This window comes from Hevea brasiliensis, chromosome 16 (assembly GCF_030052815.1).
Source record: "Hevea brasiliensis isolate MT/VB/25A 57/8 chromosome 16, ASM3005281v1, whole genome shotgun sequence".
NCBI lineage: Eukaryota > Viridiplantae > Streptophyta > Magnoliopsida > Malpighiales > Euphorbiaceae > Hevea > Hevea brasiliensis.
The window spans coordinates 66,044,314-66,112,368 of record NC_079508.1 but is presented as its reverse complement, the minus strand read 5'-3'; the positions used below and the strand labels follow the sequence as shown (position 1 = coordinate 66,112,368).

The following is a 68,055-nucleotide window of genomic DNA, read 5'->3' as shown; positions in this document are numbered from 1 at the left end:
TCCTCTTGCAAAGAGGAATGAGGATCCTGAGATGATATGGCATTTTTCTAAATTTGGCGCCCGTTCAGTCAAAGCTACCTATTACTGGCTGAAAAGGGATCAGGGTACGCTCTCAAACCTTGGTGCGCCCTCTACATCCAGAATGCTTCCTTCATCATTTTGGAAAGGCATTTGGTCCATTTAGCTCCCTCCCAAAGTGCGCGATTTCCTCTGGAGTGCCTGTCATAATGTGATTGCTTCCAAGGCTAATTTGTATATATGAAAATGTGCTTGCTCTCCAGAATGTCCTATATGCGGAAAGGAGGAGGAAACAGTAGAAAATTTATTATTTTTCTGCCCCCATGCAAGAGCAACATGGTTTGTTTCTTTGTTGGGTTTTTCCCCTCAAGAGGAAGGTTTTGGATCGTTCTCATACTGGTTGCAATCTATGATGGGCATAGTAAGATCTCATGATAAATTAGAATTGTGCCTAGCTAGTTTAATTTGTTAGCACATATGGAAAGCTAGAAACGCTATCATCTTCAATAATATCCAGCCTAACCCAATTAGAACTATAAAGAAGGCCCAGAATAAGATTAAGGAAGTGCAATCCATCTCTCCATCTCATCCGCAACATCATTCTTCACCCTCTATGACTCTTGCAAATCAACAAGTTTCACTGAGATGGATCCCTCCCCCTAGGAAATCTGTCAAACTCAATATAGATGCTTCTTTTGAGTATGAATATTGTAAGGCTGGATATGGAATTATTGTGAGAAATGAGTTTGGTCACCTTGTTAATGGGTGCGCAGCAACATTCTCTTACCTCTCCCCCTTGATAGTCAAAGGTCTTGCCCTCAAAGTTGTCGTGGATTTTGCTAATAATAAGGTTTTCTATCACACCTTACCTATCTGTAAGGCATAATATGATCCCGTAGTATACCTAATGAATTACCGATAACCCATTAAATACACTACAAGGGATTTTAAAATAATTTTCTTACTTTTTGAAAGTGGTGAGCATTTGTAGCAGGTATTAAAAACATTTAATTGAAGTTTAAAAACTAGTAAAAATTTTTGTCCATATTTTATTTTTACGCAAATTTTGAAAAAATTTCAGCAGAGTGCTGTCTATATTTGAGAAAAACAGTTCTTCAAACACATGTAAAAATACTTCCAATAATTCATTTTATCAAAATCAATCACTACCACAATACAAATCAACATCATTTCTCCCAACTCCATAATTCAAAATAATTCTCAATTCAATTGTCTTCAAAAATAATACTAAATAACTTCATTCATATTCCATTAAAGAAAAATCAATTTACATTAGAAAATCCAAAATAATATTATTACAAAATCTATACAACTGCTCAAGACCAGTTTATACATGTACATATAGTTACATACACCAAAATAAACATTACAATCAGGGTATAAAATTATACCCGACAAAATCTCAAGGATGTAGCTCCGAGATCCTCAGCAGCTCACTCTGCTGCTCTACTAGTCTCTCTATCTGCGACAGCAATAAACAGTCATCGCTGAATACTATGACTCAGTGGTGCATAACATACTAAAATGACATTTTATGCATAATTCAAATCATATTTATTCAAATATAGTACTGAATAATGAAAAGTAGATACAAAAGACAATTTATAATTTTAGTCAAAACAGTCTCAAAGCAAGTTTCATAAAAACACACAGTTATATCATGCCATCAGAACAATGTTCATCTCAATAGCCGGAGGCTTATGAGGAATCACAAGGCTAGCTAGCTCAATCTATGGGTACCCATTTAATTTCTTCATCTACTGGCACACACCTCAACACTTTAGCCAGAGAGGGAATCAAAATTCAAAACTAATTCTTTTCACTAGTCATGCTAGTGAGGCATTCAAATATATGATCATGACACTGTGATTTCAAAACTATCTCAATAATTTTCTAAACATTTACTGACAATTAACACACATGCAATTAAATTTTTAATAATTTAGATCAATAGCATAATATACATTTCAATCACCATTTTACAATATAAATAAATCACAATTCATTTCATGCACTTTGCAAAGGAAATTTTAAAGAATATTTTATGCTGTGTACAAACCACGTGCGAGTCGCATCTAGGCCTTGACTCGACGTCTCGGGTTCTTTTCCAATATTCCTTTCAACTGAAACACACAATTTTACAGTGTTTCAGTATCACAATTTATCATAAATCCAAAAACAAATTTAAATCTATTTATTTCTAGCTTTAATATGCTTAACTTGACGTTCTTTAAAATTTACATTTTGGGGTTACTATTTACGACACTATTCAAGTCAAATTATTGACTTTCTCATGCTTAATAGGCATGAAAATTTTAATTTCACCCACATACCACATTTTGGTGACCTAATTTGTTGGTTTTGGTTGTTTCCTCAAATTTTAAGTCTCTTAGATGAAATTTCAAAATATCAGATTTGGTGTCCTGTTTTGCACTATTTCATTGGTCAAGTTGCTGTTGAATTTGACTAAGTTTTCTTCATAGAAGTTGTTTCTTATTGTCTTAATTTTATTTTCCTTTTTGAATCACTCCATTTGGAGTTTTGTAGCCCATGATATGACTATTTGAATGGGGTTTGCTGGATTTGGTTTTACCTAGAATTCTAGGCATTTTCTGGATACTGGCAGTTTTAGTGTGCTGACTGCAGGTGACTTTTCGGATACATTATGGTCAAAATTTGAGTTTGTTTTGTTCATGAAAGTTATAGGGCTATCTCTTGGCTTTCCATAGGTATAAGATTCAGGTCATTTGGACATTCCTAGACCAAGTTATGGTCATTTAAGTAACTACTGTTCATTTGGTCATTTTTGTGCAGGGCAGTGTGCCCAAATCCAGATTTGGCCTAATTGTTCACTATCCTAATATCATTTTATGGGCATGGTTCCTAAATGAAAAATGCGCCATTTTGTGTCTCTTTTCATTCTCAATTGACCTCACACTAATTGAGTTGGTAAATTTTCAGTTTTAGTCCCTGAAAGGGACCTACGTCAAGCTGTCAGCATACTGACCCTAACCAATCCGAATTGAAATTTGGCTCTGGCAATTCACACACACTACAAATGGTCACAATTGATCATTTCTCAACTCAAGTAAGGTCAATGGCATCAATTAACCAATTCTCAAATTTTTCCCCAATTACCAAAATACTCAAGAACCCTAATTACATAAAGTTCAAATCTAATACATTCAAAACATATATCCATACTCCACATACATAACTCAACCTAAACAACCATTTAATTTCACCAAATTCCATCAATTCAAACCACGCCTAAAGCTGGCTAAATTTCTAGTTACTTCCCCAACAAGTGTTTTCTTTTGATTTTAAGTTAAGATCTAAGCTACTTAAACTAAAAACATAAGTATTAAACACAAATTTTCAATTCAACTACTAACCTCTTTTGTTTAATTTCTCCTTCTTCAAATCTCCTTTCTTTCCTCTTTTTTTTTTTTATTGTCAATAGTTTTACAAAGCTTCAAAAACAAGGTTTAATGAAGGAATTTGTAGAATTTATGGTTAGTTTTGGGGTTTAAGAAGCTTGAGAGTAAGCTTCCATTGAGGTTTTAGTGAGAGAGATTTTGGGAGAGAGAGAGCCGGCCATATGGTGAAGAAGAAATGAAAATTTCTTTTACTTTTTTTTAATTTTTTTTATTTTTTTATCCCTTTAATTGACTTAGTCAAATAGAATAATTAAATGGTAATTATTTATGAGGTAATGCTTAGGTCATGTAGGTGATGTCATTATTTTAATTTTCTTTTCTTTTTCTTTTTCCTTTATTTTTCCATAGCTTCTTAATTTAATTTCCGATTCTAAAATTTTATTTTCTCCGATTTTATTGGACAGTTAGGTCAGGAGTCAGCTCTAGGGGTGAATTGACCAAATTGCCCCTCGCTGGTTCAATCCAGTTTGCAAGTTATTCGATATTTCTTTCAGATCCCTGACCTAATTATTTGACCAGCTTAACAACTCTTTTTCGTTATTTTCTCTTTTCCACTGTGTTCGCAATAGTCCTAAGGACCTCGGCGTCACATTTTCCGGTTCGAAAGTTGAGTTAAGGTTGACCTCGCAGTCACTTCCCGGGATGGTCACCCATCGCTGTGACTCCCGGCTCATTTAACTTTTTTTGTTCTGTTTTTCTTCTTTATACTTAACTATTTGGCAATTACTAATTATTTGCGTTCAAGGCTTATCTAGGTGTCTTAAATGTGATTCTAATCCCCTTAATTGTCCGGATCGATACCGATCACCGAAATAGTAAAATGTACCAGGCTATGCAAATAGGGGTGTTACAATTCTCTTCCCCTTAAAATAAATTTCGTCTCGAAATTTTACTTAGTATCAGTCTCTGAACAGCTGTGGATGCTCTCCTCGTTCCCAAGTAGCCTCCTGGCCTGAATGATGGTTCCACAACACTTTCACTAATGGTATCCGCTTGTTCTGTAGCTGTTTCACCTCATATGCTAGAATCTCTATGGGTTCTTCCTCATATGTGAGGTCTGGATTCATTTTAATTTTCTCCACTGGTAGTACATGAGATGGGTCTGATCGATACCTCCTCAACATGGATACATGGAAGATATTATGTATCTTCTCCAACTCTGGAGGTAGTGCTAAACAATATGCCAAAGGACCCACTCTCTCCAGAACCTCATATGGCCCAATGAAACGAGGACTCAGTTTTCCCTTTCTGCTGAATCTCATAATTTTCTTCTAAGGGGAAACCTTGAGGTTCTGACGGTCACCCACTGCATATTTAATATCCCTTCTTTTCATATCAATATAGGACTTCTGACGGTCTGATACAGCTTTGAGTCGATCTGTAACCAATCTGATTTTCTCTTCAGTTTGCTAAACAATTTCTGACCCAATCATCTTTCTTTCACCCACCTCATCCCAACACAGTGGAGTTCTGCCCTTCCTGCCATACAAAGCTTCATATGAAGGCATCCTAATGCTTTATTGGTAGCTGTTATTATAAGCAAACTTAATCAGAGGCAAGTGTGTGTCCCAACTGCCCTCAAACTCAATCACACAAGCCCGTAGCATGTCCCCCAAGAGCTGAATTACTCTCTCAAACTGGCCATCTGTCTGTGAGTGGAATGCCGTGCTAAAGTTCAATCTAGTTCCTAGGGCTCTCTAAAGACTACTCCAGAATCTAGAAGTGAACCTAAGATCTCTATCTGATATGATGGATACTGGCACTCCATGCAGTCTTACTATCTCATCAATGTACAACTTGGCCAATCTTTCTAAACTGTAGTATATCCGGACAGGCAGAAAATGAGCAGACTTGGTCAGTCTGTCAACAATGACCCATATTGCATCATGGCTCTTCTGTGTCCTCGGAAGTCCCATCACAAAATCTATCGTTAATCTCTCCCATTTCCATTCCGGCACTAGTAGTGGATGTAACAAACCAGCTGGTACTTGATGCTCTCCCTTCACTTGCTGACAAGTTAGGCATTTAGAAATAAATTCTGCTACATCTCTTTTCATACCCATCCACCAGTAGTGCTCTTTCATCCCTCTATACATTTTTGTGCAACCAGGGTGCATAGCAAAAGGAGACTCATGTGTTTCCTTCAAAATGATCTGTCTCAAGTCAACGTCATTAGGAATGCACATTCTGCCCTGGTGTAGCAATAGGTCGTCATCTCTCACTGAGAACTCAGGTTTCTTGCCTTGTCTGACTTCTTCTAACAGCTTCTGATACTTCTGATCATTCTATGCAACGATTCTGATCTGATCAATCAACACTGGTTGTACATGCCATGCAACTACTATTTGCCCCTCATCATTAATTTCTAAGCTGACATGCAATACTCTCAACTCATGTACCATAGACAAAGGCGAAACCCGTAGACTTGCCATAGTCTTACGACTTAAGGCGTCAGTCACCACATTAGCTTTCCCTGGCTGATAGTCTATCAGATAATCATTGTCTTTTATCAACTCTAACCATCTCCTCTGTCTCAAATTCAACTCCTTCTGAGTGCCTAGATACTTCAAACTCTTATGATCTATGTAGATGTAGCACTTTTTCCCATACAAATAGTATCTCCAGATCTTAAGAGCAAATACAATAGTTGCTAGCTCCAAGTCATGTGTCAGATAATTCCTCTCATGCGATTTCAGCTGGCGTGATGCCTAGGCAATGACATTCTGCTCTTGCATCAGTACACAGCCTAACCCATTGTGAGAAGCATCGCTGTAAACTGTGTATTCTTTACCCAGGGTAGGCAAAGTAAGGACTGGAGCTTTAGTTAAATTTCTCTTTAACTTATCAAAACTCCGCTGGCATTTGTCAGTCCACTGAAATTTCACATCTTTTCGAAGTAATTTGATCAATGGAGATACCAACATGGAGAACCCTTTCACAAAACGACGGTAGTATTCAGCTAAACCCAGAAAACTGTGAATTTTAGTGATATTTCTGGGTGGCTTCCAATTAAGGACAGCTTCTATCTTACTTGGATCTACCTTTATGCCCTTTGTCGATACTATGTGCCCTAAGAAGGATATTTCTTTTAGCCAAAATTTACACTTCGACAATTTGGCGTATAGCTGTTTCTCCCTCAAAGTCTGCAGTACAATCCGCAGATGTCTATCATGCTCTTCTGCACTCCTCAAGTATACCAGTATATCATCTATGAATACCACAACAAACTGATCGAGGTATGGTCCGAAGATAGTGTTTATCAGATCCATAAAAGCATCCGGAGCATTAGTTAATCCGAATAGCATGACCAAGAACTCATAATGGCCACAGCGAGTTCTAAAGACAGTTTTAGGGATACTCTGCTCTTGCACTTTCAGCTGATAATAACCCAATCTCAGGTCAATTTTGGAGAATATAGCTGCACCCCTCAACTAATCAAACAAGTCATTAATGCGGGGTAAGAGATATCTATTTTTTATTGTCACCTTATTCAACTGCTGGTAGTCAATACATAAGCGGAGAGTGCTATCTTTCTTCTTAACAAACAATAATGGCGCTCCCTAAGGTGACACACTAAGGCGGATAAAACCCTTATCAAGCAGCTCTTGCAACTGTACCTTCAACTCTTTCAATTCTGCTGGTGCCATTCTATATGGTGTTATAGAGATTGGGTCCACACCAGGCATAACATCAATCTCAAACTGTACTTCTCTTTCCGGAGATAATCCTGGCAACTCATCAGGGAACATATCCAGAAAGTCACATACAGTAGGGATTTCTCTCAATACTGGACTCTCTATTTGGGTGTCTATCACATGTGCCAAGTATGCTTTACACTCCTTTCTAATCATCCTTCTGGCTAGTGCAGCCGAAATGATATTTGATGGTAGTAACTGCCTCTCCCCATGTATTACCATATTACCATACAAAGGAAGACTAAAAGTGACTGTCTTTAGTCTACAGTCAATCATGGCGTGATGTCTAGCTAACCAATCCATGCCCAAGATGATATCATAATCTCTGAAGGGTATTTCAATCAAATCTGACAGAAAAATATGTCCTTGGATCACCAAAGGACAATCTTTATGCATTCTGTTAACTCTGACCTCTTGTCCTAATGGACTTGTTACTAGAACTTCAAAACTCATCTTGACATAGGGAATAGCAAGAGAACTAACTATGTTAGCACTAACATACGAATGGGTTGAACCCGGATCAAACAATACAAAGACATCCTAATTAGAGATAGAGAAAGTACCGACTACAATATCAGAAGTCTCAGCCTCTTCCTGTTGTCTCATAGTGTAAACCCTTGTGCTAATTGGTTAACGGTACTCTGATTGTCAGAAGCATTGCCTCTACCTCTGCCTCTTCCTCTGCTAACCGATTGTGAACCTTTGGTAGCAGAACTCTGAATGGATCCCTCAGTAGTAATGGGAGCTGGCCCAAATCTACGGGCACTAGTGCAGTCCTTAGCAAGATGGCCCGTGCCTCCACAGTTAAAGCAAGCTTCTGTAGCCTAATCGCATTCTCTCCCATGAGTCTTGCCACATGTCTCAAAGCAGCGGGGAGGATATGAACCCCTGGTCGACTGCTGACCAGACCTAGGGGGTCTATGTCTAGAGAATCTGCCCCTTTTGAAACTTTCACCTCTGCCTGATCCCCTAAATTTCTTTTTTTTTCTCAATATTGCCACTAGAACTTTGCTCAACTGATTTTTCACCTTTATCTTTCTCTGATTTTTCAATCTTCTCTGTTTTCTGTTTCATTGGTGCCACTTCTAACTCAATTCTCTCTACTTCAATTGCTTGGGACATAAGTTCAGAGAAATTACTGTATTTAAATCAAACCACTTGTACTCTTAGACTAGGGTTCAGGCCGGTTTCAAACCTCTTACACCTTTCTCTGCTGGTAGACAGGAGACTCCCAGCATTGTGGCTTAAGCGAGAGAACTCCCTCTCATACTCTGCCACTGATCTGCTGCCTTGTTTCAGACTAAAAAATTCTTGCAATTTCTTATTCACATATGCATCTGGGACATATTACTGTCTGAACTCTCTGATGAAGTCATCCTAGGTCAATACTGGCAATTCTGCCAAGCTATGGGGGATGGTCTTCCACCAATCATATGCATCCCCTTGAAGTAATGACACAGAATATTCAAATTTCAGTTCCTCTGGGCAGTGCAGTTTCTTGAACACTCGGTCCATCCTCTCCAGCCACTCCTCTGCCTCTAGAGGGTCTACTGTACCTTTGAATTCTGTCGCCCCATATTTCAACAATTTATCATACTGTCTAATTGGAGCTTGAGGTTGCACCATAGGAATCTGGAGTGGAGCTTGAGCAAGCATACCCCCAGCCATCTGTTGAAACATTACAGCTATTTGCTGGGCGAACTGTGCCGAAAACTGTGGCATTTATGGGGCTGGTGCCACTGACCCACTGACATTTTAGAGAGCTGGGGCTTCCCCTTGGGGCTCAGCCTTTACTGACTGCTCAACTGAGCGATCCCCTTCTTCCATTTCAATTTGGAGTTACGATATCTCCTGAACAAATAACACAAAGATATTTTCCTTCGTTAGTTCATATCTATGATGTAATGCACTATATATAACAAATAAGGACATTGAGCAGTTGTACTTATTAAAGAAAAGACACAAATTCACAAGTCAAAGCATACTTTAAAAATTTACTCTGATACCACTAAAACATGTCACACCTTACCCCTCTGTAAGGCATAACATGATTCCATAGTATACCTAATGAATTACCGTCTCCGTCTACCGATAACCCATTAAAAACACTATAAAGGATTTTAAAACAATTTTCTTACTTTTTGAAAGTGATGAGCATTTCTAGCAGGTATTAAAAACATTTAATTGAAGTTTAAAAACTAGTTAAAATTTTTATCCATTTTTTATTTTTACGCAAATTTTGAAAAAATTTTAGTAGAGTGCTGTCTATATTTGGAAAAAATAATTCTTCAAATACATGTAAAAACACTTCCACTAATTTATTTCATCAAAATCAATCACTATCACAACACAAATCAACATCATTTCTCTCAACTCCATAATTTAAAATAATTCTCAATTCAATTGTCTTCAAAAATAATACTAAATAACTTCATTCATATTCCATTAAAGAAAAATCAATTTACATTCATCAATCCAAAATTTACATTATAAAATCTAAAATAATATTATTACAAAATCTATACAACTGCTCAAGACCAGTTTATACATGTACATACAGTTACATACACCAAAATAAACATTACAATTAGGGTTTAAAATTATACTCGACAAAATCTCAAGGATGTAGCTCCGAGATCTTCAGCAGCTCACTCTGCTGCTCCACTAGTCTCTCTATCTGCGACAGCAGATAAGCAGCCATTGCTGAGTACTATGACTCAGTGGTGCACAATATACTAAAATGACATTTTATGCATAATTTGAATCACATTTATTCAAATATAGTACTGAACAATGAAAAGTAGATACAAAAGATAATTTATAATTTTAGTCAAAATAGTCTCAAAAAAAGTTTCATAAAAATACACGGTTATATCATGCCATCAGAACAATGTTCATCTCAATAGCCGGAGGCTTATGAGGAATCACAAGGCTAGCTAGCTCAATCTATGGGTACCCATAATTTCTTCCTCTACTGACACACACCTCAACACTTCAGCCAAAGAGGGAATCAAAATTCAAAACTAATTCCTCCCACTAGTCATGTTAGTGAGGCATTCAAATATATGGTAATAACACTGTGATTTCAAAACTATCTCAATAATTTTCCAAACATTTACTAACTATTAATGCACATGCAATTAAATTTTCAATAATTTAGATCAATAGCATAATATACATTTCAATAACCATTTTGCAATATAAACAAATCACAATTTATTTCATGCACTTTGCAAAGGAAATTTTAAAGAATATTTTATGTTGTGCACAAACCTCGTACGAGTCGCCTCTAGGACTTGACTTGACGTCTCGGGTTCTTTTCTAGTATTCCTTTCAACTGAAACACACAATTTTACAGTGTTTCAGTATCACAATTTATCATAAATCCAAAAACAAATTCAAATCTATTTATTTCTAGCTTTAATATACTTAACTTGACGTTCTTTAAAATTTGCATTTTGGGGTTACTATTCAAGTCAAATTGTTGACTTTCTCATGCTTAATAGGTATGGGAATTTTAATTTCACCCACATACCACATTTTGGTTACCTAATTTATTGGTTTTGGTTGTTTTCTCAAATTTTAAGTCTCTTAGTTGAAATTTCAAAATTTCAGATTTGGTGTCCTATTTTACACTATTCCATTGGTCAAGTTACTGTTGAAATTTGGCTAAATTTTCTTTATAAAAGTTGTTTCTTATTGTCTTAACTTTATTTCTCTTTTTGAATCACTCCATTTGGAGTTTTGTAGCCCAAGATATGACTATTTGAATGGGGTTGGCCGGATTTGGTGTTACCTAGAATTCTGGACATTTTCTGGATACTGGCAGTTTTGGTGTACTGACTGCAGGTGACTTTTCAGATACGTTATGGTCAAAATTTGGGTTTGTTTTCTTCATGAAAGTTGTAGGGCTATCTCTCAGCTTTCCATCGGTTTAAGATTCTGGTCATTTGGTCATTCCTAGACTAAGTTATAGTCATTTAAGTAACTACTGTTCATTTGGTCATTTTTGTGTAGGGCAGTGTGGCCAAATTCGGATTTGGCCTAATTGTTCACTATCCTAATATCATTTTCTGGCTATAGTCCCTGAATGAAAAATGCGCTATTTTGTGTCTATTTTCATTCTCAATTGACCTCACACCAATTGGGTTAGTAAATTTTCAGTTTTAGTCCCTGAAAGGGACCTAGGTCAAGCTGTCAGCATACTGACCCTAACCAATCTGAATTGAAACTTGGTTTTAGCAATTCACACACACCACAAATGGTCACAATTGACCATTTCTCAAGTTAAGTAAGGTCAATGGCATCAATTAACCAATTCTTAAATTTTTTCCCAATTGTCAAAATACTTAAGAACCCTAATTACATAAAGTTCAAATCTAATGCATTCAAAACATATATCCATACTCTACATACATAACTCAACCTAAACAACCATTTAATTTCACTAAATTCCATCAATTCAAACCATACCTAAGGCTGGCCGAATATCTAGTTACTTCCCCAATAAGTGTTTTCTTTTGATTTTAAATTAAGATCTAAGCTACTTAAACTAAAAACATAAGTATTAAACACAAATTTTCAATTCAACTACTAACCTCTTTTGTTTAATTTCTCCTTCTTCAAATCTCCTTTCTTTCCTCTTCTTTTTGTTGTCAATAGTTTTACCAAGCTTCATAAATAAGGTTTAATGAAGGAATTTGTAGAATTTATGGTTAGTTTTGGGGTTTAAGAAGCTTGAGAGTAAGCTTCCATGGAGGTTTTGGAGAGAGAGATTTTGGGAGAGAGAGAGCCGGCCATATGGTGAAGAAGAAATGAAACTTTTTTTTTTTATCCCTTTAATTTACTTAGTCAAATAGAATAATTAAATGATAATTATTTATGAGGTAATGCTTAGGTCATGTAGGTGATGTCATTATTCTAATTTTCTTTTCTTTTTCTTTTTTCTTTATTTTTTCATAGCTTCTTAATTTAATTCCTGATTCTGAAATTTTATTGTCTCCGATTTTATTGGACAGTTAGGTCAGGCGTCAGCTCTAGGGGTGAATTGACCAAATTGCCCCTCGCTGGTTTAATCTGGTTTGCAAGTTATTCGATATTTCTTTCGGATTCTGACCTAATTATTTGACCTGCTTAACAACTCTTTTTCATAATTTTCTCTTTTTCACTGTGTTCGCAATAGTCCTAAGGATCGCGGCGTCACATTTTTCGTATTCGAAATTTGAGTTAAGGCTGACCTCGTAGTCACTTCCCAGGAAGGTTACCCATCACTGTTACTCCCGGCTCATTTAACTTTTTTTGTTCTGTTTTTCTTCTTTATACTTAACTATTTAGCAATTACTAATTATTTGCGGTCAGGGCTTATCTAGGTGTCTTAGATGTGATTCTAATCCCCTTAATTATCCAAACCGATACCGGTTACCGAAATAGTAAAATATACTAGGTTATGCAAATATAGGTGTTACATTTTCTATCCATGCATCTTACAATTGGATTCTTTGCAGATTGTCCATATTCTATTTGATCCTCTAGCTTCCATCCCTTGGGGAGTTAGAAGGTAACGTTCATGATGTCAAAAGTAAGAGGGTATAATCAAGCTTTTTCTTTTCAATTTTTTTCTAAATCTGCTAATAGGTGTGCAAATTAGGTAGCATATAATGTTAGAAAAGGCTCCCTTGTAAATGGTTGGGTTTCAAATCCACCATCTGAACTCTTATTGTTAGCCAGTGATTGCTTGTACTCTTTTTCTAATGAATGATAGACCAACTTAAAAAAAAAAAAAGTTTTCCATTCATATATCGGTTCATTATTGAAAGTGTCGACATAGTTTAAAAAACAAGCAACTTGCTTTACCTATAAATATTATATAGCCTAAAGTTTTGATTTGATTTTTAATTCCATTCAACAATTAATTTAAAATTATGATTTTTAATTATTAATTTTTGAATTATATATATTTAATTAACTGTTAATATTTAACACTGGACAGCAAAAGCAAACACTAGGGCCAATATGTGGGAATAAAAAAAAAGAAAAAGGTGGGAATGCTGTAGAAGAGAGAAGGATCCAAGAAACAACCTCTGCTGCAGCCTCCTGATTTTAGGCACGTGGGGTTAATGGTATTTTTAATTTTCCTCTGGTTAGAAAGAGTTTTTCAAAATTTCCAAGACACAAACGCTGCTAACTATTTTGTCGTTTAACAAGAAATGTTCAATCAGTCTCAGACAGTCACTCAAACATTGCGGTGCGCCGCACGTGTTGATGGAAGGCACGTGCTGACAGCTGATCGCACCCTTTGGAAAATTCTTTGGTCAGAGTCTAATTTGACCCAATCTTAGTCAGCTTCAAACTTTTTCTGTTTTCTTGCTATCCTTTTTCTGTTTTAATGTGCTATGTCTTTATCTCACAAATACTGTTAGAGCAACCTATTAGCATATATCAATTTTCATAATTATATAAAATTTATTTTTTAATAAAAAAATATTATTTTTATATATATTGAAAATATTCAATAACTTTTCTATTTTAGATTACTTTAATTTTTTATATATGTAAAAGTAAAATCGGAAAATAAAAAGAAGTAAATGATGATGAAATACTCAAATGCAAGAAAAAGGGTAGAAAATAAACAGCAATCATGAAAATGAAAGATGAATACCTTTAAGGCCGCAAAATTTTTCAAGAGGAAAGCAGTTGGCTTGGCCACAATTGGTTTATACTTTACAGTATTACCACCAACCAATAAGATCTAACTTAGCCCACCAAAGATCCCTATGTTTTTAAGACTAGACAATATTTTATTAGCGCTTTAAAATTAGATTTGCAGCCATTTGAACATTGGATCCATGAAGAATTTGTTAACCTTGATCCCATTCCCATCCTAAAATAACTAGTATTTTGAGTTTAATTATCAATATTAATATTCAAAAATTTAAATTTAAATATAGATAAGTGGATTTTCAAATTCATTAATAAAAATAAATTAATTAGTCACCTTCCTTGAAGGTGATGATAAAGGAGGGAGTAGGGAAAGAGGGGAGGGGAAGAAAAGGGTGGAGGTGGGTGTGGGCGTCATCCATGCATCATCTTTAATGGAAAATTGACTTTATCCTCGTTGGAAAGCACAATTATGTGTCTAGGACCCATGTATCCTCACTGTAATCTTTCCTTTTTCAATTTTTTTTTCTCTCTCTCTCTCCTGCTTGCAAATTATTTCCAAAAACTTTTTTATTCTCGTTTCATTGATTACGTCTTCGTATATAATTCAATTAATTAATTAATTTGTTTGTATACGGGAAATCTAATGGCTCCGTTGATTAATACTTGTAACCCCAAATGTTTTTTTTTTTATTATTAAAAAAATAGTGTATTTTATTTGTTTTAATTTTTAAATATAAGCACCATGACAATGACCCAAATCAAAGACGATTCTTTAGCCGCCAGATCAATCAAAGCCCAAATCAAAAATTTAAAAAGAAAATAAATATTTTAATCACCACCAGGTTTCTTTAACCTAAAAAAAAAAAATCCATGTTGGTATTTAATGAACGTATTAGTGATAGTTATTGTACATTAATCAACATAGTTAATTACGATTAAGTTAAAATTTTCAATCTTTACTAGTGCTCTTAAAGCACTGAATGCAGTTTTTTTGTTATATTAAAATACCCAATGTCCTTAAATGGTAAATAGTATGATTATAGTTTGTAATTAAAGTCAAATAGAGGATGTATTTTTTCACAATGTTCACCAACCTTTTGGTAAATCTTGACAAAATGGCTAATTAATTCCTTAATTACAGACCCAATTGAATAACTCATTTTTCACTATTTAAATTCAAAGACTTTTATCCTTGCTTGGAGCAGAGGAACAAGTAACTTAACAATTTGTTCACATTTTTTCATTCAAAAATTGACTTTAACCCTATGAAATTTAACTCTTTAAATTCAAATAAATGACTGAGTTCCATTGAAGAAGCTGATGGCTCTTCTTGCAAATAAAAATAAAAATAAATAAATAAAAAGCTTAATAAACTCGGCGATCAAAAGCTAGATAGAAAAAACAGAAAAGGATAAGGAACGAATTGCTGCTGCCATATTCCGATGACGTCATCCATCTCAAATTTTACACGTGACTTAAAAAAAAGGAACCTTCAAAGAAACCGGAACCAGACATAAAATAATACTATAATAGAAATTAAAAAACTCCACCATTATTAATTTTTAATGATTAAAAAATAAGTGCATGCACCTCTTTCCCTACATATACCTCAAAAAATACTCTGTGAAAAAAAGGAAAAAAAGAAACCTCAAAAAACAGAACAGAATAGAGCAGAACACATACCTTAATTCGTAGGTTCTCTTTAATCTTTCTAAGGTTTCAGGAAATGTACGGACAGACCGCAAGTGAGGCCAATTTCGCTCATCTTGAATCGGTTCGCAGGCACTTACTAGGAGAATCCATGGCTTCTTGCAATAATTCCGCTCCCGCTACTACTCCTGTGTATTGCCGGAGCTCAAGCTTTGGCAGCTTGTACTCTTGTTTAACGGAAAATTGGGGTGATTTGCCGCTCAAAGTCGATGATTCTGAAGATATGGTGCTTTACGGCGTCCTTCACGACGCTCTCACTGTTGGCTGGGTCCCTTCCCTCATGTCTGAGCCGCAGCCGGATTTTCCTCCGGTGAAATTGGAACCGCAGGAGAATTTCTCGGTGTTGCAGGAGAGTTTTGCAGCTCCGGCAAATATTGTGCAGCCGCCGGAGGGGATTGCGACGCAAGCTAAAGCTGCTACGCCTGCCAAGGGGAAGCATTATAGGGGAGTCAGGCAGCGGCCATGGGGGAAGTTCGCTGCTGAGATTCGAGACCCGGCAAAAAACGGGGCTCGGGTTTGGTTAGGGACATTCGAGACAGCGGAGGATGCGGCTTTGGCATATGATCGCGCCGCATATAGAATGCGTGGGTCGAGGGCTTTGTTGAATTTCCCATTGAGGGTGAATTCCGGGGAGCCGGACCCTGTGAGAGTGACTTCGAAGAGGTCATCACCGGAGCCATCATCTTCGACATCAACAGGGTCGGAGAGTGGGTCGCCGAAGAGGAGAAAGAAGGGTGTGAGCTCCGCTACGACGAAGGCTTCTGCTACTACAGTAGTGTCTGATCACGAAGGCAGATTGAAAATGGAAAATGCAGCTAGATATAAAGTGGCATCAAGTACACATGGCGAGCAGCTATTGGTTAACCAATAATACTCAAAGTGAATGCTCTGCACATTGAGTTGCACCAAAATGAAAGAAGGTTGATACTGTAGATTGGAGTTGTAAAATTGTCCACGAGCATTTTCATAAATTTTGAAGTTTCTTGAAAAGCATAAAAAAGGAAGAAAGGAAGCTGTTTGGCTTGTGAATACAGATTTGTTGTTTGTTTGATGGAATCTTTTTCTTTATGGATATATTTTTTGGCACTTTTTATTATTTATTTATTTTTAGTTTTTATAAATAAAAAATAAATAAAATTATCTCTAAAACTGTAATAAAGTCAATTATATATATATAAAAAAAAAATGGGAATAGAAGATTTTCATGAATAAACCTAAAGAAAGTTATTCTAACAAATATGGCTTTCCAACGAAGGAGTAGTATAATTCTTCTATATTATGCTTTTGAAGTGGGTGGAGGACTCAAGGCAACATTTTCGCCTTCCAAACGGCAATTTAGCTACATTTTAGGCTTTCTTTTCATTCTTTTATCATAATCCAAAACTTTGTTTGCTTTTCACATAAGAATGAATTTGTCCCTTTCTATTATTGTTTATATCATCCTGTTTACTTTAGGCATTGGTTCAATGTTGGAAGCATGCCAATGAAAAATGAATTGGGCCACAAAGGTCCATCTCTATGATATGCTGTAGTGAGAGGTTTCCTGGGTATGCTTGCTTCTTTGAACTCCCATCCTCTTTCCTATGATGGTCCTCCGTTAACTTAAAAACAGCTACTCAAGATTATAAGAAATTTTATATTAATTAAATTTAACATTAGGAAATTTTATATTATAAATTAAACATTATATATATATATATATATATATATTGAAGCATATTAAGCACTCCAATCTTAATAAACTCATTTATTTTAAAAATTTTAATATAAAATAAGATAAAATAAAATAATATTTAATTATAAGACCTAATAACTAAAGAAATCAAAATTTTAATTACATGCATTTTTAATTTTAGCTAAATTTTATAAGTTTATCAATTTAATATTCAACCTTTAAAAATTGTTTTAATTTTAGCAAATAAATTATTTAATATATGAAAATGCACGACATCACTAAAATATAACGGGTAGATTAAGCAATACACATATATATTATTAATGGGTTATTATTAAAGATATTTTTATAAATTAAAAAATTCAGCTCAACTTATGAAATTTTAAACACAAATGATTTGATTATTCAAAGTGAAACTAATATTAAAGTTTAAGAATTAAATTAATAAAATTAAAATTTTAACTTAATTGAGTTAAAAGATTCACGTTCGATAAAAGAAAAAAATTAATATGATAGTTAAAAAGTCAGCACTCATATAACAGCCCCTTAGCTCATACACTTGCTCAGTTGAAATTACAAATAAAAATATTCTGTCGTTTAATATCTCTATATTGATCGATTTTTAATTTGAGTATTGGAATCGTTGGTCAGCTGCCAATTTCACCTTTTTTCTCTTTATTTTTCAGGTTTATTTAACGTTGCGAGTGAATCTCAGGGCTAATTATTAAGTACATTTGGTGCACTAAAAAATAGTACTCTTTCTCTTATAATCATGTGGGATCGTCTCACATGATTGTGAGAAAAGATATATGTGTACCGGGTGCACCTAATAATTCCTTAAATTTCAGAGCCTCACGCTAATGTAACTGACAACTAGAAATATTATTTCTGGCTTCTATTTTTATGGAGATTTTTATTAAAATGGTGTAATAAAAAAAATTATATAAAAAAAAATAAGTTTAAGAGTAATTATTAAAATGTGATGAATTATACTGAGACGATGAGATGAGAGCGGGATATTAATTATAATAATATTTTTTTAATTTTAATTTTTTATTTTATTAAATTTTAATTTAATTTTAAATAAAAAATAATATTTATAATAAAAATATTATAATATATAATATTAATTATTATAATTTTATTTATTAAAATAATATTTATATTTTATTTAAAATATAAAATAAAATAATTAAAAATTTACAAAAAAAATTGAAACTATTATAAGTAGCATTTAAATTTTCTTAAATTTTTTTTAATTTTAATTTTTATTTTATTAAATTTTAATTTTATTTTAAATAAAAAATAATATTTATAATAAAAATATTATAATATATAATATTAATTATTATCACTTTATTTATTAAAATAATATTTATATTTTATTTAAAATATAAAATAAAATAATTAAAATTTTAAAAAAAATTCTAATCTTCCTTTAAAATTTTTAATACGTATAGCATACAGACTTTAAAAATATTAGTATAATTAACATCTCCTTCTCATCTTATTTATTTTAATATAATTTTTTTTTAATAATTACTCTTAAATTTATTTTTTTTATATAATTTTTTTTTATTACACCATTTTTTTGATAAAAATCCCATTTTTATGTCCTCAAAACTGAAGGATTATGTAGAAAATGAAATGAATTTCGTAGAGAAGGCAAGAGAAGAGAAGGCTACGGAGAAGGCTACATCAAAACCGGCAACCAGGTCGTGTCAACTGTCAAAGCAAATCGCAAGAGGCACACGTGCGCAAGTAATGACAACTGTACGGCTCATACTGGCTGCGTGCACCGTCAGCCTTATCCAATTACTTTTTTGACTTTCAAATTTTGACTCTGACTTTTCTGAAGATTTCAACAACTACAACTGAACCATTGACCCATCCTTGTTGCTTCTTCTCAAGGTTTGATTTCTACACTTTTCAAGCAATTTTTTTTTTCTTTTTTAATTTTTGTTCACACTGTTGCCATGTTCATCAATCCCAAATTATCACATGTCCAATGACTTAATGATTTTTCTACATTCAACATGTTTTAATTCATAGTGTGAAATCCATTTATTTTATTTATTTTATTTTTTTACAAATTTGTCTATAACCATTTTGAAAACATTACAAAAAGATTACATTGCTTTTCAATATGAAAATTGTTGGAATTTTTTTTCTTATAAATATTTTCAAACTGAGAGATTTTTCAAATTTTGTTCATCAAACTGTGTAATTTCATGAAAAATATCATAAAGTGAAACCAAGATTGTAAAATGAATTGCACAATGCTGGATTTAAATATCCAAAGCATACAGACTAACAGGTCATTGAGACCTTCATTATCAGAAAATTATGTTGCATTATCACAACAGAACAACAATATCGTCCTTAAGTCGCACTGCAATTACAATTTGGTATCAAATTTAAATAATTTCTGGCGACATCAGTGAAAGTGAATGATACTGACAATCTGTGGCCCAAGCTACATCAAATTTCAACTTTAATATGTCATGAACAGAATGCGGTAGGCTACCAGCACAATCAGAAGTGTTATGCCCTGCTTTGCCTAGAAAATATTTGGCGACATTCTCCTGCCATTTCGAAGTTATGAGATATAAATGGGCAGAAAACATGGAAGATATTCAATTTGTATAAATCCAGACCGAACACTATGACTTGAATATGCATTGTCAGGTCATTTTAATGGATTAGAACAAATCAGAAAGCCTGAACAAGGGACAAAACAATGAAAGTCAAGCTACATGTATCCGTCAGAAAATAATTAGCTACATTTGGTGTATTACACCAAGCCAATAAATGAATGCCATGAATGGATGAGTTTCAAATGTTAGCGGTATGTATAAACTATTTATTGGCCAAGTATAAAACACTCAGAGTACATGTCACTCATTCATTGGATTGGTGCAATACATCTGGTGCAGCCAAGACTTTCAGCTCGTTTTATTATTTACAGAATATTTCACATTTACCAAAACCCTTGTTGAAGTATATTTTCAACGGCCAGTTACAAGAAATTAATTGGTTGGACGGGCTTTTAATAGTTCAGAGTGACATAAGCTGAAACATGGCCTTCCAGGGCTGAAAAAATTTACTACATATTACAGTTGATGCAAAACTTGCCTTAGCAACTAAGCATAACAAGCAGCTAGAGACATGAAATCACTAGTCGCATACTGTATATTAAAGCTAAAAACATAAAATGTCTTACCTCCTGGGTCGGATGTTATTGCTTACAGGGAGTAATGCTCCATCATAATTATAGAAAATGTCATCGTATGCCCAGGCAACATGGCCCTCCTTATGGTGCGACTTCTGCTAGAAAAAGCAAATACATTTTATTGAATTAGCACTTGACAAGAACCATGTTATATGGTAATGAATATTAGGCAATGAAGGACCGTATGTGTCTGGGATGAGAGTTGCGGATATGAGAATGTTAAGGTGGATGAATGGCCATATTAGACTAACTAAAGTCCGTAACGAGAGTATTAGAGAAAAGTAGGAGTTGTGCCAATTCAGGATAAATTGAGAGAAGGGTGATTTGGTCATGTAAAACGTAGACATACAGAAGTTCCAATTAGACAAGTGGAGCACATTGGGTTAGAGAATAGAAAGAAAAGAAGTGAATGACTTAAACTGACTTGGAGAAGAGTAATACAACATAATCTAAAAGCATTATACATTTCCGAGGATTTAACTGAAAAATGTTTAGAGTGAAGAAAGAGAATCCATATAACCGACCCCAATAAATTTTTGGGATAAAGTCTTAGTTGAGTTGAGTTGAGCTGAGCTGATCACTTGACAAGAAATTATAATTATTATTTTTTTCAACAATGTACCGCATAAAGCCTAAGTAGCATGGTTAAAAGTTGAAAAGCAGCAAGGGAAGATAAGGGTTTTTTCCCCATTGTCCATTTATCAAGTATTTAGAGATTCTGATCGAAAGGTTCTATCATATATAGCCCTAAAATGGATTCTGTTTGACACATGGAAAAACACGAGTTCGTCATTATCCATTATTGCTGCTCCACTCTTAGGAATCATTTTGTACCTTCAGATGCCAGAGGGAAAGCTAAAATAGGAACCACCATAGCGGGGAAGAAAAGGAAAGAAGGAAAAGAGTTCTATTCATGTGAAGCATCTAACCAGAACATATCAGAATAGTTTCTTCTTTGCAATTGTTAGGTCACTGTAATTCTTTCTCTTAACTTGTTTTTACCCTTTTTTACATTATTTTGACAAAATCATTCAGTTGATTTTGAAATGTATATGTCAATTCTTGTGTGATATAATATGAAAACATTGCCTAGGATTGGCAAAGAGGTAAAACTGATGCATTGATAAAGCATCTATCAATAACATAGGAGGTAGGTCATTATCCAAGAAGACAGCAGGCCCACTGACACTAATACAAGGGATCACCATAGCTTAAATAACTAGCAAGAAGGCCAAGATGTATGAAATCTTGGATAGTTTGGAGACCTATACACAGAAACCAATGGCCCAAAAAGGTTGAATTGAAAGGATGACAACAATTCAAACACAAACAGAAGTTGCAAAATAATGCTATTAGACTAAGAATAGTTAGGGGTTCCAACAAAACCATTATGAAATATGATCAAATCCACTTCCCAAAAGATTGATGTATTTACATTAGATTTTTGTACTAAGTAGGCTATAGTTCCATTATCTAAGAAAAGATCATAACTCAATGGTGCAATTCGTACTTAATCCAAAATGGCCCCTGAATAGGATTCAGATTCTAATACGTGAACTTAATACATAGAAAATTTACAAAATGCATATCTAAAATATGAAAAGCAAATAACTTAAACTGATCAACTAGATAATTGTAAAACAGAACTTCCCATGTGGAAAATGGCAAACTTTGGACGTTCATCCTCAGAGATGTAGAAACACTGAATGCCCTGAAAAATTAATTCTGACTAAAATTTGGACAGAATTTCCTCAATATATGAACTCAAGCATACCATTTTTCCAGGGTCTCTATCATACTTCCTAGATGCCTGTAACACCCCAAAAATTTTAAATTTATTATTTTATGAGTAATATTGATATTTTAATTTTGTTTGAATTTTAAGAAAATTATTTGAGATTTTTTCGGATTTTAAAAATCAGGTTCGATTTTCTGAAAATATAAACTTTGATGATTTTTAAAAATTAATTTAAAGACCACGTGGCAAAAATAAAAATATTTTTGGAGTCTACGAATTTTTCTGAGTTTTCTAAAATTTTTTCAGAATTTTTGGACCTCGTTTTCGGTCCCGAGGTAGAGTAAAAATTTAAAATTTTGTATTCTGAATCGAACCGGCCGAATCAAACCGGACCGGATCGGATCGGCCTTTCTTCTTCCTTTTTCTTCCTCTCCCGCGGGTGTTTTCCTCCTCTCTTCCTCTCCCGTTTTCTCTCTCTTCCCTCCCCCCCTTGCCGCGCGGCCGCCTCCCCAGCCACCCCAGCTCTCCGGCGCGCTGCTCCACCCCTTTCCCACGGCCGGCCGACGCCCCAGGCGGCTGAAAAACGCGCGCGAGCGTCCCCTTGCGCGCGCGCGACTCTTCGTCTTCCCGGCCGAAATCCAGCCGATCCGGCCATCAATCGGATCGGGTCTTGTGTCTAAACTCATCTACTCGTCGAGAGCTTTCCATAGACACCAAGAACACCGAAATCCATTGAACGGTTTGTTCAATTTTTGCCCGGGAAGTTTTAGCCCATTTTGAATTTTGGGCTAGATTTCTCGCAAACCGTGAATCCCACGAGAAAACTGAGAGTACCAGAGTGCTCCATTTCGAATTTTTCTGATACCGTTTTTCGGTGGGTCCCACGGAACTTCGCAGTGTTTTTCCGAGCATTTAATGAGTTTAGAAAATTTCGTAAAATTTATGTACTAACCCCCGTCTTGTGGGCTTCGTGTAGGTACCTTCAATTCGAGGAAATTCGACAGTTGTCCAGGTCTGTGAATTTCAGGCCAGACAGACTGGCTACCGGAAAAAGTCTCCGAATTGAATCGAGGTTTTGGCTACCCCACCATTGTCAGATGTCCCGAGCGCGTCCCTGGAGTCAGAATCGGCAAAGGTAAACCCGAACCTTACTTTTTCATAATTTTCTAGTGCTTAAATAGGATTAAAAATCCATAAAATATTCATGGTAGCTCAAAAAATTATGATTCTTTTTGCAATAGCCTAGTAATTTTGCTAAGGACCGCAAGGCAAAATTTTATAATTTTTAGAGTTTATTTGGGCAGTTTTTGCAAAAATAATCAATTATAAGGACTAAATTGAAATTTTACATATTATGATGGATGACTGATTTGATGGGCCCAGGACGGGCTGTGTGATGTGATTGAGTTGTGGATATATGGGTTGCGAATATAGAAGTGTGTTTTGAGCCCTTTTACAGGTTGGGTAGGTTCTAGGTATAGGGGAGACTCTGCCGGATTTTCGGCACGACTTAGGACGTATTTGGTCTTTTCTTGATTTGTATTGAGTCAATTGTATTAAATAATTGTAATGTAATTGTCAGGTGAGCCGGGACAGCCTTCTTCCTCTGCCCAGTCGCTACAGTGATTGCTGTCAAGTCTGTGAGTAAAATATTAATTTTAATTGTAATTTCGATATTATTATATGTTCAAAGCATGCCCATGCATCACTTATATGCATATATCTATGTAGATAAACTTTAGGCACGTTTTATGTTGCATTCACAACTGTTAAAATGCCATGTATGTTGTTGTGATAATTTGGAGCAGTGTGCGTGCGTTAGCGTGCGTGTGATGTGGTGTGGACTATGGATAGGACGGGTAGACACGGCTTGAGATCTTCGCTGAGACCCGGTCCTTCGGGGTAGATACGGCTTGAGTTCTTCGCTGGGACCCCGATTTGGTTATTAAGTGGAAGTCCGAGCTAAGTTCTTCGCTGGCACAGGTTGGATTTAAGAGAGCTGTATAGGGGATCAGCTCCCAAATATTATGATTGATATTACTGGGTGTGTGAGTGCTCCAAATTGCCTTTTTGCTGTTATGATATGAATTTATTGCTGATATTGCATTTTACTCTACAGGGTGCATTAGTTTTAGATAGTTATAGAGATTATGGTTAAAATTGATATTTTACTCTCTGAGTCGAACGCTCACTCCTGTTCAATATTTTTCCAAGCCACAGGAGGATATTTTGAGGTTAATCTGCTTTTCTCCCTCGCAGGTTATTTATTCATGTTTGTGTAATTCTATAAATTTCCAGAATTTCCGCATGTGTTAGAAACTTTCATTTAAATTAGGTCTGTAATATAAATTCTTATTTTGGACCTGTAAACTTATTATTTTATGCATGTTGATGGACTGAATGAGGGAGCAGAGCTCCCATTTATTTTATGTTGTTATGAGTATGTGGAGGGTGAGCTGAGCTACCCAAATTGATATACATTGTGTTTACAGGTCAGGTGAGTCAAAAACTCTCCGTTGAAAGGTCCATTTTATGGCCGGACTCTGTCCGGTTGATTTCTTGAAATTGGGCCCAAATGGGCCTTAGAGTTGGGTCAATGAATAGTTAGGCTTACTACGGGCCTCGGGGGCTTTAGGTTGGCCCAGGTCCTAGTGCCGGTCCGGCCCATAGGTTGGGTCATGACAAATGTGGTATCAGAGCTTAGGCTCCAGATTCTTAGGGAATGTTCATCTAAAGTGTTGGGAAGAGTCTACTAGGAGTCACATGCAGAAAATAGGGTCCACATTCATCTTGCATTATCATCTTTGCTTCTAGTTTATGCTTCATATATTGTGTGTAAATATGAGTCTATAGAGCTGTGTAATGTGTAGTTTTGAATTTTGTGGGCTAATGCTGCTGAATTTTAGGAAAATGCAATTTTGTGGGCTAATGCTGCTGAATTTCAGGAAAATGCGTAGAAGCAGGAGAGCTGCCACTGCACCAGAACCAGATGTGCCTGACGAGGTGTCAGCACAGGATGAGGTGCCTGCCCCGAGGAGGCGGGGTAGGAGGCCTAGAGCTGCTCAAGTAGAAGAGCAGCTGCCAACAGTTCAGGATCAGTCTTTCATGGCACAGGGTCCCATGGACCCCATGGCAGCTACTCTAGCTGGGTTGCAGAGAACCATCGACATGATGGCGCAGTATATGGTCCACCCTCCACAGTAGCAGCAGTCCACCGCACCAAGAGGGGAACCTTACAAACAGATAATCAATTTTAAGAAGTTGGTGCCTGGTACTTATGATGTGTCAGATGATGCATATCGATTTTTGGATTCCTGCAGACAGGCAGGAACAGAATTGCTGTTGACTGATAGAAGACTTATAGAGTGTATGCAGCATGTTATGGGGCCTATGCCTAGACAATGGATGAATGACTACATATTACCTCGGATGGAGGATTTATCGTGGACTCAGTTTGTGGAACTGTTCATCAACCGGTTTGTGCCCAAAAGTTTCAGAGATCAAAAACAGTGAGCCTTTGAGGTCTTAAGACAGAATGACAAGTCTGTAGATGAATATACTACAGAATTTCTGCAATTGAGCAGGTATGCCCCTACAGCAGTAGCTACAGAAATTATGAAGGTGAAGAGATTCCTAAAGGGGCTGGACAGGAGGTATGCAAACCTGGCCATGATGTCTGATCAGTCTTTTGATGTGGTAGTTGATCGAGCCAGACAGATAGAGATTAGCTATGCTGTGGATGACAGCAGAAGAGCAAAGAAAAACAGAGCAGAGGGTTCTTCAGGTGTTCTCCACATGGGTACTACGGATAGTGGTGGCCAAACTACTTACAGAGGAAGAAGCAGGAATAAGAGGAGTGGTTTTAAACACAAATCCCGAGGGTTAAGACCAGGGTACGGATCCAGCAATGATCACAGTTCGGGGTACAACAGTTCTGGGTCTGGTTCAGGATCCTCCTTGGCACCTTGTGCATAGTGTGGAAGAGAACATTTAGGACCTTGTATGATGAGTTCAGGAGTATGCTTCAGGTGTGGCCAACCAAGTCACTTTGCCAAGGAATGCCTCGTGTTCAGTGAGCCACAGATGGGGTCACAGGGTTCTGTTGCAAATGTTCCTCGTCAGTTGTATCCGGGTGCTTCCAGATGTGACGATCGATTCGACAGGCCGAGGACAAGAGGGACGTGGATTTGGAGGCAGATCAGGAGGTAGAAGTCAATATCAGGGTTCTGCCACTTAGGGTAGGGGTCAAGCTCGGGTTTTCACCCTGACCCATCAGGATGCTCAGGCTTCAAATGCAGTTATGGCAGGTATTCTTCTGGTCTATTCCTATGAGGCTCGTGTTTTAATAGATCCGGGTGCTACGCATTCATTTGTCTCCCCTGTGTTTGCCATGAGATTGGGTAGAAACCCTACCACTTTAGAATACCCTTTATCTATAGCTACCCCGCTTAGTGACAACATAGATGTAGATATGATTTTTCCGGGTAGTCCAGTAGTAGTGGATGGAAAGAACCTCCCAGCAAACTTGGTTCCTCTACCAGTAATGGATTTTGATGTAATTTTGGGGATGGATTGGTTGGCAACTCACTATGCCACTTTAGACTGCAGGAACAAAAAGGTGTATTTCCACATACCTGGTGTGGAAGAGTTTAGTTTTGATGGTGACAGGAGCGTGGCTCCATATAATTTGGTGTCAGCAATTAGTGCTAGAAAAATGTTGAGGCGTGGATGTCAAGGATATTTGGCATTGGTGACAGATACATCTGTAGAAGGTGTTAACATGAAAAAATATTCCTGTTGTCAGAGAATTCATGGATGTCTTCCCTGAAGAGCTTCCAGGGTTGCCACCAGAAAGGAAAATAGAGTTCTGCATTGATATTGTTCCGGGTACAAACCCCATATCAATGCCGCCTTACAGGATGGCACCAGCAGAATTGAAAGAGCTAACGGAGCAACTACAGGAGCTTTTGGACAAGGGTTTCATACGTCCGAGCACTTCACCCTGGGGTGCTCCTGTTCTATTTGTGAGAAAGAAAGATGGGTCATTGAGGTTGTGTATTGACTATAGACAATTTGAACAAGGTGATCATAAGAACAAGTATCCACTTCCTCGGATCGATGATCTGCTTGATCACTCAATGGGCTAGATTCTTTTCCAAGATAGACTGCGATCAAAGCTACCATCACCGAGAATCAGGGATGAGGACGTGTCCAAAACGGCATTCAGGACAAGATATGGTCATTATGAGTTCTTGGTGATGTCTTTTGGACTCACTAATGCACCAGCAGCCTTCATGGACTTGATGAACAGGGTGTTCAAGCCATTTTTGGACCATTTTGTCATCGTATTCATAGATGACATTTTGGTATACTCTCGGACAGAGAAAGAACACGTGTGGCACTTGAGGATGGTGTTGCAGACTTTTAGGGAGCACCAGCTATATGCCAAATTTTCAAAATGTGAATTTTAGCTAGAAAGCATCTCATTCTTGGGACACGTGGTTTCTAGTGAAGGTATTTAAGTGGATCCCAAGAAAATTGAAGCTGTAACTGATTGGCTTAGGCCTACAACAGTCACTGAGGTGCGAAGTTTTCTGGGTATAGCTGGCTACTATAGGCATTTTGTGCAAGATTTTTCCAGGATAGCGGCTCCTCTAACTAAGTTGACTCGGAAGAATGTTCCATTCATTTGGACAGATGACTGTGAGAAGAGTTTCCAGACACTTAAGGAGCGTCTAACCACTGCCCCTGTGTTGACACTACCTATGAGTGGTGAAGGAAACACCGTGTACTGTGATGCTTCCAGAGTTGGCCTTAGGTGTGTTTTGATGCAGAATGGAAAAGTAGTGGCTTATGCTTCAAGGCAGCTGAAGAGGCATGAGCAGAACTATCCCACCCATGATTTGGAAATGGCGGTTGTAGTCTTTGCACTAAAAATCTAGAGACACTACCTATATGGTGAAGTGTGCAAGATATACACCGACCACAAGAGTCTGAAGTACATCTTCCAACAGAGGGATTTAAACTTGAGACAGAGGAGATGGATGGAGCTTCTAAAGGATTATGATTGCACCATCCAGTACCACCCTGGGAAGGCCAATGTGGTAGTAGATGCTTTGAGCAGAAAATCTTCTGGCAGTTTGGCGCACATTTCAGTAGAGAAAAGACCGTTGATTCAGGAAGTACATGAGTTGATAGATCAAGGTTTAATCCTAGATCTTTCAGATGAGGGGATATTATTGGCTCATTTTTCAGTGAGGCCAGACTTGCGAGACAGAGTTAGAGTTTCCCAGCACAGATACCAACAATTGATGAAAATCATAGAAAGAGTACAGCAGGGTGAAGGTGGTGAGTTTGGATTTGCCAATGATAGCGCCCTAGTGCAAGGTTCTAGGATATGTATGCCCGCTGTGGACAATCTCAGACATGAAATCATGCAAGAGGCACACTATACACTGTACAATGTCCACCCAGGCTCCACTAAGATGTACCATGATGTGAAAGATAGCTATCAGTGGAATGGCATGAAGAGAGACATAGCAGACTTTGTGTCCAAGTGCTTGACTTATCAGAAGGTGAAGTTTGAATACCAGAGACCGTCAGGGAAGCTGCAAGAGCTCCCTATCCCAGAATGGAAGTGGGAAATGATTACTATAGATTTTGTGACTGGGTTACCTCGTACCACGTGAGGATATGATTCGATATGGGTAAGCGCCTAACCAAATCAGCTCACTTCTTGCCTGTGAAGACTACATATTCTGTTGCACAGTATGCCCGACTCTATATTTGAGAAATAGTCAAATTGCATGGAGTTTCGGCTTCCATAATATCCGACAGAGGGCCCCAGTTCACTTCTCGATTTTGGAGAAAGTTGCAGGAGGCACTTGGCACACAGTTGAACTTCAGTACGACTTTTCACCCTCAGACAGACGGACAGTCCAAAAGGACAATCCAAACACTGGAAGATATGCTTCGCATGAGTGTTTTGGATTTTGAAGGTCAATGGGATGATCAGCTAGCTTTGGTGGAGTTTGCCTACAACAACAGTTACCATTCCAGCATAGGAGTAGCACCCTATGAGGCACTATATGGAAGAAAGTGTAGGTCTCCTCTGTGTTGGACGGAAATGGGAGAAGCGAAGGTGCATGATGTAGACCTAGTGCAGTACTCTTCAGAGATAGTTCTTTTAATCAGGGAATGATTGAAAACAGCTTTCAGTAGGCAGAAGAGTTATGCAGACCCCAGACGGAGGGATGTGGAGTTTGCAGTAGGTGACTATGTATTCCTGAAGGTTTCTCCGATGAAGGGAGTGATGAGATTTGGAAAGAAAGGCAAGTTGGCACCTCGGTATATTGGAGCTTTTGAGGTTAGTGATAGAGTTGGAGCAGTTGCCTACCGGTTGGAGCTACCACCCAACCTTTCTCACGTTCATCCCGTATTTCATATCTCCATGCTCAGGAAATACATTCCAGATCCTTCTCATGTACTACAGCCGGATGTAATAGAACTAAAAGAAAACTTAACGTTTGAGGAGCAACCTGTAGCCATAGTGGACTATCAAGTGAGGCAGCTAAGATCAAAACAGATCCCTATGGTTAAGGTTTTGTGGAGGAGCCAGTCAGTGGAAGAGTGCGCCTGAGAGTCAGAACGGGACATGAGTAGTAAGTACCCCTATCTGTTCAATGTGTAATCATGTACTTTATTCTGCCTTGTGTAAAATTCGAGGACGAATTTTCTGTAAGGGGGGAAGAATGTAACACTCCAAAAATTTTAAATTTATTATTTTATGAGTAATATTGATATTTTAATTTTGTTTGAATTTTAAGAAAATTATTTGAGATTTTTTGGAATTTTAAAAATTAGGTTCGATTTTCCGAAAATATAAACTTTGATGATTTTTAAAAATTAATTTAAAGACCACGTGGCAAAACTAAAAATATATTTGGAGTCTACAAATTTTTCTGAGTTTTCTGAAATTTTTTCGGAATTTTTGGACCTTGTTTTCGGTTCCGAGGCAGAGTAAAAATTCAAAATTTTGTATTCTGAATCGAACCGGACCGGATCGGACCGGTCGAATCGGACCGGCCTTTCTTCTTCCTTTTTCTTCCTCTCCCGCGCGCGTTTTTCCTCCTCTCTTCCTCTCCCATTTTCTCTCTCCTCCCTCCTCCCCTTGCCGCGCCGCGGCCTCCCCAGCCACCCAGCTCGCCGGCGCGCCACCCCACCCCTTCCCCACGGCCGGCCGACGCCCCAGGCAGCCGGAAAACGCGCGCGAGCACCCCCTTGAGTGCGCGCGACTCTTCGTCTTCCCGACCGAAATCTGGCCGATCCGGCCACCAATCGGATCCGATCTTGTGTCTAAACTCATCTACTCGTCGGGGGCTTTCCATAGACACCAAGAACACCGAAACCATCGAGCGGTTAATCCAATTTTTGCCCGGGAAGTTTTAGCCTATTTTGACTTTTAGGCTAGATTTCTCGCAAACCGTGAATCCCACGAGAAAACCGAGAGTACCAGAGCTCTCCATTCGTCGAGAGCTTCGCGGTGATATAAATTTCGAATTTTTTCGATACCGTTTTTCGGTGGGTCCTATGGAACTTCGCAGTATTTTTTCGAGCATTTAATGAGCTTAGAAAATTCTGTAAAATTTATGTACTAACCCCCGTATTGTGGGCTTCGTGTAGGTATCTTCAATTCGAGGAAATTCGACAGTTATCTAGGTCTATGAATTTCAGGCCAGACAGACCGGCTACCGGAAAAAGTCTCCGAATTGAATCGAGGTTTTGGCTACCCCACCATTGTCAGACATCTCGAGCGCGTCCCTAGAGTCGAAATCGGCAAAGGTAAACCCGAACCTTGCTTTTTCATAATTTTCTAGTGCTTAAATAGGATTAAAAATCCATAAAATATTCGTGGCAGCTCAGAAAATTTTGATTCTTTTTGCAATAGCCTAGTAATATTGCTAAGGACCGCAGGGCAAAGTTTTATAATTTTTAGAGTTTGTTTGTGCAGTTTTTGCAAAAAATGATCAATTATAAGGACTAAATTGAAATTTTACATATTGTGATGGATGACTGATTTGATGGGCCCAGGACGGGCTGTGTGATGTGATTGAGTTGTGGATATATGGGTTGCGAATAGAGAAGTGTGTTTTGAGCCCTTTTGCAGGTTGGGTAGGTCCTAGGTATAGGGGAGACTTTGCCGGATTTTCGGCACGACTTAGGACGTATTTGGTCTTTTCTTGATTTGTATTGAGTCAATTGTATTAAATAATTGTAATGTAATTGTCAGGTGAGCCGGGACAGCCTTCTTCCTCCGCCCAGCCGCCACAGTGATTGCTGTCAAGTCTGTGAGTAAAATATTAATTTTAATTGTAATTTCGATATTATTATATGTTCAAAGCATGTCCATGCATCACTTATATGCATATATCTATGTAGATAAACTCTAGGCACGTTTTATATTGCATTCACAACTGTTAAAGTGCCATGCATGTTATTGTGGTAATTTGGAGCAGTGTGCGTGCGTTGGCGTGCGTGTGATGTGGTGTGGACTATGGATAGAACGGGTAGACACGGCTTGAGATCTTCTCTGGGACCCGGTCCTTCGGGGTAGACACGGCTTGAGTTCTTCGCTGGGACCCCGATTTGGTTATTAAGTGGAAGTCCGAGCTGAGTTCTTCGCTGGCACAGGTTGGATTTAAGAGAGCTGTATAGGGAATCAGCTCCCATATATTATGATTGATATTACTGGGTGTGTGAGTGCTCCAAATTGCCTTTTTGCTATTATGATGTGAATTTATTGCTGATGTTGCATTTCACTCTACAGGGTGCATTAGTTTTAGATAGTTATAGAGATTATGGTTAAAATTGATATTTTATACTCTGAGTCGAACGCTCACTCCTGTTCAACATTTTTCCAGGCCACAGGATGATATTTTGAGGTTAACCTGCTTTTCTCCCTCGCAGGTTATTTATTCATGTTTGTGTATTTCTATAAATTTCTAGAATTTCCGCATGTGTTAGAAACTTTCATTTAAATTGGGTCTGTAATATAAATTCTTATTTTAGACCTGTAAACTTATTATTTTATGCATGTTGATGGACTGGATGAGGGAGCCGAGCTCCCATTTATTTTATGTTGTTATGAGTATGTGGAGGGTGAGCTGAGCTCCCCAAATTGATATATATTGTGTTTACAGGTCGGGTGAGTCAAAAACTCCTCGTTGAAAGGTCCATTTTATGGCCGGACTCTGTCCGCTTGATTTCTTGAAATTGGGCCCAAATGGGCCTTAGAGTTGGCTTACTACGGACCTCGGGGGCTTTAGGCTGGCCCAGGTCCTAGTGCCGGTCCGGCCCATAGGTTGGGTCGTGACAATGCCCATGCATCAGATCCCTCCCTGCTGAAAATTGCACCTACAGATAGAATAACCTCAGAGAATTGAGCATTTAAAGAATTTTGCTAGTGTGATCAAAAGGCTTATATTTCACAAGGTGAATGACTGAACCTCGAAACATCTTCGCAATTGATTCAGCTTTCCTTTGACTATGCCCTGTTCCAAAACCATTTGGAGATGATCATCCGTTATTAATTAAAGAGGAAATATAAATTCATGGTCCAATTAAATATTACAAAAATAATGGTACACACTGTATAGATGCACTCATTGATAAAGAAGTCTTCAAGTTCACGCACACTGGAAACCTCAAGCTCCTCCAAAAGTGCATCATAGGAGAGATCCTAGAAGAGAGTTAAACCAACAATAAAATTATAGACGCAAGAGCAATTTTACACAGAAAAATGGCAGGTCTTACCATGTGATTCTTCTAAAGACTACAGAAAGTAAAACATCAGAAACAAGTAGCACATTAACACAGAATAATAATAATAGCTCCTATGGAATATATCAATATAAACAATGACAAATCAGGAAAACAGATTAAGAGTAACAGCTGTAATAATAGAAGTCAAGATTCGAATCAAGAATTGAAATTTTCATTTTGTGAATTGAGAATCGAATCAAATCATAAGATTCAATAAAAATTCTCAAAATTAATTAAAAATAATATAAGTTCTAAAAAATAAGTACAAATATATATATATATATATATATATATATATATTGCATGACATATTTTAATAAATATAGAATTATCAAGTATGCTTTATAATAGAACAAAATATTCTTATTATTTTATATAGTTTTATGTTATAAATTATGAACTCTTGAATTGTAGACGATGATTATCATTGTGTATTTGCTTGAACTCCCATTTAAATCTAATCAAATAATTAAATAGTAAAAGAGGATAGCAAGTTACATTAAAAGGGCATAATATACTAATATAATTAGAGAAGTAAATTAACCAAAAAAAAAAGCAAAGGGAGAGGGAAAAAAAGATTGGTGGAATAAAAATATGTGAGAAAAGGTGTGGTGCACTTTTCAAAGCAAAAATGAAGTGAAATCTTAAATTTTGAAATTATAGGGCCTAATAATCTAACAAAAAAAGAATCGATTAAATTTGGTGAAAAATCAATCAATTACATAAATTCTCCTGATTCACTATTAATTCTTTCTATTTAGTCACAATTTAGATATACTTGTAATTTACCTTACTAGATTTGAACCGCTAAAATGGAGAATTGACTCAAAAATCCTTCAATTTAAGTACATTTAGGATTCACCGCCTAGATTCAAATTATTAGGGTGGAGAATGGAATCAAATTATTCGAATAGAGAATCATAAAATTCTAATAACAGTGGCTGTAACTTGTAGGAAAAACTCAAATTCCATGAACTAAAAGGAAAACAAAATAAACATTTTCACTCCATGGTCACACGACAATTTTATTAGGCACATAAAATCAACAAAGAGATATAATAGAGTTCCCTTTAAAATTAAAGGTTCAACATATGTTAAATGAATCCGCTACCTTGTTTGACTCGGCAACAGTGAGCACAGTAAGTTGTTTAAGCTTCAGAAGTTGATCAGGTATCAACTGAGGCAGAGTGCCAGAATTACCTACAAACTCAAGGATTAAAATCCATTAAAAGAAGTACACCAACGGAACAAAATGAAACCAGTATACAATTTGCATACGGTAATAAAAAAGAAAAATTGAACACATCCCTTGTGATATATATATATATATATATATATATATATATATATATATATATATATATATATATATATATATATATATATATATATATATATAATGGTAATTGAACATAATGGTCATTAAAACAAATCTTGGAGGGCCAAACAAGTTTCTTACTTTTATAATCGCGCCATGTTCCGTTAGCAAACAAGCGAAGCAGATGAAGATATGCAGAATTCCCAGTTCCTTCAAGCTGCACTCAAGTTAAGTATTTTTCTTTCCTTAATAACAAATTACACTGATTACGAGTTGAATCTCCTTCAAGCAGAACAGTTAGTTAAATCAAAGCTAAACCTGGAGTACATTGGAAACAGCTAGAATCTCGGAAAAAGAGAAGAGATACGGATGAGAAGTGGCTTCGACGATGGGTGTAGCGATAGAGGAGCCATTAAGAGTGGAGGCTTGCTGAACCAACTGGTGTATTACTTGGGGCTTGTCGCTGCTCTATCTCCATTGATCTTAATTGAAGACTTTCACAAAATGAAAAGGTCAACCAAAGAAAAATAGAGGCAAGCAGAGACTATGAAATAGGGCTAACGTTAGAAAAGATTAGGGTTATAGTTATAGCAATCGAAAGGATGGGTTTCGAGGGCGACGAAGAGGAAGTGGGTCTTCAGCCTTTCGGTGTCGACAAACATATATATACGTACGTCGTACGGGTTCTTCAGCTTTTTCCAATTCCATAACTTGGGTGAGCGAAGCGATGACGAGTCTATTTGCTTGTTTTAACTACGACGCGTCGTTTACGATGAGACCATTACTGGTTTAACTAAAGAGTATTTATTACTAATTTTATATAGAAAACATAAGATATTACATTTCCTTGATGTTGTATTTTTTTATGTAATATTGTAATTTTTACGTAATATTATTTTTTTTAACATGTACTGCACACTATACTATCGCTCGTGCCTATAATTTTAAATTTTTATATATAACTTAAAAAATTTTATATTAATTAATTATAAACTTTAAATATTATAGAAATTTTATTTCTTCTTTTTAAGAATTAATATATTATATGAAAAAAATTTAGATACCTCTGATTGAAAATACAAAATATTTACAAATGCAATCAACCTGGAGTGTGATAATATATATGATTTATGAATCTAATCTTAATTTTTTTATTGCATATATTCTATATTAAAAAATAATAAAATCGAAATACTATAAATTATTTCGAACATAATAATTTGTTCTTATATTAAATTTTTTTAAATTTATATTATAGATTAATAATTTTTCAGATAAAATTAATAACAAATAACTGTATTTAATGAATTTTAATAAGCACAATGTTACACGGATTAAAAAATAAAAATGATAACACGCTTTTCTCTTGCAATTTAATCCTCCATTAATTAACAATGAATTATGCCATCGTTGTCTAAAAAAAAATTCACCTATTTTTAATTTCAATTATATAGTTAATTAATATATTGATGATTATTAATTGAGTAGCCACAAAAGATATAAGAGGCCATTTGGTATAATTCTATCTTTTTTTTTTTAATTATTTAATTTGAAACTGGATATGGAGGCCAATGATATGTGGATACAGATGGCATCAAAGATTAGAGAAGTAGTTAGAAAAATACTTAGAGAGTCTAAAAGATATAGACCACCCTCAAAAAAGAGATGGTGGTGGAATGAGGAAATACAAAAGGCAGTAAAGAGAAAAAGGGAATGGTATAAAAAATTACCTAAATGTGATAATAATGAGGCATATGAACGGTACAAGATAGCAAAGAAAGAGGCAAAAAAGGCAGTTAGTCAAGTAAGAACACAGGCCTTTGAAAAGTTATATGAGAAACTTGGAACTAAAGAAAGGGAGAAATATATTTATAGATTAGCAAGGAGGAGAGAAAGGAAATGTCAAAATCTCAATCAAGTTAGGTGCATTAAGGATAAAGAAGGAAAAGTGTTGGTGAAAGATAAGGACATTAAAGCGAAAGATGAGAACATTAAAGCAAAATGGAGAAATTATTTTAATGATTTCTTTAATAATAGTCAAAATGATAATAGCGTGAATATAGATTATAGAACAATAGAAAATAATGTGAATTATACTAGAAGGATTAGATCTTTAGAAATAAAGGAAGTACTTAAGAGAATGAAAGTGGGTAAAGCCTGTGGACCTGATGAAATACCAATTGAAGTGTGGAAGTGTTTGGGAGATATGAGAGTGGCATGGTTAATTAAATTATTTAATAAGATTCTAAACTCAAAGAAAATGCCTGATGAATGGAGGATGTGTATTTTAGTACCTATTTTTAAAAATAAGGGAGACATACAGAGTTGCTAAAACTATAGGGGAATTAAACTCATGAGCTATACTATAAAGTTGTGGGAGAGAGTTGTGGAGTATCGACTACGTCATGATACTTCTATCTCTCTCAATCAATTTGGTTTCATGCCCGGTCGTTCAACTATGAAAGCGATTTTTCTCAATAGAAGCTTGATGGAAAAATTTAGAGATGTGAAGAAAGATCTACACATAGTTTTTATTGATTTGGAGAAGGCTTATGATAGTGTTCCAAGAGATGTCTTATGGAATGTGTTAGAACAAAAGAGGGTATCTATTAGGTACATATAAGTATTGAAAGATATGTATGAAGGAGCAACTACTATTGTGTGCACAGTGGGAGGGGACACAAGAGATTTTCCGATCTCAATTGGATTACACCAAGGATCATCCATAAGCCCTTACCTTTTTATATTAGTTTTAGATGAATTGACGAAACATATACAAGAGAGTATTCCTTGGTGCATGATGTTTGCGGATGATATTGTTTTGATAGATGAGACACGAGAAGAAGTCAATAGAAAGCTAAAGCTTTGGAGAAGTACTCTAGAGTCAAAGGTTTTTAAGTTAAGTAGAACAAAAACAGAATACATGCATTGCAAGTTCAGTGAAGGCTAAACTGGTGATAGAGAAGGAGTTAGTTTGAATGGAGTGGTACTGTTCCAAAGAAATCACTTTAAATATCTAGGCTCAGTCCTTCAAGGAGATAGGGGATGTGAGGAGGATGCTAGTCATAGGATTAAAGCCGGATGGTTAAAGTGGAAACGTGCCATGGGAGTTTTATGTGATCGTAAAATTCCCAATAAGTTGAAAGGAAAATTTTATCGTACAGCTATACGATCAGCTATGTTATATGATAGTGAGTGTTGGGCACTGAAAGAGTCGTATGCGTCTAAGATAAGAGTTGCAGAGATGAAAATGTTAAGGTGAATGAATGGCCATATTAGACTAGATAAAGTCCGTAATGAGAGTATTAGAGGAAAGGTAAGAGTGGTGCAAATTAAAGATAAGTTGAGAGAAAGGAAATCGAGGTGGTTTGGTCATGTAAAGCGTAGGCATACGGAGGCTCCGGTTAGACAAGTAGAGTACATTAGGCTAGAGGATAGAAAGAAAAAAAGAAGTAGACTTAAATTGACTTGGAGGAGAGTAGTACAACATGACCTAGAAGCATTACACATTTCTGAGGATTTTACCCAAAATTGTTTAGAGTAGAAAAAGCGAATCCATATAGCTGACCCCAAATTTTTGGGATAAAAGTTTAGTTGAGTTGAGTATTTAATTTGAAAATAAAATAACAAATGAATACAAAATAATGAAATAAAATTATAGATTCATCATATATCTAAAAAAAATTACAATATTCATTAATCAAGTTAAATAAGTCAAAAATAAAAAAAAATCATAATGTGATAGTGTAATTTAATTATCTTTTTAATTAAGTTTAATATATATATATATATATATATATATATATATATATATATATATATATATTGTGATGTAAAAAAGAGTCTGATAAAATTATGACAATATTATTAAAACAATATAATAGTTCAATCAAAAGTAAACGAGTGTAAGACTTTATATACTAAATTATTTTGAATTTGGCCAAAGTCTCATGCTATCAACTTAATAATTTGTTTTATTTTGGATTTGGAGTGCGTGAATAGCCAACCTTCTTCTAGTGTAACAGCTTTCCCTCAATTTTTTGCCTATCGGTTAAGCTGTAGAAGGGAAAGAAAAAAAATTATATAAAAAGAAAACGTAATTTGGACTCCATTGATTGGGACCAATGTCCTAAAATACATCCGGAAACAGTTTGTCACATTGAAAATTGAAATTAATGTTAATTATCTATAGATTAGAAAAAAAAAATTCAAAATGATTTAGCTTCAGTGTAATTAACATTTGAAATTCCATTAGCTTCTTCAATAGATGTGGAAAAATATGAATCAATACATTTTAATCCAATATTTTTTTGTTTAAAGAGATTTTAAAAACCTATTATGAAATTTAGCAATTGTCTCATAATATGGTTGCTTTTTTAAACTATTAGAAAATTAAAATCTAAAAAAAAAAAAGAAAATTATTGGACTAAATGGAGTATTCTTGACTTGATATAAAAGTATTTAGATTATATATATATATATATATATATATATATATATAATTTTAAGTATGCAATTTTCTATACTTGAGTCAGAGTGGACTCTAACTTTATAAGTAAAATTGGCTTGATATCAGTTTCACATCATTAATTCAATAAATTTTATATATTTAAACTATAATATCTTTTTTTTTAAACAAAAAAATCTATAATATCTTAAAATTTATAGACATTATTATAAACATATATTTTCATATTTAATTATTTATTTATATAAATAAATTTAAATAATAAGTATTCAAGATATACAACTCAAATTCAAACTTAAATTTATCATTGATATTATTATTAAGTCCGAATTCATTCCAAATTCAATTAGACATCACTTAAATTTGTTTTATTAAAATTTAATTAAATTAAATATTTAAAAATAATTGACTTATTACTATTCCCAAGCAGAATTTATTCTCCAATTATATTATTTATGATGTCTAAACATAATTTACTATAAACTTAAGATACAAAATGTGTTGTGAGATCCACCATTAAAATCATGAATTCCACATTATTTATTTTTTAAATTCATAACTATTCGAATTTAGGTAAGAATTTTCTAATTATTTATATCATATCAGTATAGTATATGATCTCTTAACATATACCAAAAGTCCAAAGCATAAGACTTCCAGAATCAATGTAATATTCATTTTACAACAGAGAAGATAATAGTTGACATGGTTGGGAATTTATTAAGTGAATGTTCACATAAGAAAAAATAAGTTGTTTTTTGAAAATTTTATATATTATTTTTATATTATTACATATTTAGAAAGTTTGTGTTAATTACGGCACATGTTTTACTTACCTAGTACTCAATTAATATATAAGTCATGTTAGCACACATCCTTCACTCTCTCCCGAAAAAGAACTTGGACTTTGATACCACTTAAGCCTTTAGGCTTAATCCAAAAGGTGACTTGTAAGCTAGAAATGCTCAGTTAATATATAAGTCAGGCTGGCACGTGCCCTTCACTCTCTCCCCGGAAAGAACCTGGACTCTAATACCACTTAAGTCTTTGGGCTTAACTAAAAAGTCGACTTGTGAGTTAGAAGTGCTCAGTTAATATATAAGTAAGGTGGCATTAAGTATTCAAGCAATGCAGAATCTTTGCTCCACACACCCTTTCACATTAGGCCTTTCAATCCAACTTAAAAGTTAGTTCATGAGTTGAAAATTTTCAAAAAATATATAAGCCTCGTAGACGTCAAATATCCTAGCTGACGTGGGACTTCATTCTACACACCCTTAGGAATTAGGAGGTGAGGTGGTGGCGTGCTCCTTCTTCTAACCTCATTTTCTTTTTTTCATTTTTCATTGTTTAGTCATATAAGTTACAATAATATAATTGTAATCAATTAATCATCTTTGATAAAAGAAACAAAAAATCAATTAATCATCTAGTTGTAAATTCCTTTGTCAACACACATAAAAACATGATGTATGCATATGATTGAAAAATATAATAATTTCTTTTATGAAATAAAAAAATATATATATAATATAATATAATATAATATAATATAATTATTTTAAAATGGGTGCTGGAAACATGGACAACAAAAATAGTATTAAACTTATAGAAGTTTTCATACTTTCTTTTTTTTTTTTTTGACATTTTGAAAATTAAAAAAAAATTAAAATTGTCAGCATTTGAATTTTGATATCATATTATATCGTTTCACATTGAGTTAAGGAAATATAGCATATAGTATTTAAAAATTAGGAGAAATATTCTCTCCTCAATTAAATTTTGGATAGAGTTACATTCAATTTATTTTTTTCACATGATATTAAAACCTATTTTTATTTTAATATTGAGCCACTTGTAGATATACTTTACACTTTAAATGTCTATATTTAGATGTAACACATTAATTTGAGATAAAGTATTTTAATTAAATATAAAACTTATGTAAACTTTTTCCACTTGAGTTAAAATATCTACATCATCATCCACTTGGTAATTTTTTATTTTGGTTTATTTAATATAAACTTCATGCAAAGACTTGATTGATCCTCCAAACCTTACCCTTGCTCACAAAGAAATTTCAATGGCTGTTCCTAAAATCATCTTTCTGCTTCTCTTTCTCCTACAAACCGTGGCTTTCACCTTCTGGGGACTTCGCTTTTGGTTTCGAAAAGATCAAGAATACCAGCCTTTTCTTGCTTGCCATCTGGTTTCACAAAATTCCTGATAAAACAATCGTTTGGCATGCAAATGGAGATAATCCAGCGCAACAAGGATCCAAGCTCCAGCTTACTGCCAACGGTCTTCTACTTACTGATCCCAATGGCCAACAAATATGTAAAGGACAAACCAGCCAAAGCATAGCCGTTTCCTATGGCGCTGTGCTAGATACGGGGAACTTTGTTCTTGTTGGTAGCAATTCTGTTTACCAATGGGAGAGCTTCAAATATCCCAAAGACACCATCCTGCCATCTCAAACACTGGAATCAGGCACCGTCTTGTTTTCTAGCCTCACAGAAACCTACTTCTCCTGAGGAAGGTTTGAGCTCTTCTTCTCCAGTGGAGATCTTCAGCTCAGTCCTCTTGCCTGGCCAACTGAGTTCCAGTACGGTTCTTATTTTAGCAGTGGAACTTCTGCCAATGGTTCAGAGTCAGGTCCCCGGCTTTTTTCAATGAATCATCCGAAATCTACATGTTGCAAACCAATGGAACGATTGTCCAGCTCCCATGGCAGAGGCAGAACATAGCACCTACTGCGGCTGCCAACTATTATCGAGCAACGCTTGATTATAATGGAGTCTTCACACAGTATGCCTATCCCAGGGGCTCCGATGGTGAGCAGAGCTGGTCAATCGTACAATACATCCCTGAAGATATTTGTTCAGCCATATTCAATGAGCTTGGTAGTGGTTCTGTGGGTATAACAGCTACTGCAGCATGTCAAATGGGAGGCCTTATTGTACATGCCCACCTTGATATTCACTTATAGATCAAAATGACCCATTTGGAGGGTGTAAACCAAATTTTCCTCTGGGTTGTGGAGTTGACGATGCATCAGAGAACCTGGAAGAGTTGTATGAACTCCAGGACCTTCAAGATGTGAATTGGCCTCTGGGAGATTATGAAAGCCGGAGGCCCTAAAGTGAAGTTGAGTGCAAGAATTCTTGCTTGCAAGATTTTTTGTGCGACGTTGCCATTTATGGTAACTCAATTTGTTGGAAGAAAAGAATACCTCTTGGTAATGGAAGAGTCGAAATTGGCAACTCAAAAGCTCTAATCAAAGTTAGAAAAGGCCTTGCTTCCTCCTGCAGCAAAAAGAAGGATAAGTCGATCCTCTTAGGATCAATAAGTGCCTCCCTTGCCCTCAATGCATTCTCTTAATCACAGTTCCTCTATCTCTATTCCTTAAACAAAAGAGGAAATTAAACAGAGCAATTGATGTTTCAACCCTTTTAGAAACAAAAATGCACGTCTTTACTTACAAGGAACTTGAGGAAGCAACAAATAACTTTAAAGAACAAGTGGGCAGAGGTTCATCTGCAATTGTCTTCAAAGGCATCCTGAAATTTTATCCAAATAATGTAGTTGCAGTCAAGAAGTTGGATAAGTTGTCCCAAAAAGTTGACAAGGAATTCAAAAATGAGTTGAAAGCAATTGGGAAGACCTGTCAAAAGAATCTTGTCCGGCTGCTGGGTTTCCGTGAAGAGGGAGATCACCGCCTTTTGGTTTACGAGTTTATGACGAATGGTACAGTAGCAAATTTTCTCCTTGGGATTCCAAAGCCTGGCTGGAATATAAGGGCTAAAATTGCCTTGGAGATTGCAAGAGGGCTTGTGTATTTACACTAAGAGTGTGAAGTTCCAATCATTCATTGTGATATAAAGCCCGAAAATATACCTCTAAATGAACTTTTCACCTCAAGAATATCTGATTTTGGGTTAGTGAAATTGTTACTATCCAATCAGAGTCGAACTTTGACCAATATCAGAGGAACAAGAGGACATGTGGCTCCTAAATGGTTCAGAAATGTAGCTATTACAGCTAAAGTGGACGTTTACAGTTTTGGTGTTACGTTATTGGAGATTATATGTTGCAGAAAGAATGTAACGAAACTTGAACACGAAGAGATACTGACAGACTGGGTTTATGATTGTTTTGTGGATGGGAGGGTAGATGATGTGGTTGAATTTGATAAGGAGGGCTGTGGCTGATAAGGACGGGTAAGCAGATGGATAAGCATATCAATCTGGTGTATTCAAGAGGATCCTTCAGAAAGACCTTCCATGAAGAAGGCTCTGCAAATGTTAAAAGGATTGCTTGAAGTTCCCTCGCACCCCTATTCGCATTTTCAGCTCTACTTATTCAGATTGAGTCTCTGTCATCATGATTCATGAAGTTTAGCTTTATTGCAGAATTTAAGATGTTTGTAGCAAGGGTTTTTGCGGTCACCTGGACGAACTCTCACCGAAGTGGAAAAAGTGAGGAGTCGCCACTTTAATTTTGAGGGAAATTAAAGAAAACCATTTGTAAAAGGTAAATTATAAAGAAACCACTTCGAAAACAGAGATTCTAAGTTCGGGGTCCGTATACGGGTGTAGAAGGTGTTATGCACCCCACCTCGTCCCTCAACGAGGTAAGCAGATTTAATATTATGCTCTTTATAAATTGAAATTGGTAATTTGGGGGTTAGAGTGACGATGTTAATCCTTCATAAGGGTAAAAGGAATATTTGATATTTCACTATTCAGGATTGCCCAAGGATATGAGTACATGAGATGACTCTTAGTGAGTAAGTGTCGGGTAGCAGATTTTGTTTAGGGGTTACTTTGTGTATTGAAGTTGTGATATTTTAATTTGGGTTTTAGTTAAGAGAATTTGGGTAAAGACTTTCTCCTGATCTCTTGATATATTAATTTAAGTGGGAGATTTCGGATAAGAACTTTCCTCCGATCTCCACATATTTTATTAAAATTTTGGCTGAAAATTGGGTAAGAACTCTCCCCCGATCTCTTAAAGTATTCAGTTTAAAGTTTTAAGCGAGAGATCTCGAATAAGAACTCTCCTCCGATCTTCACATATTTTATTGGAATTTTGGACGAGAATCGGGTAAGAACTCTCCCTCGATCTTTTAAAGTATTCTCTTTAAAGTTTTAATCGAGGGATCTCGGATAAGAACTCTCCTCCGATACCCCTATATTCTATTGAAATTTTGGACGAGAATCGGGTAAGAACTCTCCCCCGATCTCTTAAAGTATTTAGTTTAAAGTTTTAAGTGAAGGATCTTGGATAAGAACTCTGATTCGATCTCCACATATTTTATTAAGATTTTTGGTTGAGAATCGGGTAAGAACTCTCTCCCGATCTCTTAAAGTATTCTGTTAAAAGTTTAGATTGATTTCAAGTAAGAACTCTTCCTTGAACTCTTAAGGTGTTTGTCGGAATCACATTTTATAAGAACTATGAACTAAAGATTCTGGTGACCGATGGCGCAAAGGAAAATTGTCAAACTTTTCTTGGCCCACTAAGCCTTATAACTAGAGAGTGGATGGAAGACCGAACTTCTCACCGATTTCCTATGTGATTGCCTTATCAAAATTCTTTGATTGGCGATATCCGATCTCTTTTAATCACTTAGTCAGGGATCCAATCCTATCTCGATTCCCGTTTTATTATATTATCTCCTGGGCTCATTTCGTAGCTCGACCTTATAACTTATTTGTTTGACCTACTGTTCAACCCTTTGTTACACCTATCCTTTTGTCATTTTTTTATTGTAAACTCTCATATCGAAATACCCCTGCCTACGTCTTTTGAGTATTTATAAGTTACTTGTGAGTTGAACGTCTACTCTTAAAGGAAATGAAAACTAAATGACAATAAATGAAATTTGCAAATGAGATAGAAGACACAGGAAATAACTATTGGCTTGAACAATCTATTTTGAGATTTTAATGCAACTTGATAGAGAAGAAATTTCAAAAGAAAGCTAGAGAAAATAAACAAGGGTATTCGACAAAATGATAGTTTAGACGCTTACCTATGGGGAGTTAAGGAGACGGATGGGATGAATCCAGAATCCTCAAATATTACAGAGCTGAAAGCTGACGGCCGAAGGACTAATGCTTACTTCGGAGTAACGGGAACCAGGTCGGAATGCAGTTGAGTCGAAGCGACGGGAACCGGGTCAGAATGCAGTTAAGTTTGGAGAGTAATATATTGATGTTAGGGTGGCGAAGATGAAAATGGACAAAAAAAAAGGAAAAATGGTCTCACAGAGTAATGAACAGACATTGAAAACGAAGAATTTCAGGGTCTAGAATTCCTTCAATGAAGATACTTAAGAAAACTGATTTTTAAAGTTTCTCAAAAGCTCAGAATGGCAAAGTAGCAAAATCGAATCAAATTTTAGAGTCTTTTCACTATAATCACCACCACCCTTTTTTTTGTCCATCCCCTCTACAGTATTGCATGCAGGTATTTATAGGGAACGAGTGCTCATCATGGAGGGTCAGGATCTCATCAGGGGAGACGGAGAGTTTAGATCCAAAAGGACATAATCCGATGTCTGAGAATTAAAGAGAATCAAAATGGACGGTTGGGATTTTATTTGGAATATTTGTCCTTTCTTTTTTTGATCCAACGGCTCAAGGTCTTGCCTTACAAGATGGATCCAAAAGCTGGGAATAAAAAGCGCTGAACCTGTCGTCTGCTTTTTGATCCAAGGGTTCCTGGTCCATCCTTACAATTGTGATCATTGGTGGAGATCAAAATGCACGAAACTGCCATAATTGTTTTGGCGTCTGTCAGCTAAGTAGGCATTTCTGCAAATGAGGCATACAGTGAAGATTTGATCATGCCTGCAACACTTTAACTAACTCGGCGCTGATTATGAAGAGAGTTATTTGAAAGCTATTCAATCTCTCCATGCTCTCCGATCTCTATTTCTTCCGATCTCCCTATTGTGACCTTCTCCTTTTCCGATCTCTCTAGTATCAAGTCCCTTCTTATTTTCCGATCTCTCCAGTATCAAGTCCCTTCTCATTTTCTGATCTCTCCCATTCTAGATCTTTCTTCCTCATCTAACTTGTCTTGGTCAACGTAATTAATTCTTCAGTTACCGATGCAGGAATGGCTGGAGGAGAAGGCACAAAGGAGAGCCGCAAGCGAAAAAGAGAGGTCTCCCGGAAAGTACAAGAAATGAAGATCACCGCGGTATCCCAGACGCTAAGGCGAGATTCGGGAGAAGTGCAGGGCTCTTCGTCCCGACCTTTGGAATAGCCGATCCCAGAAGTAGAGGTCGCCTCCTTCCCTTCCTCGACAAGAAAAACCACCACCTCCACCTATTTCTTCAAGTGCGGAAGGAGGGTCTTCCCAACCTGCTGTGAGGACCCTTTCTCATGGTGCCCAGGTCCTCATTCACTCTCTAGAGAAAAACCAATTAGTTCGGGGGAATCTGGGCTTGGCCAAAGTTCTGGGTGCCACCATATGCCTTCAGGATGACTGGAACAGGCTGACCCCGAATAGCCTTGATAATCTCTTGGCTCAAATGATGAGCTTGAGCGTAGAGAGCCTGGTGAACCAACACATAATCAGAGAAAAGGCTCATCTCCTGAGGTGGAAATTCTGAAGGCGGTCCAGGACGCCACTTCCGCCCGAGCCCAACTTTCGTCCGCTCAAGACTATATCACCGAGATTGAGGGTTGGACAAAATCTTATGAGGACAAGATAACCGATCTGGAGAGTGAACTAAAAGACACTCGAGCCTGTCGAACTGCCAATGTCGCTCGCCTCACTGAGGAGATCAGAGTGAAAGAAGAGGAGGCCATGACAAGGGAAGCTGGCGCTTATGTGAATGCACATGGCGATCTTCTGGCTGAACTTGAAAGGCGCAATCCTAAGGAAGACTTCTCCTGGATGGTAGATCTTGCTCCTAGAGATGAAGAAGGGAGCGAGGAGGAGCCCGAAAGAGAGGGAAGGGATGAGAGAATTGATAATGTATCTGGGGAGCAGGCTGGGGGGGACCCTCCAACCGAATGACTTGTAAATTTTTATTTTGAAATGAATTGAAGTCCTCTCTTTTATTCAATTTCTTGATGAGATTGGAGAGCGTCCCAATTGTATAAGTACCTGATTGTTTGAACGTATTAGAACATTAAACTTAAAAGCAACTGTTAACCTAAGTATGAGAGATTGGAAAAACATCACTCATAAGCATGAGATCGGATTAAGCCATGACCAAACACCGGGTAAAACTTTAAAACATTAGAATTGGAAAGACTTAATTTGAATTCTTGAGGTCGGGATCATCATTAGACTGGAAAGAAACCTTAACTTTATTTTAAGGAATATCTGGGACATTCAAGTGAGAAGCCTAATACTAACATTAGCTAAATGAGTTTCCATAATATTTTTAAAGAAAGATCGGAGGCAAGACTGAATGGTCCGGAGACCCGTCATTGATTCGAATCCATTTGATAAGAGATCAGAAAATAATTAACTAAGTGTGGGATCGATTTATTTCATGATCAAGTAATCGATAAGTTTGGAAAAGTCATTTACGATCGAAGGACGTCGGCTGAGAGCGGCTTATAAAGTCGATTTTAAAGTCCCTTGACTTCAGTGATCGGCCAAAATATGGTGTCGACAGCTGCCCCTCTTTACTTAATTTCTATTGAAGGGAATGAAATTCTCTCATATAGGAATTATGTAAAGATTCAGACCCATATTTTGGGCGGTCGGAGTATGGAAAGTTAGAATGTCGAGAATCAAAATCAATCTTGGATCTAGGAACTGTCGACACCATATTTTGGCCGATCCCTAAAATCAATAAACTTTGAAACCGATCTTTAACAACTAATCACATTTTCGATCTCTCCTCAAAAGGAATCTAATCAATACTAAGTCTCCATGTCATCTAAAGCCTCACCGATCCCTCAAACTAATTGTCAAATCCCCTGACCAGTCAATTATATTCCCGATCTCTCTTGTCAAACGAAATTGAACCAACACTAGATCTTTATGTCACCAGTTTTATTGCCGATCTCCTTTTTTAAAAGTTTAGGAATAATCAAGTTAAGGTTCCAATCCAGTTTAATGATGATTCCGATCTTAAGTATCCAAATTAATCAAGTCCCGTTTAGCGTTGGTTCCCAGCCGATCTCATGCTTATTGTGTTTTCCGACCTCTTACACTTAGATTAATAATCACTTTTAGATGTTGTTCTAATATGCTCAGACAATCAAGTGCTTATGCAATTTAGAGACTTTTCGATCACATTCAATCATTGAACAAAAAGGGAATTTCATTTCATTTCATATTAAAATTTATACAGGTCATTCGGCTGGGGGATCACCCCCAGCCTGATCTACATTTTGTTCGCTCCCTCTCTCACCTTCGGCCTCCTCCTCGCTTTCCTCTTCGTCTTGGGGAGCCAGGTCGACCATCCAGGAGAAGTCCTCCTTGGGATAACGCTTCTTGAGCTCGGCCAAGAGATCCTTGTGAGCATTCACATAAGCGCCGGCCTCCCTTGTCATCGCATCTTCTTCTTTCGCTTTAAGCTCCTCAGTGAGGTGAGCAACTTCACTGGCTTGGAGCGCCTGAACTTCTTCAAGAGCATGAGCTCGCTCGGCTAGAACATGAGCTTGCTCGGCCAGCTTATCCTCGTAGAACTTCATCCGCCCCTCAATTTCAGATATGTAGTTCTGAGCGGATGAGAGTTGGGATCGGAGGGAAGCCACTTCATGACCCATCTTCTCGACCTCCTTACCCAGGCGGTGAGCCTTCTCCCGGACAATGTGCTGGTTCACCAAGCACTCCACGTTCAGGCTCATAGATCGGGTCAGGATGTCATCAAGATTGTCCGGAGACAACCTATCCCAATCCTCTCGATGGCAGATGGAGGACCCCAAGACCTTAGCAAAACCCGGGTTCTCTCAAACCGTGCGGTTCTTCTCCAGCGAATGGATCAAGATTTGGGCACCGCGGGAAAGGGTCCTTACAGGAGGTTGGGAAGGACCCCCTTCCGCACTCGAAGCGACTGGAGGAGGTGGAGGCGGCTCTTCTTGGAGAGGAGGAGATCGGACCACTTCTATGATCGGCGGTCCCGAGGGTTGAGACGAGCCTCCTTGCATCTCCCCAGGATCATGACTGGGCATTTGAAGCAGCTCGGAACGCTTCATCTCCCGCACTTTCCGGGAGACCTCCCTCTTTCGCTTTCGGCTCTCCTTGGAAGCTTCGCCGCTTGCCATACCTGCACAAAGAAGAGGTCAGTGAGATCGCTAAGGTCTAAAGATCTGAGATATAGAAAATACCGATGTCGAGGTCAGAGAGCTGAAGCCCGCGAGCTTCGCCAGTGATCAACTCCATTGTCCAGTGATGCAGTTCGGCAGTCACTGCATCCAAATAAGAGAACTTCTCTCTGGCCGCCTGATCTTTCAGCTCCATCACCATCAGGCCTTCTTCCCTATTTAGGGTGATGCGCTTCGGAAGTAAGGGGCCCTGGTGCAGCCAGCTGCGAGGGAAGCCCTCAAAGCCGTTCGGAATTTTGCTCCTCAGAATGAAGAAGCGATTCTTCCAATTCTTTAGGGAGGAGGGCAGATCGGTAAAAAGCCCGCAATGTGGCTTCACCTGGAAGAACCAATACTCGTCGTCCTTTCGATGAGTTAATCTATGTAGTTCAGCGAATACCTTAGCTGTAGGGCGGAGTTCTTTAGCTTGGCAGAGGCCTCTGAAGGCCACTAGGATCTGCCACGAGTTCGGGTGAACTTGGGCGATGCACACTTGGTGAAATTTTAAAACTTCCTTGAAGAAGTCATCGAGGGGGAACAGCAGCCAGGCCTTTAACTGTTCTTCGTAGACCATGATCATATCGTTCTCCTCGAAGAAGTGATCGGCACGAAGATCGCCGTGACACTTAATGAGTTCGTATGAATCAGGCTCAATGTTATACTCCTCGCTGAACGACTGCAGGTCGGTTTCTTGAAGGATTGATGGCAGCTCGTCCATGGGAAGATTTTCTCTCCCTGAAGAATGTACATGTCTTGATGGTGCTGCTTGCCCCCGAGCTGGAACAGAGGCCCTAGGAGGTTCAGGTCGCACCCTTGGTCCGACCACCTCCACCTCATCAGACGACCACGAGATCTGAATGGAAGGGGGGCTTGCCGCTCTCTGACCCTCGGCGCCGCTCATTTTCAAAGGAAATAGAGAATTTAAACTAAAAGGAGGATCAAAACCCTTACCGGAGCTTGATCGGTGTCGGAAGAACTTGAAGAACGAGAGAATTTTTGGAATTGCTCGCGAGAGGCCGAAAATGACATAAGGAAGCAAATGGCTGACCCATCCCCTATTTATACCTGTCCGAGCATTTAATGCTCACAGTGTTCTAGGCGGTGCATCGGTTAGCGGGACTCGCCAGCTTTTCTGACACGTCTCACGAATATTCCAGAAATTCCATAAGGATGGGAGATCGGCTAGTTAGAGATTGGTGAATTAAGGCGGATGTTCGGAAGTGCAGATCGGATAAGGGTTGTTCAGTTAGGAACCGGATCGGATAAACACATCAGAGATCGGAAAATAATTAATGCAATGATAATTGACAAAATAAAATTTTATTAAAGGTCAAATTACATCATTTGGGCGATCTCCAGAGATCGGGTTACATTAAAGGTCAAATTACATCATTTGGGTGATCTCCAGAGATCGGGTTACATTAAAGGTCGGGCTGAATCAAAAAGATGTGTTAGGCCAGCCATCGACATCGGATAGATGTACAGCTCAGATGGGGGGATTATGACTCTCATGAGGATGAGAGAGGTCATCATCAATGTTATTGCTCAGAACCGAGCCACTGTCGGGACACCCAATGTGGTGAAAAGCCAAATGAACTTCAAGGCGCAGTCACCAATGTTAAGGGAAATATTAGCAGTCTTCTCGCCCGAAGTTAGTTCGCCGATTATATCGGTCGAACGATTCGAGATCGACACGATCGAAGTCCTCGATCCAGGTCGGTAAGTTAGTTCGGTTCTCTTACTATCATCAAATGAGGTTATCATAATTCTCCGATCACCGGGATCGTAAATTTTCAGTTGGGGAATAAAAAGGACGATCGGGAAAAGATCAAAAGCCACTATCATGGCCGGAACTACTGCTGGAGCAGTTAGAATAGGAAATGTGAGAAGGAAGAGGAGAAAATCAAATGCGGGGGGCTTCCCGATTGAAGGTATATATATAGGGAAAATCCGAGCATTTATTGCGAGCAAAAAACGAAGCGGATGCCTCGGAAATCGAAGGAATAAATGCTTTGACTGAACCGAACCGGAAAGAGGAAAAGACCGGAGCAGGAGAGGTCGGAAGAAGGGAGCCCGGCACAAGAGATCGGAAAGTGATCATGTTAGAAAGATCAGAAGGGAAGGGAGGTCAGAAAACAAAGAGAATAAGACAACTTTCGCTAACTGTTGTCATAATCAGAGCCGAGGTAGTTAAAGCGTTGCAAACGAGATCTCCACCACACAACCCAGAATCGCCCGCATTACTGACATGTGCCAGAGTATGTCATGACAGTGCTGTACATCCCAATCTCCACCGTTGATCTTACTCGTAAGGATGAGTCCGGAGCCCTTGGATCAAAGAAGAAGACGACAAGACCAGCGCCTTTCACTCCCAGCCCTCGGATCGCCCTTGACAGGAAAATTTTAGGCCGTCTGATTAGAAGAGAGAAAGGACAAATATTCTGAAAGGGATCTCAACCGTTCGTTCTGATTCTCTTTAATTCCCGAGCCTCAGATCATGTCCTTTAAAATCCTGACCTTCCATCTCCTTCAAAATAAATCCTGACCCTTCATGGAGAGCACCCGGTTCCTATAAATACCGACGTGAAAACTGTTCAAAGGAGGACGAAGAAAAGGGTAGTGACTATAGCGGAAGGACTCTGAAACTTAATTCAGTTCGTTACTCTGCTATTTTTGAGCTTTCATAAGAAAAACTTTTGAAACCAGTTTTCTGAAGTGTTTTCTTGCAAAGGGATTTTTGAATACTGAAACTCTCCATTTTCAGTCCGTTCATTATCCTGTGACACTCTCACTTTCTGTCTTTGTTATCTTTATTTCCACTCCCGTTGTTCATGCCCAACTTCACTCAAACTCGGTTATTATTTTGATCGGACTGAATTTTAGCAAAGTATCCTTCATTTCAAGGCGAACCTTAGGCCTCCGGCTATTAACCCACAGTCCTATTACGTTTTGTGATTCCGTAGTTAGTTTAGTAGATTCGGCTCCCTACAGGTGAGTGCTTATATCGCTGCTTTATCAAGTGCTCATTTTTATTTTACGTATTTCTTTATTTTTATGTTTGTAATTTTCACCAAGTTTATATTGCGTTAACAAAAAACGCGAAGAAGGTTATCACCGAGTTCACTTCTTTGTTAATCGGTCCATTCTTTTCGTTAATCTTTGTTACTTCTAAATGCAGGAGTCTTAGTCCCGAGTAGTGTATAAGTAGTTGGATAAAATGTAGGTAACTGTATCTTAAGCATTTCTTTAAAAATAGGAGGTCTGAATAATAAAAATAGTAAAGTTGAATCACTAGGCTAACACAGAAGACGATTGGGTAAGACGCCATAAGGCGGAATAAAACCAAGTTTCAGATAAATAAACGGAATAGATCGGGTATCAAAAGGTACTGGTAAGGCGACCACATAGGAGGTCGGTAAAATTCAGTCTGGTATCCTCTGTCTGGTCACGAGGTACCAATAAGTTAAAAGAAGCCTTATTCCGATCCCCGGCATCTTTGAATGCCAGAACCCTTAGTCTTAGGTTCTTATGATGTGTAGCTGTAATCAAATTTCGAGAGGTCGAAAAAGTCCTCATCCGACTCCCATTAAAATAAAAGAGATCGGAGGAGAGTTCTTATCCGATTCTCAAGCCCAAAATTTCCATAAATATTTAAAAGAGATCGGAGGAGAGTTCTTATCCGATTCTCAAGCCCAAAATTTCCATAAATATTTAAAAGAGATCGGAGGAGAGTTCTTATCCGATTCTCAAACCTAAAATTTTAATAAATATTTAAAAGAGATCGGAGGAGAGTTCTTATCCGATTCTCAAGCCTAAAATTTAAATAAATATTTAAAAGAGATCGGAGGAGAGTTCTTATCCGGTTCTCAAACCAAAATTTCCATAAATATTTAAAGGAGATCGGAGGAGAGTTCTTATCCGATTCTCAAATCCAAAATTTCCATAAATATTTAAAAGAGATCGGAGGAGAGTTCTTATCCGATTCTCAATCAAAATTTTCATAAATATTTAAAGGAGATCGGAGGAGAGTTCTTATCCGATTCTCAAATCAAATTTTAACAAATACGTAAAATGATCCCCCCTAAAATAAAACTAATACACAACAGCAACTCACCAAGGGTCATCTCATTTATTCGTGTATCTGGGTAACCCGAATTAGTGAAAAATCAAATATTCCCTTTTACCAAAAGGATTAACATCGCCATTCGAACCCTCCTAAGTATTAATTTTAGTTTATAAAGTGCTTGAAGTTAAATCTGCTTACCCTCATTGAGGGACGAGGTGGGGTGCCTAACACCTTCCCCACCCGTTCACGGACCCCGAACCTAGAATCTCTGTTTTTGAAGTGGTTTCATTTTAATTTATTTTCGCAAATGGTTTTCTTTAATTTCCCTCAAAATTAAAGTGGCGACTCCTCACTCTTTCCTACTTCGGTGAGTGTTCGTCCAGGCGACCGCAAAACCCGTTGCTACAGCTTGGCGACTCCGCTGGGGATCGGACTTTTCTTCAACCCTAGCCCAAAGGTCCAAAATCAGATTTAATTTTATGTTCCTATAAACTAGAATTTTATTTAGATAGGTACAATTTACGAAATTCGAAAACCTTAATCTATTAATGTTTGTTGTTTCCTCTAATCGCTTTGTTTATTTTTGTTTTATATCCTACAGCATTCTCCATCTAAAAAGGAAAAATAAAAATCCCCCTGTATTGGGAAGAGGTAAAGGTGTCCCTTCACACACTGAACACTCACATAATGTCCTCACACACTTTAGCCCTATACCCGGGCTTTCTTACCCTTTTAGGAAAGTAGGAGGGGGTCATGTAGCGGTACCCGTGGGTTTTACCCCGTTAGTATCCGTGAAGGCTTCTGCTCAGATTGAAACTCGTTCTATCTGTTGTGATACCCGTGGAACTTTCCCGACAGTATCATGGGGGATAGAATGGGGCTCTACTGTTTACAGTAGGGCCAATTTGGGAACCTGTGGCTTTTAGAAAATTAGACCTTGAGCTAAACTGTCACGATAGTTGGAAGCCATAGCAAGCTACCTTATAAGATAGAACTATCCAATTAGGTAGCACCTAACCGATACTAAGACCCTTCTTATTTTAGGACAAAAGGGGCATACTTACTCTTACCCTATTCCGCTTGTGTTTATTTTGTTCTTATTTTTAAGGATAATCTTGAATTATACTGTTAAAGAAAACCTACACACTTTCCTACTTTGATAAATGTGTAGGTGTCACTCAGCCAACAGTATAATTCAAGATTACCTGAATTTATCCTGCTAACAAGTCTTTCCTGCAGGCATCACCAAATTAAGGTCTGTAAAAGGATAAGCATCATTTTTAACATGGCATCCTCGAGTCAGTCGGCAGGAGAAGTTCTTAAATCAGAATAGAATGCTAAACCATGGCCCGAACCGCCTAATAGTCCAGTGCCCCTACAAAGTGATACTAGCTCATTATCTCCATTGGACCTGAGCAAAATTGAGGTCATAATAAACAGTCTCGAGGATCTGGCCAATGGTTGGAAGTCATTTCCCGATCAGGTCAAAGCACAATTTGAAAAGAAATATGGGAGGATTGCAACCTTGATACGAGTCAAAGTCCAAGTCCCAGCATTATAGGCCATGCTGTCAATTTGGAGTCCTAAGTATGGGGTATTCTCTTTCAATGATATCGATACTGCTCCCACTATGGAAGAATATCAAGCATTGCTAGAAATTCCTTATGCGGCGCAGAATCGGATTTACCTACACCTCGAGCATAGGCAGACCCGGAAACGGTTCGCACATATGCTGGGAATTCCACCAGAAGAAGCAAAGGCGAGGGAAACTATCAAAGGGAACACGCATGGATGGTATTGGACTTATCTCAAGAAGTGGTTGGATCAATGCATCCAAGATGAACAGTGGGATCAAGCTTCATTGATGCTCGCTTTAGCAATCTACGGCCTGATCTTGTTCCCTGGACCTTCCGGAATCATAACCTATGGTGTTGTAGAAATGTTCTGGGTAGTAGAGAAACAGAAGGTCAATCCAGTGCCAGCAATTCTTGCCGAGACTTTCTTAACCCTTACTTATTGCAGACAACAAGGCAAGGGATCCATTAAATGTTGTTCTCAATTGTTGCACCTCTGGATCATCAGTCATATGTGTCCTGTAGAGACGAAGGGATTAACTTGGTACCTTTACCAGCCTCTCATCGAGAAGATGACCAGATTAGCAATCAGCTCAAAGGATGAGCCGCAGTGGCAAGAACGGATTTTGAGCTTCAACAGCCATGACTACTGTTGGAGGAAATTGTGGACGTCGGGTCAATCCGTTTTGGTCAGCATGGGGAGTAATCAATCAGTATCCCTAATCGGAGTGACTGGATACACAAGCTACACTCCGGCATTAGTAATGAGGCAGTTCGGCTCAACACAGTTCAGAATCAACATTGAAGAATACCACCGAGGTCATTTCTACCATGAGCTCAATGATGAGAAAGGATTGAAAATAGCTCGCAGATCCTGGGAAAACATCACTATGATGGAAAGGTCACTTAAAGGTCTGAGTGCCACGGACGATTATCTTAAATGGAGGGCTGGCAGGGATCAAGGACACTTAACTGCAGATCCAACCAAATTCGAAGGCGGCAACCCTCGTCAAAACATCCTTTCAGAAGAAGCTAGTGATCATTTGGCCGAGTCTCTACAAAGGGCGAATACCGAAAACCCGCAACTGTAAGAACAAATAAAACAGTTAGAGGATCAACAGTAGATCCTCAAAAGAAAAGTAAGAAGGCTCAGGGAAGAGGCAAGGACAGAAAAGATGGGGTTCGAAGAGCAAGAGACACAATGGGAAAAGGAAAAGAGCTCTCTCCAAGCTGTAATAAAAGAAGCAGAAATACAGAATGGTAAGCTTCAAGAAAAAATGAAATATCAGGAGATACTCATGGAAGAGTATAAACAAGAAAGCAAAAAGAAGAAGCTTGAACTAAAGGAACAAGCACTGCTTATCAACGATATTCTGAAAGAATGTGCTAAAGAAAGGAAGGAAAAAGAAAGACAAGCCGCTCTCTATCAGGAACTGAAAGAAAATGTTGACCAGCTGGAGAAAATGATAGCACAGGGGAAGCAAGAGCTCTTACCTGAATCTGAGTATGCCCTGAAGGTATTCAACCCCGCCAGACAAGAAGAAAGGCTTTACGAATATCTCAGGAAATGTCATCTCATTATAAAGAGCCTTCCTGAGCCTAGGCCAATGTAAAAAACGCCCATGTATGAACTATTCAATTAATGGAATGACTTTTGGCCACTGTTTAGCAAAATTGTGAATGAATAATATGACTCCCGTAGGTACTCCCTCGCTAGGGTTATGCGAAAAGTTGGAAGCGCCATATGGACAAGTACTATAGAGGCGTGTTCAATCCAGTCATTCACAGTCAGACTATCGAACGATGCCATTATAAAAGTGATGCAATTATCTTTCTGCAGATTTCAATTCTGGCTCTCAGACGCCACTGTATCCTTTGTCCACATTAGGACCCTTTTAATTTTGATCAAAATTCACTAAAATTTTTTTTATTATTCCCTACAGAAAATCAATATTGCTTCGAACAGAGCAAGCCTGACCAGACACGCCGTTCAACCCAGACGAGTGTACTTAACAAGATCATGAACAAGAAGGCTAATGGAAGACCAGGAACAAGTTCAGAACCTACAAGGGCAAGTGTCCGAGCTGAAAGACCAGGTCTCAGAACTTATGAGATTAATGAGGGAGATGTCCCAAAATAAACCTGCTTCAGAACCTAACTTACCACTACCTCCCCCACCACCTACAACAATTGATCCTCATCAGGCTTCAACCTCTTTCACCTTTCAGTCACCTATCCCGGATCCGACAATCACTGTCAATCCGGCTACCATAAATAATGACCTACCTTTCTCCCATTACCCAGCCGTCTCAAATGCCGAACCATACCCTTCAGTCCTAATCCCTCCAGTTCACTCCACCCCTCATCTCCCAACCGGGGGAGTATTTCATGCAATAGGAGAAAATAAAACCAGAGAAAATAAGAAGCTATCCGCTCTAGAAGAGAGACTAAGAGCAATAGAGAGGTTGAACATGTATAGTTCAGTCGACGTGGCGTCACTGAGACTGGTGCCAGACGTGGTGGTGCCGCCTAAGTTCAAAATCCCGGACTTCAACAAGTACACCGGGAACTCAGACCTCCGCATTCACCTGGCAAACTACATTGCCAAAATGTCTGCCTTGACAGAAGATGACAGACTTCTCATCCACTTCTTTCACGAGAGCCTCTCCGGAGCAGCCCTGAGATGGTGCATTCAGTTGGACAGGAGCAAACTGCGCTCCTGGAAGAATTTAGTTGATGCCTTCTTAAAGCAGTATAAATTTAACTGTGATGTGGCCCCCACCAGGAGGGACCTCCAAAATCTGGAGTAGAGAGACAGGGAAAGCTTCAAGGAATATGCCCAAAGATGGAGGGAGAAGGCTGCAGAAGTATATCCTCCAGTAACCGACAATGAACTATGCTCCCTGTTCATCGAAACATTGAAGGCTCCTTACTTCAATTTGATGATTGGAAACACTTTCAACAGCTTCTCGGATATTATCCAAGCTTGTGAGAGGATAGAAGCTAATTTAAGGATGGGACGACTGCAGGAGTTGACTGAGAATCCTGCGAAGAAAACTGCCAGTTTTGGCAAAAAGAAAGAGGGTGATGTGCATTCCATCACCCGGCAGAACAATTACTCCCCACTTCCTCAAAATAACTACCGGCCATATCCTCCCCCTCATGGCCAAACCATTGCAAACATTCCACCTCCTTTCCCAAATTATCCACACTCGCGCTCATAGTATCCACCACCTACAAATTACCAACCCAGACCGCCTCCTCCACCTACCCAACCCAGACCACCTCAAAATAACCCGAGACCACCAAGAAATCCTGATCCACCCCTTCCCCTTCCACTCAGCGAAATATACCGATATCTCGTCGGTATAAACCAAATAGTGCCGGTTCCCCTTGACCCAATTCAACCGCCATACCCCAGGTGGTATGATGCCACTGCCCGGTGTGAGTATCATGGAGGGGCACAAGGGCATTCAACCGATAACTGTGGGGCACTCAGAGGGAGAGTGCACGCCCTAATCAGGAATGGGTGGTTGAAGATTGAGGGAAATGGTTCCCTCCCCAATGTTACCTCAAACCCGTTGCCCAATCATAATGCGGGCAATGGTGTAAATATGATAGACTCAGATGGAGAAGGGTCAACCCCAGAGGTAGATGAGCCGATTCCTCACTTTAAGGAAATTTTTAGAATGGCAGTAAGGGAAGGTTACCTCCACCCTCAAGTCCCAGAACCTGAGGTTGAAACGGGATGCCCCTATTATGGAAAGGCAGCTGATCATGAGCTACAAAATTGTGAAGAATTTAAGCAAGAGGTCCAGAATTTATTGTCCCTCAAAGTTCTGAGAGGCCAGGCAAGGTCCAAAATGGAGGAAGGAGTAAATACAGCCCGACTCGGCCAAAACGTCTCCACCCATAATCACAGAATTACTTTCTCACCCCCAGTATCATCACCACCAGTGACAATCATCCGAACCCCGCCTTAGCTTCCTGTCATAAATACCCATATCGTACCTTGGAATTATAACTTCCAAGTTTTCACCCAAGGAGCGTCAAGCAGCACGTCGGCTCCTAATCTTGCTTCACTTTCGGCACCTCCAAAATCGTGCTTCACTCCTCATGAGCATTTCAGAATGACTTACGCCTGACCTACCAACAGTACTACTCCCCAACCTAATCCTCAGCCCATCACTGCCACAAAATCCTCCCCACCCGAGCAAGAAGTCGAGTTTATAACTCGAAGTGGGAGATGTTATGGGTATGAAGAAAAAGAAAAGAAGAGAGGGAAAGTAAAAATGGGAGAGCCCCAAGAAAATACAGGAGAGGAGGTTGAGAGAATGTAGAGAGGAGAACCCGCCGGGTCGAACGAAGAAGAGGAGCTATTGCTTCAAATAATGAAGCAAAGTGAGTATGATGTGGTGGAACAGTTGGGGAAGACACCTGCCTGAATTTCACTATTGTCACTAATTTTGAGCTCAGAGCTACATCGTCAAGCCCTGCAAAAAATTTTTGATCAGGCCTTTGTGAACCCCGACATCACACCGGGGCAGTTCGAGAAGATAGTGGGACAAATCCAGGCATCTAGTTTTGTCACTTTCTCAGAAGAAGAGATAGACCCTGCAGGCTTAGCACACACGAAGGCTCTACATGTGACGGTAAAATGTAAAGGTTGCATAGTGGCTAAGGTCCTTATTAATAATGGATCCGCACTCAATGTACTGCCTAATGCCACCCTGGCTAGGCTGCCGGTTGACCGGTCCAATATACGTCAGAGTGCTATGGTGGTAAGAGCCTTTGATGGTACAAGGAGAGAAGTGCTGGGAGACATTGACTTGCCCCTCCAAATTGGCGCATGCACCTTCAACGTCACATTCCAAGTGATGAACATTGAACCTATCTATACTATGTTGCTGGGGAGGCCTTGGATGCATTCAGCTAATGCCGTTCCTTCAACTTTGCACCAGAACATAAAGTACATTATGGACAGCAAAATCATCACTGTGAGAGGGGAAGAAGCCATATTGGTTACCAAGCCACAATCACTTCCTTATGTGGAAGCTGCTGAGGAATCGTTGGAAAGCTCCTTCCAAGCCCTCGAATTACAAGAAACCATCTCAAGAAATGAAGGGGCTATGGCTATGGTAGCCAAGGTGATGTCGAGAAATGGGTATGAAGAGGGCAAAGGGTTAGGCGCCGTATTACAAGGGATTGCTGAACCTATACCGGCTATCCAGAAGGTAGGCTGTGGCGGTTTAGGTTATGAGGAGGACGCCCTCATGGATGGGCGATTCTGGATGAGAAATCAACTTCGGGATCAAAGATTTGATCAAAAAATCGGGAGGATGAAGGTAGTCCCGAGAATCACGGAGGTATTCACTAAACCGGTCATTGAAAATCCGGCAGAGGTTGAAGAATCACCCGATGAACCATCCATCGACGTCATCCACTTGGATTCCTTGTATGAGGCTCTGGTCTCCCCAATAGCTGAAGGGCAAGAACTGGACAACTGGATAGCAGAGGACATCCCTATACTTAATTTCGAGTAAAGTACTTCTGGTTATCTACACTTGATCATTTTGTCCATGGTGGCAAGTGTAATATTGTAAATGGACTCTTTTCTTATGTTGTAAATGTTAATGAATTAATAGTGCATTTTATACCCAATTCTCTTTCTTTCCTTTTGAATTACATCCTTATAATATATTCCATTTTCGTTCTGTAACACCCCCGTTGTATAGCCTGGTATATTTCACTGTTCCGGTTACCGGTGTCGGTCCAGACAATTAATGGGATTAGGGCCACACTTAAGACAACATGAGAAGCCATAAACACAAATAATTAGTAATGTTTAATTAGTTAACTACAAATAAGAAAAATAGAACATAAGAGGTTAAACGAACCGAGAGTCACAAATGATGAGTGACCTCTCCTGAACGCATCGTGAAGTCATTTTAAACTCAAATTTCGAACCGTAAAAAGTGACGCTGCGGTCCTTAGGACCCTTATGAACACAGTGGAAAAGAGAAAATCATGAAAAAGAGCTATTAAGTCAGTCAAATAATTAGGTCAGGGAACCGGAAGAAATATTGGATTATTTGCAAACCGGGATGAACCGGCGAGGGGCGATTTGGTCAATTGACCTCAAGAGCTGACTCCTGACCTAACTGTCAAATAAAATCGAAGAAAAGAAAATTTTGAAATCAAAAATTAAATTAAAGAACTAATAAAAAAAAAAGAAAAAAAAGGAAAATGAAAAAGGTGTAGGGAAATGACATCATGTATGATGCCATAAATCCCATAATTAATAATTTGATTAAATAGATTTTTGGGTCTTCCATAAGACAAAAGACATAAAGAAAGAAAAGAAAAAAAAATAAAACACAAAAGTCTTCTTCAAAAACGTCACTCTCCCTCTCCCACACCAAAACCTCCATTAAAGCTCAATTTTGAGCTTGCATATTATAAGATTTCACCATAGAAAAGTAAGCCACCATAGTTAAAGCTTGTCTAGGCAACTTGAGAAGAAGATTGGTCATCAAAGAAAGAAGAAAAGAAGAAAGAAAATTAGAGAAAAGGGGAGTTAGAAGTTGCTACACAAAGGTTAGTGATTTAAGTTGCAAATGAGTTTATTACTTGTATTTATAACTTAGTTAACTTAGAAGAATGCTTAAAATGAAATAAAAATTTGTTAAGGGACCATGAATGATTTTCAGCCAGCATGTATATGGGAGTATATTTGCATGGTTTGATGGATTTAATTGGGTATATAAACCTTAGTTAGTTGAATGACTATGGTTAGAGGCATGAAATCAAGTAAATGCATGAGGTTAGTGAATTAGGGTTTGGACATTAGGGTTTAGAGACCAAAAATGTGAAAAACTTGTAAATGGTGTCTTTGACCTAATGTGAAGTGAAAAATGGTCATTTGTGACCAAATGAGGTGTGTTAGAAGTGTTGGAATTAAAAGCCAATTCGGATTGGATAAGGTCATGTCTTTGTGAGATGACCAAAATTTCCTTTGAGGGACCAAAAATGAAATTTTACAAGTCCAATGGATATAGGACCAATTGGGGATGAAAATAGGCACTAAATGACAGAATTTTCATTTAGGAAGCCTGCCCAAAAAGTGGCTAAAACCTAGTGAACAAAGTGACCGAAGTTGAGAAATCGCAGGCTGCCCTGCACAACCTGACCAAATGAACAGTGTTTATTCATTTGGTCATAACTCAAGCTAGGCAGGTCAAAATGACCTGAAATTTTACCAGTGGTTAGATGAGATATAGACCTAAAACTTTCATGAAGAACACCAACCCAAATTATGCCATAACCCAATCAAATTACTAAGCCAAGTTGGGTCACTGAATCTGCAGACTGCAGATTTTCCATTTGAACAATAAAGTTTCAATGGCTATAACTCTCTCTAGAAAACTCCGATTTAGGTGATTCTTGAACTGATGGAAACCTAAGGCATAGTAGAACATTTCATTTGAAGAAAGTTGGACCAAATTATGGACCTAACTTGATCAAATTGCTGAACGAAGTTGGAATTAATAATCTGCCATAACAAAATTCTGCAGCATGAACAGTAAAAGTAATTTGCTTATAACTTGAGCTAAAAAACTCTAATTGGAGTGATTCAAAAAGGAGAATAAACTTAAGACAATAAGGAACATTTTCTATGAAGAAAGTTTTGCCAAATTCCAACAGTAAACTGACCAATGAAACAGTATAATTAGGGACACCAAAACTGAAAATTTGACAATTTTGCGTAAAAGACCTAAGTTTTGAAAAAATGACCAAAATCAACAAGCTTGGTGACCAAAATGTGGTATGTGAGTGAAGTTGGAGTTTCCATACCTATTAAGCCTTAGAAAGTCAATAATTTGACTTGAATAGTGCAGTGAATAATAACCCGAAACACAAAATTTCAAGAACGTCGAATTTAGCACGTCAGAGCTAGGTACAAGTGAAGTTAAATTTATTATTGGATTTATGCTAAGTTATGGTACTGAAACACTGTGAAATTGTGTGTTTCAGTGAAAATGAATACCGGGACAGAACCCGAGGAGTCGAGTCAAGGCCAACAGGCGACTCGTTTGAGGTTTGTGCACAACGTATACTTTTTATAATCATCTTTTGCATACTGTTTTGAATAATATGAAATATTGAATTATGGCATTCTTATGATGTTTTGATTTAAATTGTTGAAGTTATTATGTATATTGAAATGACAATGTTTAGCAAATTGTTAAGATAAGTTTTGAAACCACAGTGTCATGACCATATATTTGAACACCTCACTAGCATGACTAGTGGGGGTAATTAGTTTGGAATTTTGATTCCTTCTCTGGAGAAGTGTTGAGGTGTGCCAGTAGAAGAGGATGTGAATGGATATCCATATATTTGAGCTAGCTAGCCTTGTGATGTGATTTCTCTTTAGCCTCTGGCTATTGAGATTCTATTTGTTTCGAATGGCGTGATCTAACTGTGGGTTTTATGAAATGTGATTTGATACTTCAAAATGAAATTGTTTGGGATTAAAATCTCATAATGCATGATTTGTACTTAATTCTCATGTTCAGCCAAATTTTTGAATAAATGTGATTTAAGTTTTGCATAAAGATTATTTTAGTATGTTGTGCACCACTGAGTCCTAGTACTCAGCGATAGCTTCTATTCTTTGTCAGAATCTGAGAGACTAGAGGAGCAGTGAGTCACTTGAGGATTGAGGATTGTTTTGCTTTGAAGCTATCGGGTATAATTTATACCCTGATCGTAAATATTTATTTTGATGTATGTAATGCACAGAAATGTATGGACATGTGAAGATGGGTTTTGAGCAGCTTGTACAAAATCTGTATAAAATTTGTAATAAACTTTAGTTTGGATTTTCTTAATGTAAATTTTTGTATGATGTATACATAAATTGTTTATCTTTAAAGAAATATGAATGTATGAAATGGATTGACTGTACCTTGAGGACTATTGAATTTTGAACTTGAGAAATTTATTGAAATGATTGTGAAATTGATTGAGTTTGATTGTGAAACCGAAGTAGTGGTTGAGAAAAACTTTTAGAAGTGCTTTTTACAGGTATTCGAAGAACGGTTTTCTCAAAATACAGAGGAAAGTCTGTCAAAATTTTTATAAAATTTGCGGAAAACTAAAATGGCAAAAAATATTAATTAGTTTTAATTTCAACTAAATGTTTTAAATACTTATTAGAAATGCTCACCACTTGTCAAAGATAAGAAAATTGTTTTAAAATCCCTTGTAGGGTACTTAATGAGTTATCGGTAGGTGAAGTTCGGTAGTTCATTAGGTATTCTACGGGATCATGTTATGCCTTACAGAGGGGTAAGGTGTGACACGTTCATTCATGACCATTCATCAATTAGCACCCAATAATTCAATAGACTCAGAAATTCCACTGGTTAATTTTGAAATCCCCATAACTGCCATTACTTCAAGTGATTCTGAGGTGGAACTCACAGAAGAAAGAGGTGAAAGAGATGAACCTTCCCTAGTGCCTTGTAGGGACGAAACGCGCACCGTAAACTTAGGCACGGAAGAAGTGAAAAGGGAACTTAAGGTTGTGGAGAGTGAAGAATTAGAAGATATGATCAGTTTGCTCAAAGAATTCCTAGACGTGTTTTCCTGGAGTTATGATGATATGATTGGTTTGGACCCTCATATAGTGACGCACAAAATTCCCCTAATTCCAGGGACAATCCCGGTAAAGCATAAGTTAAGAAGAATGAATCCTGACACACTGCTCAAAGTTAGGGATGAGGTAAAGAAACAGTATGTTGCTGGGTTCCTGGAAGTAGTCAAATATCCCCAATGGATAGCTAACGTTGTCCTGGTAATGAAGAAGGATGGGAGAGTCAGGGTGTGCGTTGATTACAGGGATCTTAATAAAGCGAGCTTGAAAGATGATTTCCCTCTCCCTCACATTGATGTGTTAGTAGACAATGCTGCGGGATTGGGCAGGTGTTCGTGTATCGATGGGGCATCAGGGTACAATCAAATCCCAATGGATGAGGAAGACAAGGAGAAAACTGCATTTATCACTCAATGGGGGGTATTTTATTATCGAGTCATGCCTTTCGGGTTAAAGAATGCTGGGGCCATCTACCAACGCGCTATGATCACATTATTCCACGATATGATGCATAAAAAAGTAGAGGTGTACGTGGATGATATGATCATCAAGTCTAGGGGAGAAGAAAGCCATGTACAGGTGATGAGGAAAGTATTTGAGAGACTCAGGAAATATCAGTTGAAACTGAACCCTGCCAAATGCATATTCGAAGCTAGATCTGGGAAATTGTTGGGATTCATAGTGAGCGAGAAGGGAATAGAAGTTGATCCGGACAAAGTCCGAGCCATTCAAGAGATGCCATCCCCAAAAATAGAAAGGGAAGTGCGCAATTTCCTGGGAAAGTTAAACTACATATCAAGGTTTATTTCCAATCTCACCGCTAAAGCTGAGCCTATTTTTAAACTACTCCGAAAGAACAACACCACTCAGTGGGATTCAGTTTGTCAAGAGGCTTTTGAGAAAATCAAGCAGTACCTGTCAAACCCACCAGTATTGGTTCCACCGGTCGCGGGAAGGCCTCTGATTCTGTATATGGCAGCCCAACAAAGCTCAATGGGATGTGTTTTGGGGCAACATGATGATACCGACCGAAAGGAGAGGGCTATTTATTACCTGAGCAAAAAGTTCAATGATTGTGAGTCAAGGTACTCTTTCCTAGAGAAAACTTGCTGCGCGTTAGCCTGGACAACAAATCGCCTCAAACACTACATGTTGAATCACAAGACCTGGCTCATCTCCAGGATGGATCCTATTAAGTATGTATTCGAAAGCCCATTTGTGCCAAGAAGGATAGCCAAATGGCAGGTCATACTATCCCAATATGACATTGTCTATATGACCCGGAAAGCAGTCAAAGGTAGCGTGATCGCTGATCTCTTAGCAGAAAACCCTATCCAGGATTATGAAGCTCTGGATTTTGAGTTCCCTGATGAGCATATTAACGAAGTAGACTGCGGAGAAGAAGAGCCAGCTGATGTATGGGAAATGTATTTCGACGGAGCTGTCAATTTGTCCGGTAATGGAATCGGAGCTGTATTGGTATCCTCGGATGGAAAACACTTTCCGATAGCTATCAAGTTGAGATTTGATTGCACCAACAACGTCGCAGAATACGAAGCTTGTGTGATGGGTTTACAAGCTGCCATCGAAATGAAAGTCAGGAAGTTGGAGGTATATGGAGACTCAGCCCTGATCATTTATCAAGTCAAGGGAGAATGGCAAACTAAGGATCCAAAGCTAATCCCATATCAGAAGTACTTATTGGAGTTGATTAAGAAGTTTGAAGAAATCTCTTTCACTCACCTTAGTCGAGACAAGAATCAATTTGCAGACGCCTTAGCCACCCTGGCTGTTATGGCTCAAATGGAAGAAGGGCAGATGACTCAGGTATTAAAGATTAAAGCAAGGAGTGAGCCGACTTACTGCTTCATGATCGAAGAAGAACCTGATGGTAAACCTTAGTACCATGACATCTTGCTCTACATCAGAACAAGAGAATTCCCCTCAGGGGCGAGCAAAAACGAAAAGAGGATGATTCGGAGATTAGTATTGGGATACTTCCCCAATGGAGAAACCCTATACAAAAGGAGCTCCAACGGCGAATTGTTGAGATGTGTGGATGCAAAAGAAGCGAAGAGGATCCTTTTTGAGACTCATGAGGGAAACTGTGCAACCCATGCCAATAGGCATATGATGGCTAAGCAAATCATGAGACGGGGGTATGTTTGGACTACCATGGAAAAGGATTGTGTCGAGTATTTCCGAAAGTGCCATAAGTGTCAAATCTACGCGGATCCGATAAATGTTCCGCCTCACCAATTGTTCAACCTTGTCTCACCATGGCCTTTCGCAATGTGGGGCATCGATGTGATTAGTCCCATCAACCCTAAGGCATCCAATGGGCATAGATTTATCCTGGTGGCTATCGATTATTTTTCTAAATGGGTCGAAGCGACATCATATGCTCACATTACACAAAACACATTTCTCAAATTCCTCAGAAATAATATCATCTGCCGGTATGGCCTTCCCAATGAAATCGTCACTGACAACGCCAAGAATTTGAATGGTCCTAAGATTCAGAAATTATGTGATCAATACAAAATCCGACATCTCAATTCCTCACCATACTGTCCCCAGATGAATGGAGCGGTGGAAGCCGCAAACAAAAATCTCAAGAGAATAATCCGAAAAATGACAGTCACTTATAAGGATTGGCATGATATGCTTCCCTACGCTCTTCATGCATACCGGACTGCTGTAAGGACATCAACTGGGGCAACCCCATACTCACTAGTTTACGAGATGGAAGCTGTACTACCTATTGAGATAGAAATTCCTTCTCTAAGAATTCTGAAGGAATCAGGTATTGATGAGTCGGAATGGATCCAGTCAAGGTTGGACCAATTAAATTTGCTAGATGAGAAGAGGCTAGCGGCAGCTTGTCACAGGCAGTTATACCAAAGAAGAATGGCCAGGGCATTTAACAAAGGGGTTCACCCACGTGAATTCCAACCAGGGGACCTAGTCCTAAAGAAAGTGCTTCCGAATCAAAACGATCCCCGGGGTAAATGGTCACCAACCTACGAGGGACCCTATGTGGTTAAAAAGGCATTTTCTGGTGGGGCCTTGATCTTGACCCACATGGACGGTGAAGAATTTCCAAGACCTGTGAATGCTGACACCGTCAAGAGATACTACGCCTAAAAAAAAAAAAAAAAAAAGAGTAGGGGTGAAAACCCGAAAGGGCGCTCCTAGCAAAATGTGTGAAAGAAGGCGAAAACCCTGGAAGGGCGCTTTCTGTAAAATGAGTGAGGGACGAAAACCCGAAAGGGCATCTTGGAAGAGTGAGCCAAAAATAAATAAATAAAAAATAAAAATAAAAATCTAGGGGTGAAAACCCGAAAGGGCATCCCAAGAACCAAAAGGGAGAAATAAGGAACAGGGCATGAAATCAATGATGGAAATAAACCGTCATGGCATGAGGCTTCAGAGTACTTGAAATAATGGCAGTTAAGAGACTTCAAAGCTAACTACAAGCAATATGTGAGATCTATCCTTGTACCTTTTTTTTTTGAAACCGTACCGTTGTTTCTTTAAACCATAATAAAGTCATACTCTCTTTGTGTTTATCTCTTTGCTTTTATCTTTCCCTATACTCACTCTTTAATATTGCCCTTCTTCAATCTCTTTATCTATTAATCATTTAAAATTTTGCCATAAAATTAGGAT

General features: G+C 37.9%; 2 protein-coding genes across 2 annotated transcripts; one reads left to right on the top strand and one right to left on the bottom strand.

Annotated features, from left to right (window-relative positions):
- The first annotated feature begins 15,451 nt into the window (after positions 1-15,451).
- Positions 15,452-16,693, top strand: LOC110634420 (ethylene-responsive transcription factor 2). Its single transcript, XM_021783405.2, has one exon. The coding sequence runs from the start codon at positions 15,561-15,563 to the stop codon at positions 16,413-16,415; it is 855 nt and encodes a 284-aa protein (XP_021639097.2). The 5' UTR covers positions 15,452-15,560; the 3' UTR covers positions 16,416-16,693.
- A 4,759-nt stretch (positions 16,694-21,452) lies between these two features.
- On the bottom strand, positions 21,453-34,973 carry LOC110634421 (COP9 signalosome complex subunit 7). The gene is given in 7 exon segments (XM_058138748.1): positions 21,453-22,261; positions 32,568-32,739; positions 32,838-32,927; positions 34,122-34,210; positions 34,470-34,545; positions 34,647-34,781; positions 34,783-34,973. Coding segments are annotated over 6 exon segments (480 nt in total). The 5' UTR covers positions 34,807-34,973; the 3' UTR covers positions 21,453-22,261; positions 32,568-32,673.
- Positions 34,974-68,055: the final 33,082 nt, after the last annotated feature.

Bases quoted from the DNA above. Each gene is read 5' to 3' on its own strand.
- LOC110634420 (XM_021783405.2), top strand. From the start codon at position 15,561: ATGTACGGACAGACCGCAAGTGAGGCCAATTTCGCTCATCTTGAATCG.